A 72,089-nucleotide genomic window follows, 5' to 3' on the forward strand; every position below is an offset into this window, starting at 1 on the left:
GATGGGGGCACTGCATCCAGAGCTCTTCCAGGATTAGAACTTTCGAGGATGAAAGTTTTTTAAAGGGGGGAAGAGTGTAACGCCCCAAAGTTTAAGGAAAAAAAAAAGAGAAAAAAAGGGAAATCGTTGGTTATCTTAGGAAGAAGGAGTTAGGGTTTTAAAGGGTTCCTCGGGATGCGTGCAAAAAGAAAATAAAAAGAAGAAAGAAATTTTTTTTTATTCCTTTTCTTCTTCTTCTTCTTCCTTCCTCCAATCACCCCCCCCTTTTTTATTTTTTTTCTTCAGTCATCGATCTCCTCGCCGTTCTCTGTCGTTGACCGCATCAGTTTCTTCGCCGGTCGTTTCCCTGTTCGTCGACAAGGTGCATAGCCGAAGCCGCCGTCGAGCGCACTAGAAGGCAGATCTGTCCGTCGCTCGCCGTTTGTTTTCGTTCCATCTGCCGATCACTGTTGGTTTTTGTCCCGTCCGCCGCTCGACCTTGATTCCGGTCTGTAGATTCGACCGCCTTCAACCGCGCGACCGCAGTTCTCCAACCTCGCAAGCGTTCCAGTCGCGCAGAGCTTCCTTTCCGCCTTTGTTCGTCCGCCGCACGTTAGTGTTCCGTCTTTAGCCGAAGCCCAACACTCGTTCGACCGCTCACCTCATTCGATTGCACACTAGAACAGTGTCGGTTGTCGCCGATTCGTGGTTGGTTCTGCCTGATTCTTCTATTCGGGGTAAGTGTCGATTCTCTTTTGGTAGCCTACTGTCTTTTGAGATTCTTGGGCCTAATTTGTGTTTGGTTACAGGAACGTGCGGCGGTGAAGGAAGTTCTCGAGCGGAGTAAGGTCTCGTTTTGGGACAGTGCATTATTCTGAGGTAAGTGATTTACTGTTGGTTGCCCTAGGATATTGTTAGGCCTGCTGAGAAATTTTTATGTCATATGTGAAACTATTTATGTCATATGTGAAACTGTGATGAAATCTGCTATGAGTTTTGTGTTGAATTTGATGTGTTGAATTTGAAGTATTATTACTGTGATAAAGTTGGATGTAAGGATTAAGGGGATACTCTGATAAGGTTGAAGCATGAATATAATGTATTAAGGCTTGATGTTTGAGTACCGATGTATGAGTTATGAGTAAACTGTGAAACAGTTGATTGAAGTATGGGTAACGGTATTAAAGTTTGATGCTGAGTCATGACCTTGATTGCATGCTTCATGTTTTAAATTTAATGTACTGAGGATGTTTGTAAGCTTATGTCAATATGAGATTTTAAGTGACTGTTAGTGTACCATTGGGCATGCACATCGCATGTGTTGAGCCTTCGGGCCCACACCCTATGTTTATTTATGATGTCCTTTTTGGGATCACCACTTGTATTTATGTCGTGACCTTTGTGTCACTATTTATGAAAGCGTGCTTTTGGGTTCGCCCCTTATGCCTATGTTTATGATGCCCTTTGTGCGTTTTGGTAACGCTACGGATGCGGCCCGCTTTGTGGAATGGTCATAAGTGTTGTGACTTGTCACAGAATGGTCTGATCCTTATCATTCGTGGTTGGGGACAATGCCGAGCGGGGGCGTCCTATACAAAGAGTTTGTATAAGACCTAACCACGAAGTGTTAAAGTCTTGTTATATAACATCGTTCATGACAGAGACTTCATTTCATTAGGAATCCATAGGTAACATGACCTCAATCCTGAGTGAGTTTGGAACTCCTATCATTGAGGGTGGTCTTTTGATTTGTGTGGGTGGCAATGGCTAGGTCACCGATTCAAACCTACCATTTTGGGGATTCGTCTAATTTGGGAGTTGGGACTCAGCTACAGAAGATGGGAATTCAATCCTTCCCTGAGGTAGGGGTAAGTAGATAGATAGCTCCCTTAAAGGCTAATTCCGGGGCTTGAACGATGTGGCACCACATGTCACACCCCGTCCCAGACTACCCTCTATGCTTGAGACAAGGCGTGACTACAGCAGTTATCAACCCTTTTATTGACACTTACTACCTGATAACTCTTGCGGAAATAACTCTGATGACAATGAACAAATTCAACTACCAACTGAATAAGTAGGCCCATTTTATATTACAACAATGTAATGTTTATACAATTTCAGACTTAACAACAAATTTACAAGAACAACTGTAAACCCCTCCGAAGTGTAACTGTGGCTTGTGGTAGACCTTGACCTTAGCAACACCTTGGAACTCTTCACCTTTCGCTACTTGAGGGGGGGAGGGGGTAAAACATAAAACATGAAAAACATGAGCTATAAAGCCCAATGAGCGGTGCCTTTAGATAAACAAATAACTTTGACTACAAAAATATACTTTTAGAAATCAATGCATAGTCAACAAGAACATTACCACAAGTTTACAATTATTTCTCCAGCCAGACCACTGGATTAACCCCAACTCAACTGCTAGTTAAAAACAATCAACCCCAGCTTGACCGCTGGTTATCACATAATAAAAACATCCCCAGCTTTACCATTTGTTATCCCTAGCATGATCCTACATTTTTCCCAGTATTTTCACATATATACTAAGACAACAACAATTCTTATGGAAACTTTCTCTGTACCTTATTATCCCGCCAATGTGCACATCGTCTATTTTCCCGCTAGCTATGCTTACGTAACTTGACTATATTTCCTAGCGGTCGTCACCGACTATCATTTCCCGCCAACCGAAGCCGATTATATTTTTTCGCCAAGTACCTTTTTCAAGCATGCTAACTATACATCCTGGGTACAATTTCAGTTTCTAAATCAAACATACAAGCAATATCTTAACAAGCATAGTAATCAAGTAAACATATATATCCCTGATCATGCCAATTTAATATTATCCTCGATATATATTTACCTATATATAGAAATTATATCAACAATACAACACATAATAACCACTCACCTTGGTTGGTTAGGAACTTTCCTTTTTGAAGTTCCTTAAGTTTCCTTGGTTTCTCTTTTGAACCCTAAATTCCATATTCAAAAATCAGCTTATATTACTCATAGTTCCAGACCTTATTTTAAGATAATTTCTTCTACAAACATGTTCTAAAATGTCTCAGGAATCTTACCATAAAATCTTAGCTCAGAAATCTCCATGGTTTGGCCGGAATCTCAAAATCTTCAAGACTGGCCCAAGCTTACTCGATAGCCTGACCCTTCTGTATTTTTCTCAATTTCCAGCCATATCCCTTGAAGCTTATTCTCCGGAAGCCATATTCTGAAAACTAGACTCTCCTAGATTTCATATGGATTTAGAATCACTCTAAACGCATGAGTATTCTGGGAGAACTCCTCGTTCCAAATTGATGCTACTTCCTGTCTTTTCTGTCCGACAGCATCTCCCTTCTTGGAACTTCTTGACCAACGAATGGTCTTACTACCAACGCATGGTCTTCTCCCAATACTTCTTTATGTCCTTTAAAGAGAATTTGAGTTCTCATCTAAAGTTCTTGGCCCTATTTATATGCGTCCAAGTTTCATTTCCTCACACCATCAACGTATTCTTACATTAGCGCAAGCCAAAATGTCTTCTTCTCCTTTCACCAACGCATAGCCCTCAAATTTTACATGTCTTCTTATGCATCCACCTAATTTTCTTAAGGTTTAAGATTTCCTCCTAACTAGCCACATGTTCGGATAACGTCCTTCATATGAGCTCATCCTTCATATGCGTCCACAAACCCTTGGATGTTCAACGCATAGTATGCCATCAGCGCATAATTGGCCATCAACACATAGTCTCTAATCAACGCATAGCAACCCTTGGTTCCCCTTGGTTTTAAACACAGCACCATTGCAACCCAACTTACTCAGTCATTAAAAGCCTTAACCATCGCAAGAGCCAACCACCATGCGTTCAACTTAGCCCATCGCATGGCCTATGTCTAACGTATCCATCGTGCATGCCATTGTTAACTTCCATTGCCTAGCAAGGTCCCACGACACCAACGCATGGCCTCGCTCGGTCGCATCGACGCATAAACGCTTGCCACACCCGCTGGCATCGATGCATGGGCGCTTGGCATGGGCGTTTAGCTCCGACACATGGGCACTTGGCATGGCCGCTGGGCATCGACGCATGCCACCTTCCAGCGCCTGCCTTGTCCCGCATCCTAGCTTACCCCGTGCACCCTCACATGCCCGCGTGCCACCCCTATGCATCACCCTCAGCTACCTTCCTTCAACCGCATACCACCCTCCAACACATCCATTGAGCCTAATGCGTTGGTCTAACCTTCAAAGCATGTATCACTCCCACTTCAACTTCTCCCTTGGCCCAAGTAAAATCTCCAAGATCTTATGGCCAACGTATGACAATGCCTAGTCCAACACTTAGTCAATTTTTCATCAATTTAAGCTTAACTCAAAACTACTCAAGGAAAATCTATTCAACACCTAGAAATTTCCTTCACTTTAACATAGGATTTAACTTTTACTTAGTTAATTTCCTTAACCACCTGCTTAAGTAGGAATAATGAAAATCCGGGTTTCACACCACATACCTTCTCTTGGCCTGAGAGGTGTTTACACATAGTTGGACTATGTTGTATTATTCATTAGATGAATCAGTGGTACTTAAGCAGTGAGATGTAACTACAGGGGCAAATGGTAATATGGCCTAGCTGTACTTACGAGCATCTGTGAAGGGTCATCGTACTTATGATTGGTTATATCCGATGGACACAAAAATATATCTGTGGTACGAAGAGTTCAGCTGTTGGTCTTTAGTGGAATGCTTGACAGTTAACGGATGGTGGATCTCATGGCTAAAAAGTTTAGTCAGCTATTCACGGATCATTGGAGCTTCAAGCCACAGGTCCATTAGGTCCCCTGGGTAGCTTGGATAAAGTCGAGATCCAGTATTTGGGTTAATTTGAAATGTTCAAATTGACAAGAGGAAGTTCGATTATATTTGATATAATTGGACTGGATAATTATATATAATATAATTGGCTAAATGTATGAGATACATTATTTTAGAGGAAATTAGATATAAATATGATTTATATCAAGTAGAGGAGAAAATTCTAGAGTATATATGTGATATCAAACTATAGGATAAAAATATAATATGATTGTATTTAATAATTAATTAGTTGGTTAATTATATGATAATTAATCCAAAATTCACGTTCGGGCGTGGATTAGTAGGGCAACGTCGGTTATTGTAACCAATGAGTTAAAATGAAAATAGTTTTCATTTTTGTCAATCACCCAAAAGAAATCAAGCGTGCGTTGGTTAACATCTAATCGATCGCTTACGTAAAACGAGAGCCTATACGATAGTCCTCTCTGCCTAAACGATCGTCTACCTCATGCTTAAACGATCGCATGCTATTTCCTACACGATCGGATAGCTTATCTAAACGATCGTATAGTGTGCCGATTTTGTTAAGCAATCATATACCATTTCCTAAACGATCTTTCAGTAAAACCTATACGATCATTTAGCTTCTCCTAAACGATAAGCAGTCTGCTATGCGATAGCGTCTTTTTCCCTCCCACTTGCTTATTGCCTACATGATTCGTGTTTCCTTCTTCCTCTACCAAATTCACCAAAGACCACGTTTTGGGTTCTCACTCCGAGAATACCCGGGGCTCTATACTGGTGGTGTTGTCCCCACGACTTCGTGTTCATGCGGTTGTTCGTGCTGCTATCATTGATGCTACTGCTGGGCGTTGGTAGATCGCTTGGAGGGTTCCGCTGCGTTGAGTTCCAAAGTTCGAAGACTGTCTTCAACTGGGTTTTGGTCGTTCACCTTTTAAGCTCACGTGGGCCAGGAGCAACGTGTAGTTTATACTCTTATAATGATGAGTTCCTTTTTTTTCTTTTTCTTCTTTTTTTTTCTTTTTTTACACTCATTAAGCATAAAACTTCTTGAGAAACTTGCCATTGATTGGACCAATTCTTAGTCCGTCTTGATAAAAAATCTTGTATGCTCCATTTGTATAGAATTCTTTGACGACGTAGGGCTCATCCAATTTAGGTGTGAACTTATTTCCCATATGTCTCGTCGTGATAATAGATCTTCTTACAGTGAGCACTAGATCACCGACTTGAAAAAATTGAGGCTTTACGTGCTTATCAAAAGCTTTAGACATTCGTGGTTGGTAACACTTTGACGCTTGTTGAGCTTCTAGTCGTTTTTCGTCCAGTGCTTCCAACTCTTGGAGACGTAGCTTGGCATTGTCTTCTCTAGTCAATCATTCTTGTACCGCCATTCTTAGTGAAGGAATTTCTCTTTCCAGAGGAAGGACAACCTCTACCCCATAAACGAGATAGTACAAAGTGGCTCCTATAGGGTACGATGAGTAGTGCGATTAGCCCACAACGCTTCACTAATCTTTTCTTGCCAATCTCTTTTCGACTTAGAGACAATTTTCTTCAACAGGTTGCACAACATCTTGTTCAATGCCTCCGCCAACCCATTTGTGGAAGCGTTATACATGGATGACTTGTACTGCTTGAATTTGAATTTCTTACATAATTTGTCCATCAAGCTATTGGAGAACTGCCTCTCATTATCTGTCACGATTTGATGGGAGATACCGTACTGATAGATGATGTGAGTGTGGATAAAGTCCACGATATTTTCTTTCTTAGCTTCCATTAAAGCAATAGCCTCAGACCATCTTGAAAAGTAATCAATGGTTGCAAAGATATAAGAATGCCTTGCTGATGACTTAGGTGTTATAGGGCCAACAAGATCAAGCCTCCACGCTTCAAAAGGCCACGAAGCTATAGTCGGATGCAGAAGCTCGGGTGGTTGATGAATGAAATTCACATGATATTGACAAGCTTCACACTTCTTTACGTATTCCATCAAATCTTGGATCATCCCCGACCAATAGTAATCGATTCTTTCAGCTACAACTATACCTTTGGTTCAGATTGATGCGTGCCGCATACGCCTGAATGCGCTTCTTCCAAAGCCTTCGTTGACTCCTCTTTTTCGAGGCATTGAAAGAAGAGTCCTTCAAGGGATCGGCAGTATAAGACCTGTTTGTAGTAAATGAAATACGCTGCCCTCCTTCGAATCTCAATTTTATAGCGAGGGTCGTCCGGAAGCCTTTCATACTCAAGGTAATCTACAATAGGCTGCCGCCAGTCTTCCTCGTCGGTTAAGTAAACTGATATCGCATTCATCTCCTCACATGCGACCTCGACCGAAGGTACAACCCACCTTTGGCAAAGCGATATACTAAGAGATACATCGTCCAGAATCGTCAGGGTAGTAGCTAAGTTTGCCAAAGCGTCCGCCTTCTGATTTTCCATCCTCAAGACATGCTCTAATGCCACGCTCTTGAATTTTTCCATCAACTGTCTAATATAGATGAAGTAGGGCTTCAAGTTATCGTGTTTCACATCATACTGGCGTAAAAGCTCATTAATTACCAACTTCGAGTCACCGAAAACCTCTATGTAGGATACCTCAATCTCCAAAGCCATTTGGAGGCTGATTGTCAAGGTTTTGGTATTCAGCGACATTATTCGAGCACAATTCAGCAAGCGAGCAGCTATAAGGCAGCATGTACTTTTCTGAGAAAATGAGAACGATGCCTGCCCCCGTGATTTCTGTGAAGAGAACTTCATCGTCAGGCAAGTCTTCACTTAACTTCCAATCTGATGGAACTGGATGATTTGCCAAGAAGTCAGCCAATGTTTGCCCTTTAATCGGCTTTTGCAGCACATAAATGATGTCATATTGCTGAAGCATGATTGCCCACTTGGCCAAACGCCACGAGATGATTGGTCTAGACAGAACATACTTGATGGGATCAGCTTTCGCAATTAAACAGACTGTGAAGGTCTGCATGTAGTGTCTCAAATTATCTATAACGAAGAAGAGCGCAAGGCACGTTTTCTCAATAGGAGAATAGTTAATCTCAGCTCCGTTTAAGGTCCTGCTTAGGTAGTAGAAAGCACGCTCTTTTCCTTTCTCTCCTTCTTGTGCCAACAATGCCCTCAACGATCTCTCTTGCGGTGCGATGTACAATATTAATGGCTTGCCAGCTACTGAGGCTCTTAAGACAGAAGGACTAAGCAGGTACCTCTTTATGCTATTAAAGACATTTTGATAGGCCTCATCCCATTCGAATTTTTCTCCCTTTCTCATTAGACTCTGAAAGGGTTAACACCGCTCTGCCAAGTTAGAAATAAACCTCCGGATGTAGGCCAGACATCCTTGCAGACTTCTCAACTTATGTAGATTCCTTGGCCTCAACATCTTTTGGATGGCATCGATCTTGGATTGATCTATCTCTATCCCTCGATGTCTCACAACAAAGCCTAGAAACTTCCTTGAGGTTACGCCAAACGCGCATTTAAGAGGGTTCATCCTTAACTGGTACTATCGCAGGCGATCGAACATGGTTCTTAGATCTTTCAAGTGGTCTTGTCGTCGTTTGGTCTTGACCACAAGGTCATCCATATAGCATTCTACGTGTTTTTGCAACATATCATCAAACACCTTCTGCATGGCACGTTGATAAGTGGCGCTAGCGTTCTTCAACCCAAAAGGCATTACCTTGTAGGAATATATCCCTTTTGGGATTCGAAATGTCGTCATTTCCTCATTCGCTAAGGATATTCGTATCTGGTTATACCCAGACGATCCATCCATGAAGGATAAGGCCTCATGTCCCGTTTTCTCATCGACCATGATCTCTGTAATGGGCAATGGAAAATCGTCCTTCAGGCTTGCACTATTTAGGTCACAAAGGTTCATGCAGACACGAAGCTGTTTGTTCTTTTTTCTAGCTGGGATAATGTTTGCTATCCATGTTGGGTATTTGACTTCACAGATGAACCCTACTTCAATCAACTTATTGACTTCAACCTTAATCTAGGGGATAAGTTACAGTCGAAAGCATCGCTGAGCTTGCTTCACGGGTCGACACCCTTGTTTGATTGCGATGTGGTGGACTGCTACCTTCGGATCTAGTCCCGACATCTCTTTGTATGACCAAGCGAAAATATCCCCGTATTCGGTGAGCAAACTCATGTATTTACCCCTTTCCTCTTCCGAGAGGGATACACTAATGAAAGTCGGTCACGACTTCTCTACTGTGCCCAGATTTACCTCTTTGAGCTCATCCACCATGGATTGACCACCGTCCTCCAGACCTTGTGGAGCATCCTCTATTTCCTCCTCGGTCATATCATCTTCAGATTCTTCGGTGATGAAAATGTGGTGGCATAAAGTTTCACCCTTCTCATGCTCTAAATCTCCCTTTTGAGGGTTGGTAAAGACAACATCGCGCCTCTTTACCTTGAGCGAGCCTTCGCTTGTGTTTAGAGTAACGGAGGTCTTTCTCTTCATTCGTGAGGGGACAGTACTAAGAATTTCTTTGTCGCTTTTTGCCTCACCTGATGGTCTCTCGTCCAACGGTCTTTCAGCGTCTTTAAGGTTGAGGCTTCGCCAGATTGACGCCTGGGGTATCGGCCCCCTCTTTCTTATAACCATATTGAGGGTGTCAGCGCACGTCTTTTTCTTCCCCTTTACCTCACTGGGGACATATTCACCGGAGTGATCTTTAACCCTCTCGAGCTTCAGGCGATCAAATATAAGCGTGTGGGGTTTTCCTTCACTTTTCTTCGGAACTGCGCTTAACCTTTCAAAGGTTGAAGGTCGCGCCACTACCAGCGATTGACTGACGATTTCCTCCTCTTTTTTGCTAGGCAGAGTTAACCTTCGGAAGGTTGACCGTCAAGTAGCTCTGAGAATCGTACGTAGACTTCCTCTTTCTACTTCCGTCATTCTCAATCTCTTGAAGACCAAAACGCGTAAGGCAGATGACATAATATGGTCGAAGGATGGGGTTCTTTTACTTTTACCCCCTTTTTCCCCTACATCATTGACCTCTTCTGTTGTGATATGATTGTTGTTGGCCACCTTTTCTTTTGCCTTTCTGATTATGCGAACCAACTTCGACAACTTATACCCGAGTTCTGCCCTCGACGTATGTATAGTGTGTCCCTCTTACAAAAGATTTTTTTGGGTCGACCAGAGTCTGGGTTGCTCATAAATCTTCAAGCTTTTAAACTCAGTATGAGTTGTGAAGTCATAACCCGCCTTTGCTAATAGTTTGTAAGCCTTGGGGTTGAATCTGTCCTTAGTTCACTTCTCGAGCAAATTTAACTATGTCAGGTCTGCATCCGGCTTGTGGACTTCCTGGTTCATTATTGGCATGAGAGGTGTGACGAAACTCTCTTTTAGGATTTCTACATCGTCGACCTACAACCTTTTGAGCATTTTATAAAAGATCACCCACCCTTCTTCCGTCTTGACAAAGGGACGTAATGTAAAATCGGAGGCTTTGAGGCCTTTTAGTCCCTCACCACAGGTTCCTCCCCAACACTAGGGGATGTCTCACTCCCTTTTGGGTTGGAGGCTTGTACCTTGCTACCCGTTTCTTTCTTTGTGTCTACTGGCGACCTTGATCGGGATCCATTTGCTTTATTTGTCAGTGAGGTCTTTGTATGCATTGTTTCACCGGAATTCTCACCCTCCAAGTAAAACTTCGCAACTGCGAAGTGAGATTCAGACTCAAAAAATAGATTAGAGTCTGCTTCAACTTTCTTAATCCCATCCTGGTAGAACTTAAAACATTGATGCAGCATTGACATAATCACACCATTCCCGTGAATCCAAGGGCGTCCCAATAGTAGCCTATAAGTGGTAGTTGAGTCTATAATGTGAAACAATGCATCAGCCTTTAGGTCTTTGATGAGAAGCTCTAAGCGTATCATGCCTATCACCCTTTGGCAGCCTTGATTGAATCCTTGAATTACCAACTTGTTGTTCAACAACTATTCCATGCGATGTCTAACTATTTCATAGTTGCTTAAGGCATTATATTGGTAGTGGATCCATTATCGATGAGAATTTGACCAACTCTTTGTTCTCAAATGTACCTGGAGACATACAAAGGCCTATTGTGCAACTTGGATCCTAGCAACAGATCTTCGTTTGAGAAGTCTATGGATGTACAACACAAGGCATACGCACGTACTGCAAGGTCAGTGCACTGGATGCGTTGGAGTCCAACGACGCCTCAATGAGGGTCGTCTTAGCTTCTTACGGGAGTGAGAGCAGGTCATCTATGCTGAATGACGATAAGCCCTTCGATTCTTCTGTCGATTTCAATGGGCTTAGGTATTTTCTTCTTCTGTGGTTCTGACAGCATGACATGTAGCAGCTTCTGGCATTTCTCCTAACCCCAATCGTAGAAGTTCTTCGGGAGGAAATCCACCAATGTCACCTATCGCCTAGGACGAGGAACATCCTCATCTACCTCGCAACAGCCTTGGGCTTCCGAGCCTTCTTTCTTCCCTTCCTTTTTTGGGTCTTTCTCCCTCTCCTGTAACTTCAATAGGAGCGTGACTCTTTTTGGGTAGAGTTCGACCCTTTCTTCTTATGGCGTGTCACAAGGATCCAGCCTTCGTTATCGTCGTTATCAATGCGTTCTCCTCTATTTTGAGGACCCGTGGCTTGAACCTCCCCCTGAAACCGCACAACCATCAGTTTAAAGGTCTCAAACTGGACCAAACTCTCACTTTCTTCATAACATATGATTGGTGTTAGTGTGTTTGGAGTTACCGTCACTGCAGCATGATTTATTTGGACCACCTCGTCTAGATCCAGCTCTATTTTCCTCTCACGAGTCAACTTGAGGATCAGCTCCTTCAATACAAAACGTTTTTCAACCGTGTGACTAACGACCCTGTGATACTTGCAGTAATTGGGATCGTCCACTTTGCCGGCTTGTTCCGGTTGTTTACATTCCAGTAGCTGGATAAGGTGGTTATCCAACAATTTCTCAAGCATATCCGTAACATTGGAATTGAAAACGGGTACACTTTTTCCTGTCGCTCCTTTAGAGTTAGGCGACGTCTTTCACCTCCCTCATCTTTCTATTTCATCTTTTTCCCTTTCAAGGAAAACTTCAACGGGGTCGTATTAACGACCATTGATTCCTTCGTGGCGCCTTTTACAATCTTCTCATTGCCTTTTACTTCCTTCTTGTCCTTCTTCGGCTCGGGGATCAGGAAATCCTTCATTCCCCTGTTGGCCATGTTTAGCTCCACGTCGTGGGCACGAGTTGCCAATTCTTCAAAGGTACGGGGCTTTATTCCCTACAGGATATAGAGGAGTTCCTAGTGCGTACAATGAGTGCACATTTCCACAGCAGATAGTTCAGTGAGTCGGTATTTGCAATCCAAACTTAGGGCCCTCCAACGGTTGATGTAGTCAATGATCGGCTCCCCTTTCCGCTGCTTGGCATTTGTCAGCTCCATCATGCTGATGGTGCGTCTAGTGCTATAGAAGCGATTTAAGAATTCCCTTTCAAGCTACTCTTAGCTGTCGATAACCTCAGGCTCTAAGTTTGTGTACCAGTCAAAAGCGTTTCCTTTTAAGGTTCTGACGAACTGCTTGACTAGCAGATCTCTCCTTATTCTCACATTCTCGCATGTTTCTACGAATTGGGTGATGTGTTGCTTTGGGTTGCCCTTTCCATCGAACTGCTGGAACTTTGGGGGTTGATACCCCCCAGGCATTCTCAAGTTGTCGATCCTCTGGGTGTATGGCTTGGAATACATGAAGAAAGTCTGAGGCGGGCCTCCATACTGAGCCCTTATGGAGATCATGATCTTTTCTTGCAGCTGTTGGATCGACAGAGAGACCACTGAAGCTAACTGTTACAGCTGCTTTTCTTGCAACACAGTCTTCCCTTTGTCAGTTGCTTTGACCGTAGGTGCTTGGCTTGATTTAGCAGCCTCTCAAGACTGCATCTATTCTCTTAGTGCAGTGATTTCATGGTCTCGTTCCTCCACGACTTTCATCAGAAAGTTGATCTTCCTTTCCATCTCTGCCATGGTCGCTTCAACCGTTACATCTGCCATCATGACAAAAATCACATCTGGCTACGAATTCCTTTTTGGCTTGCTAGAGGCAGAAGTAGAGGTGTCAAACAAGGGGTTCTCCTTGATGACAACCTCACCTTGTGGGGACCCTTTCATTTGCCTCAAGATGTTGTGTGCAATGAGGGAGCTTTGCTTTTGCTTATGCGTAACTTCCCTTGAGCGACTGCAAATGACAGGTCTCGTGTAAGAGTTATTTGTGGAGGAAGCTCTGGATGACATCTTCTTTGGTTCCATTTGTCTTGTTTGGATGCTGAGAGAGGGATGAGAGGTAGAGATGTCCCACTGGGTTGCCAATTCGTTCACACGAGGTTTCCGGAGAAACGTATTTTATGGAGTTGAGCTTGAGTTGGTGTTGATGTCGATGTTGATTTGATGCGATATGGTTCGATCTCTAGTACTTGATCCTCTGATTCTCTCTTGGTTGAGTGGATGTGCTTGACTTGAAGAAGAAAACCATCGAACGTTCTTGAAATAGAAGTCTTGGAAGAGTTTTTGTGTCTTCAATGGTCTTTTGTCTTCTAGGAGTGCAACTTTAGGAGTCTTGGGAGTCTTATGCTTATTGATGAATTCTCTTTGGGCTTTCTGAATGTAGAATTGCTGACCCCCATAAATGAGGAGGGCTCCTCTATTTATAGAGTTCTCTGGTGAGCCTCATAGGCTTGGGCTTGGTTGGTTTATGGGTCTGGCCCTTGGGCTTAGTTGGTCCATAGGTCTGGTCTTTAGACCTGATTAGTTGGACTTGGATTTGGTTGGTCCATGAGCCTGTCCTTTGGGCCCAATTAGACATTTGGGTCAAACTTAACCTATTTTTTGGCTTAGTTGGATTTTAACCCAAATAATAATATCAAATTGAGGGAAATAAATCTATCTAATTCAATGGTCATGATGAAACCACGTGGCATTGTCGGGGTTTGTTTTCAACTTCAATTTGGGACACATGTCAACTTCTAATTGGTCGCAAATTTAATGATTTGGAATATCGTCATGAATGACGTGGCAATTTGTGATTAGTCCAAAATTTCTTCTTCAATAATCATATGATGACTTTGAATAATATTTTAATTAATAAATAAAATGAAAAAGAAAAACCACTTGAACTTTTAAAAAATATAAAAATTATTCTAAAATCATTTCAAAGAAACAAAACACCCACTTTTTTAGCTTTTACAATGAATAACTACTAAAATTAAAGTTCTAAAAGATTGTCAACTAGAGTATATATTCGAATTTTACCCTCCTATTTAAAAATAATATTCGAAAATAATAAATAAATAAATAATAAAAACACAAAGTTCAGTAAAACATGCCATTTTCATTTTTAGCACAAAGGAAATAGAAGAAATAAATACAATTTTTTTAAGATAAGGAAAAAAAAATACAAAACACCAACCATATGGGTGTTCCTCAATTCAAACGTCCATCCCATGTTTGTTAAGTTAGCAATTTATTGTTTAAACAACGAAAAAATTTCTAGTACTACAGTAATATCTACTATTCTCCCATAATTTGAAACGTCATTAAATGATATAGTAATATGTCGTTCATTTATTTCGTAGATCTCGCTTATTTCTTAAATTCTACTCTTTATTACAAACAATTAATAGGGATACTGTTAAAAACAAAAAATCATACGACAATACTCTTTATTGATGAATTGGAACTGGAATGTAGTCGGTATTAGATAAGGCTACACAAAATTGCAATAGAGATGGAAAGCCCAACTACTATAAACTCCATGTAGTTATTATGGCCGTTTCCACCATTGCGGTGGTTTCGATGACGATGCGAAGAAGCTGTTGCATATATTGGAATCACGCCCCTAACTCCTCGTCGATGTTCAACAAATGTTAAACTTATGTTGTTGTATCTTCTACCAATCAATTGGTGTTTAGAATCTGCAAAATATATATATCTGTGTTACGAAATCAATAATTAGAGAACATAAAAAAACGTAGAAAGAATAAAGAATTAATACACACATTCATATGGTTCATTAACAGTGAGTTAACTACATCCACGAAGCAGATCAGTTAAAACAATTTTATAAGAGAGAATTTTACATAATATAGAATGAATAAAGCCTATAGGGTTAGAGAGTTTATATAGTGCATTTCTCTAAACTCTAAGCGAGATCTCGTACTTGATAATTCGAAGCACCATATAATAGATTCAAGGCATTCGAACAATATATATATAATAATGTGAGTATATGAATATAACCCAATGGACATGAACTTATATTTTAAATTTTGTGGTTGGAGATTTATCTCCCAATCTACATACGGTAAAAAAAAACAAAAAACTCACAAGTTAATTGAGGTTTTGGTAATTTTTTTTAATGTTTATAAAGTGTGTGCGCGCGCGTATGCGTGTGCGTGTGTATTTTATTTTAATCATTAACTTTTAAAATATTATATATATATTTTAGAGACTTTTTTAAATTTAAAAATATTTATACTTTATAGCAAAAAGTTCTAAAAACTTTTATAAAGTGTAAATATTTTGTGGGAATTTTCTATTTATAAAAATTTCCCTATTTTTTTTTAGTTTAGTCACTTTTTAAGTTTATCAACCTATTAGACACAAAATTAAATGTAGTACAACGAGTTAATAAACACAAACCTATACATCGCACCTTTTGAAAATCAGTTATTATTTTAAAAATAATAATAAATAAATTTGTTACCACTACACCTATACCATCTACAATTGGTTCTTTGTTTGGTTGTCTACGTTCTAGAACTATTTTCAAAATCGAAACTAAGTTTGTAAACTAAAAGAAAAAATTAATATCTCATTTGGTAATTATTTTGTTTTTGAAAATTAAGCTTATGAATACTACTTTTTTCTCTAAATTTTTTCATTTGTTATCTATCTTTCACTAATGGTTTAAAAAATCAACCCAAATTTTGAGAATTAAAAAAAAGTAGCTTTCAAAAAGTTGTTTTTGAATTTGGCTAAAAATTCAACCATTGTAGTTAAGAATGATGCAAATCATTGTAAAAAATATGGATGAAATAGACTTTATTTTAAAAAATAAAAACAAAAAACCAAATGATTACTAGACGAGGTCTAATGTTTTAAGAAGTTGATATTGTTTTTACAATTTGACAAAAAATCCAAATGTTTATTTAAGAAGGATGAGAATCATGATTAAGAAATGGTGAGAAAACAAACACAAATTTAAAAAAATCAAATGGTTATTCAAATCGTGCATATATATGTATTTGATTTTTAAAAGTAAGCTTGCTTTCTCACTGTTTCTTTTTCATAACATTTGAATTCTAAAGCAAATTCTATCAAATAAATAAAGAAAAAAGTTCCATTTATTTATTATCTATTATTTATTTCCTTTATCATGAATAGATATCGAGTAACAAGAAAAACTCGTAAATATAAGTGGTATATTTGCTAAATTAATTTTAAAAATAAAAAAATTAAGGTCCGTTCGGTAATTATTTTGTTTTTTATTTTATTTTTGAAAATTAAGTCTATTTCATCCACATTTATTACAATGATTTACATATTTCTCAAGTATGATGGTTGAATTCTTAGTCAAATTCCAACAATAAAAACAAATTTTTTAAAGCCGTTTTTTTAAGTTTATCAAAATTTGACTTAGCTTTTTAAACCATTGGTGAAAAGTAGATAATAAATTAAGAAATTTGGAGGTGAAAGTAATGTCTATAGGTTTAATTTTCAAAAATAAAATTGTTACCGAACAGAGTTTATTAAAAACTAATTTTATAATCTAATAAAAGATAAGGAACTAAATCGTAAAACACATAGAAAGGTATACCATCTATATTTAAGAATGAAAAAGGAGAGAGAAGAGTAATTGACCTATTATGAAGAGTTGTTTCAAAGCAAATGAAGCCACCATAGATGAGTAAAGAATAATAAAAATGAATGTCATCTCTTTTCTTCTTCCCATTTTTCCTTCTCTATTATTCACTCTCTGTCAATGAAATGTGAATTTATATGGTTTATATACACTATATATAAAGAAAAATAAAATGGTGGGGAAAATTAAAGTAGGATTTGGCCTTATCTCCTATCTTTTACTTTTCTTACTACTTTGTGTTTGGAATTAAAAGATAATCTTTTTAGAATAAAATAAAGTAAAATTACTATTTTAATCTTTTTATTTTCAAAATTATTCAATTTTAGTCTCTATTTTAAATTAGTTCAGTCGTAATCGGTTCGACTTTTGATCTCATTTCTTAATTGTTGTACTAAAAAAAATCATAAATCATAAATGTCTTATTTGAATCTAGTTTGTCGTTGGTCTTTTTAAAAGTTTTTTTTTTTTACTTTATTTATTAGCTTTTCATGATAAATTTTGAAAAATATTTCACATAATGTAATTTTTATATGAAAATAAGAATTAGATTTAAAATTTATTGAAAATACTGGACTATAATTCAACATTTAAAAGTATAAGTAGTAAAATATAAAGACTAACTTTGAAAAAACTTGTTAATTTTTTTTTTTTTTTTAATCTTGTTTTACAGATGTTATTGCTTCTGACTTGCATTTAACAAATTATCATTATTTGGTTATTGAAAAACTTGTTTTTACAGAGATTCTTCCTTTTGACAAACTTCAGTTAAAGTATTTGCCTTTTGCTTTTATTTTAATAAATATTTTGGCTCAGCATGAAATTCTATAGTTAAATTATATGTTTGAACTAAAACAATGATTAGGTGTAAGTTTGCACTTTTTTTTTATATATATATATATATATATAGAAGAAAAAAAAAACAAAAACAATTTAATTTTTTTGCCACTCAATAGTATTCATCGGGTGTTGTTGAGCTGCACAATCTAGATTCTTTTTCTTGAACTAATTTGGGATGGTTTCAATTTCCTTATTGACTTTTAAAAAATATTTATTTTTTATTTTTTTAAAGTTTTACTTTTACTCTCAAATTTTGAAATTTGTTCCAAAATTATGACGACGAATATATATGCTAAGATAAGATTGAAATAACCACGATGGTTAACATGTAAATATTAAAAGACTTTAGTGTCATTCTTTAGATAAAATAAATGGTAAACATATTTTTAAACTTTTATCATGATAAAGGGATCTTAGAAAGCTTATACATAATTGTCTAAACAAAACCTAAACTTTTAAAAATGAATAAATTTAGACTTATTTAAAATATTATATGAGAATCATCCATGTTTCATCACTAATCATCAACTTCGTAAAACCGACATTTGAAAAAGTCTACACATGTCCGATAATTGATATATGAATGATTTTATGTAATAGTAATGAGTGGTCTAGAATTAGATTTATTTATCAATGAAAACTTAAGAATTTATTTAATATAAATAATAAATTTCATAATATATTTATGTTAAGCAGGTGTAAATTGATATATTGATATAACTCTAAATGGGTCGTTTGGTTGGAGGGAAAAGATGGTGGGGAATGGGAATGGGTTTACAAAGCCCATGTTTGGTTTGTGAGATTTGTTTATTTATCTTGGAAAAGACAATTTCTAGGTATCTTTTACCCATACAAATGAAGGAATTACATACCTATTGAGAAGTGTGGGTTTTCATTTCTTCTACCGTTTCCTACCACGATTTTCCTTCCTTCCAGCCGTGAAATCGTATAGCATTTTGTTACTCAGTGATCGTGTAGCATTTTATAAGTGATCGTATAGCATTTGGTAAGCGATCGTATAACATTTTGTTACTTAGTGATCGTGTAACATTTAGTAAGTGATCGTATAGCATTGGGTAGGCGATCGTATAGCATTTTGTTACTCAGTGATTGTGTAGATAATTTAAGTGATCGTATAGTATTTTGTAAACGATTGTTTGGACTTATTTTCACAATCTCAATTTTTTTTAATTCCCACATACTATTCTCAAACATTGTTTTCCATGTATAACCAAACATAGTCATCCTTGATTCCCAGTAATTTTATTTCCACATCCTTAATTCTTGAGTATTGAGAAAACATCAATCCAAATGGCCCCTAAAAGAAAAGTCAGGACAATTATACCGAAGTTAATCTAAAGTTGCTGATGGTATAAATTTATATTTTAAAATAAAATAATGTGAAATTAAAAATGAAAAGGGTAGGAAAAATAAAATAAAATAAAAGCAGTGGCAGAAATTGTTTGGATTAGTGTGTGGATCACAAAACTCTGTGCGCTTCGTGTCCTTGTAAGTTGTAACGAAAAATGAGAAGCACTCCCTTCGCCATTGTTGTCAGCTTCCTTCCACCAACGATTCATCTCTAATCTTCACTATCAGAACTCTTCCCTAAATTGCTGCACTCTAATCTTCGCTATTCCTCTCCTCGATTCAGTTTCAGATGGCAATGATTCTCAAAGGAGGACGCGGAATTGGAGTTTCAACTGCTACTTACTTTCCTCACAATTCCAAACCTTCCCCAGTTTTCTCCCTTCACACGGTACGTTTCCTCCTTTTGTTATCATTTTCGATTCCGATTCCGATTCCGGTTCCGATTCCATGTTGTTCTTGTCAATTTATTCTTGTTTTGGTTCTCTTGTGAATAGAACAACAATTTTTGTTATACCTTTTTCGAGTTTCGTATTCTCTTTTATAGCACAGTTCTTAAGGAACTCATAGTTGATTTTACTTGCTTTTGTTCTCCCCACTGTTGATTAGCTGTGAGATGATTGAGTGGTTGGAGAAGAAAAGAGGAAAATGAAGTTTAAAAATTCTCCCTAGAATCGTGTCATATTAGGTAGTTTTGGTTTGCAAAATATTACATGATTTGAAATTGTAATGCCAAATTAAAGCAGTTAGCAGAAGAGAAAAATATTATCAGGACTTACTTTGAAATAATCTGTACTTGAACTATTTCAGGGATTGAATTTGTTATATCATTATTGAACACCAAAGCTTGAACTGATTGGGTTATGATAAATTTAATTATTAATTCATATTCTTAATATTTCTTCCCACTTGTGGGATTGGAAATTAGCACATGGTGAAACAAATAGCTTTCAATATTAGATGCAGAGGAAACGACTTCATAAGGGTTTGAACTTAGGATATATTGCTAACCCAAAAGTTAAAGTTGAGGGATTGTGGTAAATAAATTTAATTAACAATTATTTTCAACAGTGTTCAGTTATTTCTTTGTCTTCTCTCCTGTTTCAATTGGGGGCAGAGTCATGAACGTGAGAGAGAGAGAGAGAGAGAGCAGGGGAGGGGAGATTCAGTTGGTAGAGAAAATTGTATGAGAGTTCAAAATGGACGCATAAGATAAAGAAGACGGTAACCATTCCCTCAACTCACCAACTCACTGTACTAGATAGAAACATGAAGGTAATATGATCCTATAGGTATGGTTAATATGTATATAAATTATAAATATTACATAATAAATATAGAAAAGAGGATTCAAACCCAAGATATGAGGCACTTATAAGTTCATAACCACTTTGCTCAAGTCGGTGCTATGAATCTATGATAGGTAGTTGTGGCAAAGGACATCAAAATGGTTGAACCATAATTTCTGCCTTGGCTATCTTTTTCTTTGAGTTGTTTCTAGGAATATAAGTTTTTCTTCCATTCATGATAATTGTATTCCTGTCATACCAGAAAGAACGCATGAGGTCAATCACTTAAACAAAAGGTGTGGACAGTATTTGTTGGTATATACCAAAATCTACTAAAACAGTGGAGTGATTGTGTCACCTAGCTTTTATGATTATAGTTGGAATCTATCATCTCTGTTCATCGCTACAGACAGCATCCTGCTCTTCATTATATATATATATATATATAAAAAAGCTAACTAAAACTAGATATAACTTAAGTTGACTTGTGCAGATGGTACATAAGCTTGCAGCTGAACGCAAAGTCGTATGCTGCTCTACCTTGCAAGAATCATCTACTCCAACAGGTTAGGTGCTCGCAAAATTTTCAAAGTACATCACTGAAAGAATGACAGAGTGACCTGTAAAGAACATGGATAGTGGATACATATAGACACGATGTGGATATGGAGACACATCATTTTTAAGAAGTCTAGAACACGGACACGACAAGAACGTGTGTATTAAAATTTACATTTTTAAAATCATGTCATTATTATATTATAAGGAAATTCAACGGCATTTAATATGTGTTTAACAAATGTTGGACTTATATTTAATTTGTACATTGTGCTAAAAAGTATCCAATACGTGTCTAATAAGTGTTGGAGTGTTCAAGTATCTGACATGTGTTGGACAAGAACTAACCAAACTAAAGTGTCCATGTTTCTTAGGTAACTCTATAATCTTTAGTCTTTTTCTCTTCCAAACGAAAAGAGTCAGGCTCTGGTTCATTTGTTTCTGTCTGCCGTGTATATTAATACTCAATTTATGGCATCTGCTGAAATAGAAGTCTTTTCTATCAGTTGCGGCCGAGCCAAAGGAGATAAAGACAGTCCCGAAGGAAGCTCCAGCAAAGGCCAAACCGCCAGCAAAAGCTCCAGTGAAGCCACTGCCTGAGTTGATGGAGGAAGATGTCATACCTTCGCTGAAAGCGATTCTTGAAGCACAAGCCGATGTCTCCGATATTGGACTATCGTTCCAAGACAACAGAGTTAGTTTCTCTCATCCTCAATTCTCGTTCACTGATAAACTCTTAGCTTGGGCTCATTGAATTTGGATTGACAATGGCAGTTGGATGGTTCATTCTTGAAAAATGGAGTTCCTTACACATTTTGGGCTTTTTTCCCCAATGGCCTCACAGGTACTTAAATTCTTAGATAATGTAAATTACAAAAAGTACCTTAACTTTGTCATTTATTTCAAAAGTTTCAATATTATCCTTAACCTTAGATAAACGTTTCAAAACGACTTGAAACTATGTAGTGGTGACCTTGAATAGAAATTAGGACTCGAACACCACCACGCTCACTCTAGGTTCTGATTTCCAACTAATATTCTAACAGATTTCTACACCAAGTGATAGTTTTACAACATTTATGAAAGTTCAAGGATCATATTGCAACTTTTGAATAACGTTGGGTATTGTTGATAAACGGAAAAACCATCTAAGCTCGATGTTTGAGACCCTTCAATGGTTGAATCACGAACAGGTCCCAAAGGGTTTTCACTATCTTCATATGGCAATGGAGGAAGCTCTGTTGAACCCTTTCTGGTCGATGAGAAGAAAGTTACAGCAAAGCTTATAGTTTTCTGGATTGAGAAGCGTTTGGCTGCACAAGGAATTATTCCAGTCTGGAAAAACTAATCAACAAAAAAAATTATTTTTTTTCTTTTCTTTTTAATTTTTTTGGTTGGGGCTTCTTTGCAAATGATGTATAGCATAATTCTCCATTCTATTGCAATTTGCTCCTTCAACAATGTTAGCTGATCCTATGAAATGTATCAACTTTTTAGTCCCAGAAGATAATTTTCTCCCTTTTATACTATTAGGAGCTTAATATGATCCTTAACTAAAAGAATGTAAATTCCATAAAATTTTCAATTACCATTGCAGCGCTGATTAGTACACATTTGACCCATTGGCCATTGGTTATTTTTGTTATATTAACCTTTTGGTAACCATTTTTTTTAGATTGCGATTTTTTAAATGATTTATAAACCATATCAAGGTACCAAAGTGATAAGATTTTTTTAATTAAAAAAAATTAAGCTAAAATTTCTGAGCATTGGCAAAGATATTCAATGAGTAATCCTCATCAATTTTGTGTATTATCAAACATAAACTTAGTTAAAAAAAAACTTATATTGAAATTAATGATTTAAAATGAGTGTTAATCGAGTTGGTCAATCAAGTTTGAGATTAATGATCCGTTTGGATTGACTTGAGAAGAAAATATTTGTTAGGGTTAGGTCTAAGTGTGATAGGGAGTTGAATTATGTGTAGGGTGAGAAAATCGAACTTCTAACCTCGAGATTTCAGTTGAGTTATGCTCATTTTGGTGTGTTTAAATTAAATAAATCTTGAAATTGAAAAGGAATAAAAATTGATTTCCTACGAACAAGTGCATGTTTGAGAATCATAATAAAATTGTTAAAATCATTTTTGTCATTTTTAAAATCATTCTACAATATATTTTTAATCATTCAAAATCAATTTTGATGATATAAAAATTACATATAAAAGTCTAAAACCAAATATAAAACAAATTTTGAGCGATAAAAAACGTGTAAGTTTTTTTTCTTTTAAAAATTGTTTCTTAAGCGGATAAATAACATTTTTTCATCTTTTCGTTCCCGCCAAAATATATCCTTGGTCAAGAACCGGCCATAAATTCCCGCCTTTTCGTCGTTCGTCGCTTGAAATTCTCAATCTCACTCCGAGCTCTCTCCCTCTCTCTGAATCGTGCGCGGAAGAATCATAGTCTCACAGGTAGCGTTAGAAATCGTTCTGAGCCGGCAGATTTAGGTTTTGAGGCTTTCTGCTACTTAGTTCGTCTCGTTATTAACAACTTGCACTTCTTCCATTGTATGTAAGGTAGTTGTTTTGATGATTTCCTCCATAACCATAGGCTCTGATGATATTTTGTGAAATTTATAGAACTATTCCGTTCAGCAGTTATATGAATCGAAATTTATTTCATTAATTTGATCGATTGTAATCTTCTTCGCAAAGGGCACGGTAAATCTGTAATTGATTTCCGGTCTCGTTGTAGTGGTATGTTCTGGTCGCCATATTAGCCAGGGAAATTAAAATCTGTTTGCCTACAAGCCTTTCCGAGTTCGTTTCTTTTGAAGTTGGATTCAGTTTCTACACTTATGCTGTCGATTACTACTTTTATTCTTCGCTTCTTGTACGATTCTGCTATACTCAACTCCATGAGTTGAACAGAGTTGCTAAGAGGTCACGATCTCAAGTATCTGTTGTGCTAAATGTTATAGTTGCGTTAAGTTGTTTGTTTCTGATGTTTTACCATTGAGACTAGAGGATGAAATTTATTTGGTGAAAGACATTTTTCTCATGCAGCATAGAGTTCATAATTTTCTTTCCAACGTTTTTGTTTCTCCCTTGCATGTAGGAGTGCTATCATGTTAGATTTATGAGGAGAAAATCGATTTATTATAATTTAGACATTGAAGTTGTATCACTTCAAACCCCAAACTAATAATTATATCAATCTAATCAATTTAGACCTATCATAATAGAATTAGTTTTAAAATTGTTAATGCACTATTTTCACACTTGTAGACTTTTCACTAGATTTAAGTGATTTTTCATCTTTTCATCTTCCTTTTTATTTTTTTGATTCTTATTTAGAAAGTATTACTTAATAACTTATCTTGCTATTTGGGTGAGATGTGATAATCGGTTTATCTAATTGATTCTAACGGGTTTTAAATGGAATAAGTGAATATAGTTATAAATTATAATAAATGGTTTGAATGGATTCTAAATTTAAGTTTTAAATTGATAAAATTATTAGTTTGAAGTTTTAACGGTATAATCTCAAAAGTGTAGGAGTTTTCTTCCAAATTTATTCAATTATTAAGTGTAGACACCAACATGATCTTTTTTATCATATTGCTAACCCAGTCAATTTAGATTGCTTTGATCATTCCACTGCCATGATCTTATCACAGTAACTGTTTAATCCTAAACATCATGTCACTCGTCATGGTTGGTTTTTTCAGGATATGGATACGTCAAACCCTGCAGTTTTTGTTAATGGTGAGTTATTGAGCATGCATTGTGGAAGAAAGATTCGAGCAGTGGTTCAAGTTATCCAAAGTGATGGTGGAATCGTTACAGGAAAATCTACGGATGAACAACAATTGACTATTCGTGGCTTGCCCACAGTCCCTCTCATGAACTTTGTAGAGGTGGTTGGTATTGCTGAGGCTAACAAGATCATCAATGTTGAACATTGGACTGACTTTGGAACCACTTTTGGTATGTACTATAACCATTTCTTTCTGTTATCATCATTATGCCATTGATAACATATCTCACTGTTGCCTATGGATTTGAAAGCTCAGCAAATGCCATTTGGTCTCTTTGACATGATCAATCTTTTCTCTTATCCCTCACGAATGTTAGATTAAATGACTTGTTTAGTTATTTGGTTTTAGAATCGAAACTCTCTTTCTTAAAATTTATGTTAGTCCTCCAAAATTATCTCATGATAGTAGTGGCTTAGCCCTCTGCACTTCTTGCAGCTTCTTCTATAGAGAGAATAAGGGGTTGGTATTAGATAAACATGAAGTAACATTTAACTAATTTATTTGAAAGTTAAGAAGCTATTAAGTATAAAATTGAAAGTTTAGTTTATGGTCTAAACTTGTAATATAACTTGAAATTTACCTCTTTTTCAGATACTCAATCTTACAATCAGCTATGCCAACTTGCAAATGGGGAATTCAGAAGTTTATTTATTTAAGGATTAGTAGCTACGCCATGAGAAGAGGCAAGAGGTGTAATTTGTTATGTGATTTTGAGTTTTCTATGTTTTTAACTCTTGTGGCATGTTAACTTGTCTAACTGCCACTAATTTATTTAAAGCAACACGTGGTGTTTGTTTTGGTCTCTGTGTTAACTTATGGATTTCAATTTCTCATCTTCCTAGTAGTCCAGGTACTCGATTTACACTTTTTTTTATTTGTTGTTCAAACCACTGAATCACTAGTTTCTCTTCTAAGGAATGATTTTGTCATTATCCATAATCACTTTCGAATACATCTTTAATCATTCAAAATCAACTTAAAACACAATTACAGATACATTTGAGAGTGATTTTTACAGGACAAAAATTATACTTTATAATATACTCTTAGTTTTTAGTTGAGCACAGTCAACCTATTTTTTCGAATCTCTTTAGCCCTGAATTATGATTCGAGCAGAGACATGCGGGTAAGTTTGAGTCAACAATGGGTTGAGACATGAATTGATTTTTGGTTTAAATATTATTTTGATCTCCGAATTATTTATTTTGGATAAAATTGGTTATTATATTTTTAAAATGTTTAAATTGGTCCTTATATTTTTACCTTTGATTCAATTTAGTTATTGTAATTTCAAATGTGAATATATGGTTATGTTAATTTTTATTTTTAATTATTTTTTTAAATGTGAACTAAAATAGTTACTTTTTAAAACAGGTTGAATAGTCCAAGAATCAACCAAACTAAATTGAATGGCTTTGTAAATACATGATTCAAATTGAAAGAAACAGGAAGCAGAGTAGATAACATATATTACAAAGAAGTCATCTCTGAAATCGGATTGAATCAACGATCGAATCGAATAGACTTACTAAGTTTCAATTTTATAAAGTGACTGATAGTTTGAAAGTTTATTAGATAGAAATTTGTGAAATTTGAATGACGTTAGAATAAGAATATTATTTGAAATAGCTACAGTCAGTCCACTTTGTCAAAAAACAGTCGCTTTGGCCGAGTGGTTAAGGCGTGTGCCTGCTAAGTACATGGGGTTTCCCCGCGAGAGTTCGAATCTCTCAGGCGACGTTTTTTTTCCTTTTAATTAATTTATTTAGTTTTTTTTTAGATTTCATTTCAAAATTGTATTCTAATTCCAACTTTTTTTTTTATCAAGCAAACAATACTTTCTCAATTGAACTGTGTTTGACATACTCTTGAATTATTATTATTATTATTATTATTATTATTATTATTATTATTAGTCCTTAAAATTTGAAGTTATGACTAATTTGAAATAAATTTTTAATTTAAAAAAATTAAAAGTGTAGGTCTCGTTTGATAATCATTTGGTTTTTTGTTTTTTGTTTTTGAAAATTAAGTTTATAGATACTACTTTCATCTCTAAATTTCTTCATTTGTGTTATCTTTTTTTTAAATTACCAATGGTTTAAAAAACCAAGCCAAATTTTGAAAACTAGAAAAAATAGTTTTTAAAAACTTATATTTGTTTTTGGACTTTGGTTAAGAATTCAAACATTGTATTTAAAAGAAATATGTAAATTATCATAAGAAATGAAGAGAAAATAGACTTAATTTTCAAAGATAAAAAATGAAAAATGAAATAGTTATCAAACGGGAATGTAATTTTCTCTACTATTTTGAAAAATGTTTAATATTTTTTAATTGTATTAGGAAATTTTTTTACCATTATTGTTTGATACATTAGTTACCTTTTTTTAGGAAATATTGAGTATGTTAAAAATTTATTATTCACAACATTTAAAATTTATGGATTTATTTGAGCGAGTTTATGCAAATCTAACTTAATCTCACTCGACAACATATCTGACCCTATGACATTTAGTTGTGAAAGATATTCGTAGATGAGGGGCCATAACCATCATGTTTGAATCCATTTTCTCTAAGTTCTCTATTCATAGTCCTTGTTGATTTATTAGATGTCTTTAAAGTTTAAAATGATGTAAAACACGATTAAATCTTTAAAATCTTATTAGATAATTTTTAATTTTAATTTATTAGACAAAAATTAGGTCCGATTGATAACTATTTTGTTTTTTATTTTTGTGTTGAAAATTAAGCTTATGAACACTACTTTCATCTCCAAATTTCTTCTTTTGTAATCTACTTTTTACCAATGATCTAAAAAACCAAGCCAAATTTTGAGAACTAAAAAAGAAGTTTATTTTTTTTTTTAAATTGCGCTAAAAATTCAACTATTGTACTCGAGAAATATGCAAATTATTGTAAGAACTGTTGATGAAATAGACTTAATTTTCAAAAATAAAAATAAAAATTCAACCATTGTACTCGAGAAATATGCAAATTATTGTAAGAACTGTTGATGAAATAGACTTAATTTTCAAAAATAAAAATAAAAATTCAACCATTGTACTCGAGAAATATGCAAATTATGTCTTTTAGTAGATTAACGTACTAAAATTAAAAAGAATTTGTATTGGATTATTGTTATGGCTTTTTAATAATAATTAGGGACAACAACACATAACACATTAATAAAGGTCCTATATTTCAATTATGTCAACATTTTCTATTATTTACATAAATATCTAAGTGGGTAGCTTAATTACACAAAAATCAGGATTCAATTTCTTTTAATCCCCAACCTACAATTATACTTCTTACGGTGGACGGTAGGGTTGGCAACGAGGCCGGAGCAGGGCGGGGGAGGGTCACCCGTCCCCGCCCCGTGGGAAAAATTCCCCATCCCCATCCCCGCCCCCGCCATATGAAGAAGGGGACGGGGGCGAGGATTCCCCGTCAGGGAAACGAGTCCCCGCAGGGCTCCATTCCCCATTTCCCCGCGGGGATTCCCCTACTAATTCCCCGCGGGGAATCCCTATTAGATCCCGCGGGATTCTCCATTTTTTTCTTTTAATTTTTTAAGTTTGGGCTTGACTTTTGGGCTTAAATTTAGAATTTATATATTCAATATTGGGCTCACAATACTTATAAGTATAAAAATAAATTATTTTAATATATTATAAAATATATATTTATAAAATATTAAAAATATAACTATAAAAAATCGGGGTCGGGGTCGGGGCGGGGATACCATCCCCGTCCCCGCCTCGTCCTCGAAAAAATTCCCCAGTTTGACCCCATCCCGGTCAAACCAGGGATTCCCCACCCTGCGAGAATTTTTGCCAACCCTAGTGGGCGGCTGAAGAGAGAAATTGCATTTATGATATATTTTTTCATATTTACGAATCATCTTCAATGTTGGAGAGAAGCTGCATTTATTATATTCTATTAATTATTTGAGATTTATTCTCATTTTCAATTAGAGAGGGAAAATGGATTTAATATGATTTTATTTTTCATTTAACACATTTAGACGTATCAAGCAACTCGCTTTTCTGACAGATTCCTAGTTATTTTAAATATTCCTTAGAACATTGTTTTAGATGTTTGCAAATATTTAACCAATATATGAAATATACTACATATATAAATCAGACATTGACTCAATATTCAACATAAATTTCAGTATATATCATAAATTTCTTTTATACCATAGTATGTATAATTCCAATAAATCAAAATTTAATAAAAACTCCGTAACAAAAGTGTAATTCAAAACTAAATTAATAATTTCAATATATCACAGTATATAAATCACTCAACGTTCAACATAATTCATAGTATATATAAAGAATTTCACATAAATTTCATTTAATTAGTTAGAATTCCCAATGAATTCCATTTAAGCTTTAAATGTATTTATTATATATAATTAATTAGTTGATATTTTTCTCATTTGAAATTAATGTGATTTTTTGTCCCCAAGTTTACATATACACACTGATATATGTATTTGTATATACCTTTGTTTATTTAAAAATATGAAATTATGATACCTATTGTGATATAAATTGAATTTATGATATATTGTGATATATTATGGGTACATTGAAGTTGTTAAATTAATTTCGAATTACACTTCAGTTAGGAAATTGTTGTTGAATTTTGATTTATTGAAATTATATACTGTGATATAAAAGAAACTTACGATATATACTGGGATTTATGTTGTACATTGAGTCCATTTCTGATTTACATATTGCGGTATATTTCCTATATTGGTTAGAACATTTACATCTAAAACAATGTTCTAAGATATATTTAAAATAACCATGAATTCGTCAAAAAAATCATTTGTTTGATACGTCAAATGTGTTAAATGAAAATAGAATAATATTAAATACATTTTCTCTCTCCAATTGAAAATTGGGAGACATTAAAAATGCTTCGTAAATATGGAAAAAATAGAATAAATACACTTTTTCTCTCCGGCCATCCACCACAAGGGGTATTTTTGTCCAAAAATAGCATTAAAACTCTAAAATGAAGATATCCAAATATTCAGACATTTTAAAAAATAAGTTTTCAAAAGGATTAAATCTATAATCATCCCTAATAATTATTATTGAAATGGTTTGATTCAAAAGTTTTGGAATAGAGTAGGTTTGATATGCGATCTAGATTCCTTAAAATTGTTTTTGAATTCTGTAACTTAAATAGTAAAATTATGAAAATAACATTTTGTATGTTTTTATTTAGATATTGTATTTAAGACTAAAATGTGTAGTTGTATTAAAAATATATCATCAACCTATGATAATACTCAAATTGAACATAATTGAGCATATGATAATACTTAAATTAAGCATAGTTCAACTATATATACTAAGTGAGAGGTTCAATTTCTCACTTCATATATGTTATAAAAAAATTGATAATAATTGAGATTTAATCTAATTTACAACTATATATATGGTTTACAAATATATTATCAAACACGACCAAGAAATCAAGTTTTTGCATAGAAAGGTAGGGAGAAAGTATTTCCTCTGTTTTTTATTCAATTAATGAACAATATCGTATCATATATATACAATTGAGAATCCTTAAAATTAGGGCAAAAGAGTATCTGAAATTCTAAGATAAAAAAGGAAATAAAGAAATAAATAAAAACACGTATTTGCTGCTAACTGGTGCCACCACAGTGTTGTACAAAACCGAATTTGTTGATGGAAGATTCTGGAGAGAGGATGGCATGGCCCTTTTCCAAATTTCTTACTTTGGCGGTCAGATAAATACGGCGTGTTTATTCTTCTCCCTAACATCCCCCTCAAATGAGGGGTAGTTCAACTATCCGAGTTTGGACCTTAAAGTCTGAAAAGAATGACCGAGAGATTTTGTGAGACAATCAGCCAACTGTTTGGATGAGGGAACAAAGTGAACTTCAAGATTCCCACTGAGCACTTGATCACGAACAAAACGCACATCTATTTCGATATGCTTGGTGCAAGCAAGAAAAATGGGGTCATTTGCTAAAGATCGAGCATTGATGTTGTCACACTAAAGGACATGACGATCAATAATCGAAAAACCAATCTCCCTTATCAGTTGTTTTAGCCAAATAATTTCAGCACTAGCATGGGCAAGAGCCTGGTATTCAGACTTCGTACTGGAACAAGACACAACTTATTGCTTTTTGGAGGACCACGACACAAGTGTATTGCCTATAAATACACAATAGGCAGCCGATTTTCGATCATTGATATTGATGGCCCAGTCAGCATCAGAGAAGGTTGTGATGTTGAATCTATCACTGGGCTGAATGAGGATGCCCATATGCTTTGTGCCAACTAAGTATCGAAGGACTCTCTTGACCACTTGCCAGTGAACATCAGTGGGTTACTTCAGAAATTGACTAAGGTTGTTGGCCACATAGGCAGTATCAAGCCGAGCTTGGGTTAAGTATTGAAGGGCACCCATTGTACTCCTACATAAAAATGAATAAGATAATGGAGTGCCATCAGAGATGGATATAGTGTAACAACCCGACTTCCCAGGGCTCAAGCTAGGCCGTTACTACACATGTGAATGCATAGAATTTAAAATGACACATTTTCATAACGAAATAAATGCTAGATAAATAAAGTCAAATAAAAGATTTCTTTTAAAACCAAATGATAAAAGTAAAATAACAGGGTACCCATAAATTATAATTAGAAATAAATAAGTCTAAAAAACTTTAAAAGACTGAAAATGAGTACCAAACGGTAGGTTTCAAACATCATGATTGAAAGTTTAAAGACATGAAAATAAATTTTGAAACATGAACAAAAGCATAAAACTGGTCCCAGTGACTCGATCACAGATTCCGCTTGTCATTCATCAGCATGCTCTTACCCTTACCTGAAAAAGGACATGAGAAAGGATGAGTATAAAATACTCAGTAAGTAACCCTACTACTGAGGTCAGACTCGACATTTATGTCTAATAAATACAACATGAACTGAAACTCTATACTAGTGGGACCTGAAAATTTAATTAAAGAGTTTAATTAATTAATCTCGTACCATTGGAGCTTCTAAACTATAGGTCCATAAAGCCATCTTGATAACTCAATAAGGATTAATGAGAATCAATTAATTTGAATCGTTCAAATTAATTAAAGAGATTTAATTGTATAAGATATATGTGATACATTATATTATAAAGTTTAAATGAGAGAAATAAATATTTGAATATGATTCAAATATTAATTATATGAATATAATTCATATAAAAACTGTAGGTTAAAATTAATGTGAATATGATTCATATTAACTATAGGTTATATGAGAGAATATAAACTATAAGTTATATTATATGTGATATAATATAAACTATAGGTTATATATTATATGAGATATAAGATACAATTTAGATTTAATTATATTAAATTAGTTTAATATAATTATAATTTGAATTTGAAATTCAAATAAATAACTCCCAGTGAGATATTTTTCATGATGTGGGAAGTTACCTCTCATATGGAGTGCAAAGGAGTTGTGAGATTTATTCATTGATTATGTGATTTTCATTTCACATAATACTTTCTCTAACTTCATCTCCTTCAAGTGCCAAATTCTCTCTATAAATCAGTCTTTCTCCCTTCCACCAAAATTAATCAAGGAAGCTCACAACTCTTCTTGATTCTCATCTTAAAAATAACAAGGTAATCATTGTGGCGGTATCCTCGTTGCTGTGTTCGAGGTCTTGTTGTGAAGCAGTGTTTGTAAAAAAGAGATTTTGTTCATGATCTTGTTGCTGGAGAGGAATTCGAGAATAAACGGTTCTTCAAGGGTAAGTCTATCTCCATCCCTTTCCTCTTTGTAATTTATAGTAGAATTTCATGCTTTAGGCTTAAGATTGAATGTTTATCCATATTTCCATCCTCTCTGTTTAAGTTCAAGTTACAAAATAAAATTCTAAGACATGAATGTGATCACTCGCTTCCGCTGCGGGAATTTCATTCCCTTCATTAACATGATTTTACAAAATAATGAAAAAATTGATGAAATTTAAATACTTAATGACATAAAGTTTGTATTATCGGAAGGAAATCACAACAGATATCTCCATGAGCAGCAAAAGTAGATCGTTCCAAATTCCATTTAGAATGAACACAAGCAATACAGTCTTAAACTAAAACTAACAGATTATGCATAAATAAAAATTACAGCATGTTATAAGAGAATACAAGGGATAGAGTATGTGTACCTTTGAAGAACCATTCTTCAAGTATCCCTCGACCGATTTCCAATATGTCCAAAGCAACACTCGAATGCAAGAAACGGACTAGCCAAAAACACGAACAACTTGAAGCTCCTTGAACCCAATCGAATCCAACTCGATCCATGAACGGAGATAGAACACCACCACAAGTGTTACCTTGGTATTCTCGATGTGAGAATCCAGGAGTTGTGAGCTCTGTATGATCTTGGATTGAGGAGCGAAGGAGATATACGATCGAGTAAGTGGGAGATATGAACACTGTCTATCGCATAGACGATGTACTCGATCATTTAGATAATGGAAGCCTATCGCATAGACTTTGCTACTCGATCGTGTAGCAACGATCAATGAGTAACTATCGTATAGTCAACTCTTAAATGATCGTGTATGCTCTCAACGACTATCGCTTAGTAAAAACTATTTTTACTTGATAGCCTTTTCGTGAGAATTTTCCTAAAGAATCAACCATTAAATTTGGAAAACAATTTTCCTTCTATCTCACGGTTACCATAAAACTTCCAATAACCTCCCACTTAAAACGGTTATTAGAGAAAAAGAATTAATTATCATATAATTAATATATTATAAATAAATATGATAACCAACTTATCATATTATATTTGTAACCTATAGTTTTAATATTTCATCATATGAAACATATAAACCATAGTTTTTTTTTTTTTTTTTTTCTATTTTATGGTACTTTAAATCATATTTATATTAATTACTCAAAATAATGTATCTAATACATCATATCAATTATATCACATATAACTGAATTTCCTCTTGTTAATTTGAACACTTCAAACCAACCCAAATTCTGATTCTCAACTTGAACCCATTGAGCTACCAAGGAGACCTCATGGACCTATAGTTTGAAGCTCAATAGTACATGAATAACTGACTAAACTCTTTAGTCATGAGATCCACCATCCGTTAACTATTGGGCACTCCACTAAAGTCCGACTGTTGCACTCTTTTTCTATGTCCATATAACCAATCAACAGTGCAATAACCCTTCACATATCGCTCGTAAGTACAGCTGGATCAATTTACCATTTTGCCCCTATAGTTAATCTAACTCTTTAAGTACCACTGATTCCTCTAATGAATAATAAGTCATAATCCTACTATGACTGAGTTCTCTCTTCCAAAGAGAGGGTGTGTGGCCACTATGTTCAAGACCCAGAATCAGCCCTTAAGGGAGCAATTTATCTACTTACCCTTGCTTCGGGGAAGAAGTGAATTCCATCTTGTGTAGCTGAGTTTCCAACTGCTCAATTAGACGAATCCCCAAAAAGGTAGGCTTGTTGAGTTGACAATTTGGCCACTCTCACCCATACTAATCAAATGACTGCCCTCATAGGCAAGAGTTCCCAACTCACTCAGGATTAAGGTCATGTCACCTATGATCATTTTAGTGAAATGTAAGTCTCAATTATCAACGACGTTATATAAAGAGACTAATCATCTCGTGGTCCGGTCTAATACAAACTCTTTGTATAGGACAGCCCCGCTCGCATGTATCCACATGAATGGTCATGATCAAACCATTTGTAGCACTTTACAACACTTGTAAAAATCTACAAAGCGGGTCGTATCCGTAGTATCACCAGGATAAAGTATCCCTTCTTTATCCTTATACTACAGACTATTTAGGCGATTACTTAAGGCATGATCTACTTGTATGTCTCACATACATGCTTAAGTTACATGAAATAACCACAGATCTTACTTTATTGGATATGAGTAAATGTAAATAAAATAACATTTATTGTATTAATAACGATGTGTGTACAAGATGTTTACAAACTACGAGAGAGAATTAGGACACCAATCCCAACATTATCTGTCTCGAGGTTAGAGGATCAATTCCCCTACTGCACAAATTGCAAAAGAAAAAAGAAAAAAAATCATAAATGGTTAAAAAATGAATATAAAATGTGTCGGATGTAGTAGAAAGCCTCTATAACATAAATTGTATAGTGAAAATTAAATTGTGATTGAACATACATTTCATTAAGTATAACTTGTAAATATTTGACACTAAATTTGAAAGGGAAAAAAGATCGAAATGGAAAAAAAAATGAAAAGATAGATGAGTTTAGTAAAAATATATAAAGATGATATGATTAAACTAAACTAAAAGTTATATATTAACCCATATAAATAAATGTGACATAATAGGATATGTTACTTCACGAATAATTGTTGTGTGATTTCTTCTAATGAATTGACTTATGGAGGAAAAAAAAAAAGAAAAATATTAAGTACCTTATATAAGAATTACAAACATTGACATTTCTTTAAAAATAATTCAATAAGTATTTAATAAAAAAAAAAGTATTAAACAAATTAAGCATTAGAATAAATATAATGAAATTAGATTATGAAAAGAGAGAAAAAAAATAGTTGGTTGAGATTTTTAAATTAAAAAGTAAACTATTTTTATAGAAGATTTCACTAAAATTTTCAACTCCTCTCTCCATATCTCCCTAACTTCTTAAAAAATCTGTTATATGAACATCTTCCAATAAAACAAAACAAACATAAAAACACACTTTGAAGTCATCTGCAATTGGCCAAAATCGCACCATTAAAAATCGTTTCAATACTGTTTTTCTCTAAGTATTTACAAATATGTTACTCTTCCCTTTGTCATTCTAGTAGTGATAGAAGAAATAGTAACATGTGACTTCAAACTTAAATCCCATTTTAATTATTTTATTTCTTTTTCCTTTTCTAACGAAAGAATATCTTCAAGGTAAACCTTTCACTTCAAAAGACTTCTCAAAGACACTATGAATTTAGTCTACTGTGCACTCAAACTTAAATCTCTTCTTAATTCTTCTATTTCTTTTTCCTTTTCTAACAAATAACATTTTGAAGGCAAACTTTTCACTTCAAAAGACTTCTCAAAGCACACTACGAATTTTGTCATAAGATAAATAACAATACCTCCAAAATGAGTTTATGAATTTGCAGGCCTCAATTTAGTCTCCATAATTTCTTGAAAGATTTCAATGGAAGAGTTGTGTCTCATCATCATCAAATTTAAACAATCGTGACTTTTCCACATTAACTAATATATCAAATACATTCGAAACCTAAGGTCCCATTTGGTTTGGATCTGAAAATTAGTTTTCGAAAACAAAGAATTAGTAGAAAACAAAATCAAATCCTTATTTTTTACAATATCCGAAAAACACATTTGGTTCCAAATTAAAATTTTGAAATTTGAATTCAAAATTCAAAATTTGTGTTTGGTTGTGAATTCGAAAATGCAAGATTAATTTATGGTTGGTAAATTTCATTATTCTAGATAATTAAATATAATAATTTAATATAGTGTTTGGTTATTATAATGAATTTTTATCCCTAATAAGAGAAAGAAAAATAGTGGAAAGAGATTACACGATGAAAAAAAGTTTTTTGATTTATCGACATACAAGTGATAAAATGTGTAAAAGGATAAAAAATTATCTATGAAAAAATAATATAAATAATTTTCGAAGATCCTATAAATTTGGGGATTAATGTTGATAAAATATTGCACCATTTAAATTAGTGGTATATTCATATTCCTTCATATGTTTAACAATAAAAATCTCTTCACTAAAAATTTATTAGAGAAACAATTTGTAGATAGAAGCAAACTTTTCGACTCTAAAGAAAAAACTTATAATATTCAATTTGTAATTTGTATAGTTTGATATAAATGTATTAAGTGTATTTTGTGTTCATAATTTTTTTAAATAAATTTTGAAAACAAAGAAAACGACAATTTATTGTTTTTGAAAATGAAGTATTTTAAAGGTTGTTTTTGAAAATCGTTTTTGAGAATAAGTATATCAAACACGTTTTAATTATTTTCTTTGTATTTTTAATTTTTGAAAATATAGAAACAAAAAATGAATCACAAACCAGATGCGATCTAAGAGATACAAGATTAGTTGAAGGGCCACCTAATTAGGACAAGAAATGAGGGTAAGAAGGAAAATTTTAAAATACATGAGAGCATAAAGGGAAGGAGAAAATTCTCTAATATAACCCTTTTTTAATATAGCGAGTTGGGTTTGATTGGGTTGAAAAACTTTCTAGACCCAACCTAATTGTTCTTGTAAATTTCTTCAACCAAAATAATTCTTATTAAAAAATGAACTTAATCCAACCCAACCATGAAATATTTGAGTTGGGTTGGTTCGGATTAATCGGGTCATTTATTTAAAATTTTGTTCTAAAAAGAAGCAAAACAAAAATCTAATTTAATTATTTTCATATATTGAATTAAGATTAATAACTCAATTTCAATTTATATATTAAAATTTTTCTTTCTAAAATGTAAAGAAACTATTTTAAAGAATTGTTGAATAATAAATTATTTAAAAAATATTTGAATTAAATAAAATTAAAATCAATATATGTATAAATAATTATAATCGTAAATATATATATATTAAAGTTAATAATAAATTCGAGTTGATTTGAATTATATTAGATGAATCATGAACTAATTCAATCATAAAATTTTCATTTATTTAAATTAAACCTAACCCAAATCACAAGGATAGATTTTTGCATATCATTGAGTTTTTTATCCCTCGAAGCGACAATTGAAAAATGCTATATAACAGAAATCACACGAAAAAAAAAAAGTTGAAAATTGTAATTGAAGAGTAAATGAACCTTCGCGAGTGTATTTGCAGAGGAGAAAATTGATTGGTACGCAGCAAGAGGAGAGGATCGTGAAGGAGAGAAAATGGCAGCTTCTTCGTCTTCCTTCTTCGCCGCAGCTTCTCAGAAGGTCGGACCAGCCGCTCGCCGTCAAATTCTTACTCTGACAGAGGCCGCCGCCGCTAGAATTCGACAACTTCTTCAACAGCGCCAACGTCCATTCCTCCGCCTTGGCGTCAAGGCGCGCGGTTGTAACGGCTTATCCTATACTCTCAACTACGCAGGTTCGTAATAACCTAATGAATTTTCCAACTTTTTATTGATTCTTCGCGATTCCTTTTTTACTCATTCTATCTCTGAATTTATGAATGTGATTAAATTTGTCTATTATCTATCCTCTTTTCTTTGAATCAGATGTTGATGTTTGGATTTGGTCCGAGATAAAATAGGTATTGGGTGTATTTGAGCGATATAACCTAATAATTAAGACGAGATGTTTCGGAGCTGGAGTCTTTTAGAAGATGAATTCTTTATCTTTGATCTGTTTCCAGATCCAATTACCAAGAATTAGGATTTTAGGACCGCGGATCTATTGTGATGATTAGACGTGGAAAATTAGACGGTTAAATGATTCTGTAACTGTTTATATCGGAACTCGCCCTCGGTATGGTATGTAAGTTGTTCGAAGATAAGCTGTTCAGTTCTTGCCAACGTTAACAATGGAAAATCTGAAAGATAAAACTGACATGCCTTGAATGCTAATTCGATAGACGCAGAGGGACCTATGTATGAGAGGAGAATTGACTTAACAAATAGAATCAGTTATGAATTAATGGTGTTACGGGACAGGAAGTTTGGATTTGTTGATTTACTTCACAAACTAATGGCATAGGGATTAGTGTGTTATTGATATATCACAAATCCCAGTCTAAATGCATGTTCCACCCAAATTTATGGTGAACATTTGCATCCATTAAGTACCATTTACTTTGTGGTGTATGTTGACTATTGTGAGAACATAGCAGGAATGGACATTGATCACTTGAGAACCTTTGTCTCTCTCTCTCTCTCTCTCTCTCCTGCTATGGTTAATTAGAATGTTATTGAACCAAAGTGCTGTTTCTATTCAATTAAAAGATAAATGGGTTAGCAAGCCTTCATGGGTCAACTTGTAGAGAATAATTTGATGGTTAGAAATTTGAGACTTTATAAATCTTTGTGGCTTGGAACTTTTTATTGCTTGTGTTTATTTAATATGGCTATCTTCTCAGTTAAACAGTATTTACAATTCAGTTTTTTATGGAGTTGCTCATGATCGGAGAATTTTCTAACTCGTCGTTACCCAGTTTTACAATCACATTATCATTAACATTTCCTTTGTGCAAGAAATAGGATTCGACCTTGATCTCTCTTTTGACATAAATTGACTATGGTTATGTTATGTACCTTTTGAAATGAAATACTTTGAGATTGCAGTATTTTATATAACGTTTTCTTTTTTCAAATATTTCAGATGAGAAAGGGAAGTTTGATGAGCTGGTTGAGGATCAAAATGTGAAAATACTGATTGATCCGAAGGCTCTGATGCACGTAATAGGAACAAAGATGGACTTTGTCGATGACAAATTAAGGTATTTGAGAAATCTCTTTCCTACAATTTTCCATCCTTATGTTGATGAAATATCCTGCTTGTTAGTTACAACATCAGGCTGAAATGTAAAAGCGTAGACCTATGGTTTCACATTTATCATGACTCCTCAGAAATGCTACTTAGTTATTCCAGAGTCCAAACATATTTTTAGAGGTTTTAATCAGCTCTAAGCTAACACCGTTTTGAATTTGCTCGTCAATCAATTTTCTATGGTGCTGGAGGTATTTGCAACATGCAAGGACCACATTATTCATTTGCATGTATATGATAGGGAGTATCTGGGTTCAGATCATCTTTACTCTTTAGCATCCATAAGCTGGTGAAGAATATAATTAATACAACTTTAGGAGAGAACTGTGAAGTATATTAGTTTAAGTCAAATTAAAGCATAGCTCAGAAAATAGGATACTAATTATTATTTCAAAGGTTGATGGTTCGATCCTCTATCCTGCAATTGTTGAACTAAGTTTATTAGATTCAAGTTATCTCGAGTCTCGATACGTGCCACTATATTAAGTGTGGCCAATGAAACTTATTGTTTTCTCCCTCTTTTTGGTAGATCTGAGTTTATCTTTATCAATCCAAATTCCAAAGGTCAATGTGGCTGTGGGGAGTCCTTTATGACAACAGGCAGTGCAGAAGCCAACAAAAAATGAGGCAGTTCGAGCAATGAGCACTTTTTAAAAAACTCAAAACCCACCGTTGCTGATTTGTTGCGTGTTTTGGTGGAATTACAAGGACAATAATCAAGAGAGTTCTCTGGCTAGAACATAAAACAGTTGTAAGAATATTTCTATATTGGCTAATTTGTACTCTGCTAATTATTTTTTTACTTTTGTATGTATAATCTACTGTAGATTAAACTGGCTAATGAGTTATTGGGTAATAAAATTCTCCCACAGACTTCCTTTTGTAATGAGAACTATCTTACTTGCCTCATACAAGTCAAAATGAGCATAGCTTAATGTGAACCAATGCATATATGTTTCTTGAGGACGAGGTTCAAATATTTGTTCCCTACATGTCTTGTAGAAATTTGTAGAAAGAAGAATGATGAATGTCAATTATAAGAATACTCAACGTTTAATATGGTAAAATGTCTTCCTATTTAATATTACCTTAAGGGTTAATTCTTCTAGCCAAAAGTTCGTGGAAAATTTAACCTTTTTTTAAAAAAAAAAAAAAAATCAACCACGTTTAAGAATTAAGATGGAAGGGATTCAAACCTTCTAATCTCTTAGGTCTATGGTATATATTTAATCAATTAAATTAAGTTCAGGTTAGCCAAAAAAAAAAAAATTGAACTCTTAGAATATCTAACGGTCTGGAGAATGTGATAGTTCAAGCTATTTGAGTTAAAAAAAAATCTAATCTTTTCTTGCAAACAAAGTGAAAACATTACTGGTTAAGAATTTAATGTTTATAATGATGGAAATCATTTCAAAAATAAGTTTCAAACTAACTTCCATTTGAAGGAAGAATAAGAAAAAAATAGAATTTATTAAAAAATTTAAAATAAAAAGAATTTCTACAATTACATTATTATAATAATGGTAAGGTTTAACCATCATGGGTTACCACTTCCCTTGATAAAGACTTAGGATGTGTTTCTACCAACGACACTATTTCAAAACTCCCAATTGTTACTATATTTATTATTTGTTACAGCTTTTACTATTTTACATTCATCATTTTTTATTCTTTATTACAGTGTTTTCTATTTTATCTTCTTCTCAACTAAAATAGTTTATACCTCAAACACATACTATTACAACCCAAACTAAAATAGTTTACACCTCCAACACATACTATTATAATCCAAACTAAAATAATCTATATCCCAAACACAAATTATTAGAAGAGAAATTTGGGTCGATGACCCAATATTTGGGCCCAAAATGTCAAATGACCTTTTTTAAAAAAACAATGTCAAATATGTAGGAACGTGCACATGTACAATGGAAGTAAAATGGGTTTTTAGTACTCTAATTATGCTAACTTATAAGGAATAAGCATGCAAATAAATGTAAAAGAAAAGTTAGAGAATACAACCTTTGGAGCTCCAAATTGACCACCAATTTCACTCCAATCTCCTCATGAATCTGTTATGAACCACCACGAGAGTCCTTCCGACTATTCTCTAGCCTTAGAATGGGATGGTGAGATCCGGTGGGTGACTAAAATAGAGATGAATTTAGTATAGAAATTGAGAGAGAATCGAGGATTAATTTCTAAATCTCTTTTAGAATCTCTAAGTTGCCAAGAAGAATTTGTCTTTCAACTAACTTGAAATTCACCAAATGGCCAAGAAAGTTTAATCTTTATCAAAACAACCAATTTACGGAGCAATTACATGCAATTCATGCAAAACTGAGTTAACCAAATTTTGACACTTCAAAATGCACTCAATTTAGTGGGATAAGTGGTATTTTGTGAAATCAACACTCTGCCAAATGAATTACTCACTAATTCACTAAAAGTTGGATTTTTTCACTAAAAACCATTCTTGGATCTTTCCACTAAGTGAAGTCAACATTTCGACTTTTGACTATTTTGAAGTCAACATTTAACTTTAGTCATATTTTAATTAAATACAATTTTAATTCAAAACTAATTTTGGAATTTCCCACTTAGTAAAGTCAACTTTTTTACCTTTGACCTTCAAAGCTTGGTGAAGTCAACATTTGACTTTGACCAACTTTGATTAATTCCATTTAATTCAAAATTAATTCAAAAAATTAATTTTAAATTAATATTAATATTAAATAATTTAATTAATTTAATTTAATATTCAATTATTAAATCCAACACTATTCCCGATGAATCCTTATTAATAGTTTTTATATTTAAATCTTATTTAAATATCTCAAACTCTCTCTTTATCATTCAATTCCCAATTGTTATACATCGTTAAATATATAGCATACATTTAACACTTATTCCCTAATTATTCGAATATAAACCCTTCAAACTCACTCATCACACTGAGTTTAGTCCAATATGAGCTAGTAGAGGGACCTAATGGACCTATAAATCATGAGCTCCAATGATTTGAGATTAACTGGCTAAACTATTTAATCTAATTATCTAACATTCGTTAACTACCGGAACACTCCACTAAAGCCCAGTAGTGCACTCTCTTCACTGTAGATATATTTCAATCCACATGATTTAACCATAATTAGTAAGTCGATCTTTCACAGGTTGTTCGTAATTACAGTTGGGTCAAAATTACCGTTGTACTCTTGTAATACATCTTACTCCTTAAATCTCCACTGATCCACTAATAAACAATTGGTTTGTGGTCCTAACACTAAACCAAGTCCCTTTCAGTCATAGAGAGGGTGAAGCCCCTTGTTTAAGACTAGAAATCAGTACTTAAGGGAACAACCTATCTACTAACCCTAAAATCGGGTAGGAGAGAGTTCCATCTTGTAAGACTATGTCCCCAACTATCTACCCAATCTTACCTTTAAAATGGGAGGCTTATTGAGTCGGCATTGTTGAGCCACTCTCACTTATGCTGATTAAAGTATAATCCTGAATAAACAAGAGTTCATAGTTAGCTCAGGATTAAGATTGAGTTACCTTAGGTCATCGAATTGAAATAGTCAATTTTAGCAGTAAAAGGTATTATAAAGAAAAGTGATTATTTTTTGGTTCGGTCTTATGCGAACTCTTTTGCATAGAACGCTTCCACTCGCATGTCCCTACATGAACGATTCAAGATCACATCATTTGTATTATATACAAAGTGGGCCGCATCTATAGTATTTCCAAGATAAGGTACCCAACCCTATCCCTATACTTATCGATCATTTTGGCTATATACTCAAACTTGATCCACTTTTATGTCTCTACATAAAGTTCAAGTATTTATGCTATAGTCAGGGATTCATTAGTTTATTGGATTTAGGCTTTTACAAGTGCAATTTACATATTCAATAACAACTTTACTTATTATACCTCAATAACTTCTTCATTTAAAAATAGAATATGTTTAATATTTACAAACTATGAGTTTTAAGATATACAATCCAACAAACTCCCATTTGGACTAAAACTCCAGTGGGATACAAAGTTGAGTATGGGAGAATAAAATATAAATATAATAAACTAGAGCATCAAATACCCATGAACTCTCCCACTTGCCCTAGATTTATAAGTCTCATAGTCCTAGTCCGGCTAGGTGACCATCGAACACTTTAGTCGTGAGGGCCTTTGTAAATGGATAAGCTAAATTGTCTTCTGAGATGATTTGCATGACGTGAACGGAAACCATCGAAGGTCTTGTGTAGAAGCGGTGATCATTCCCAATTTTATTTTTTTTTACAGAATTCATAAATTACAGAACAAAATAGAGATTATGCATTATCAAACCAAAAAAATACAACATGCTTTTACATAGGAATTAAGGAAGAAATTGACACTGGCCCTTGAAGCCAATTTTCTTCACATAATCTCTCTAGATCCGGAACACGAACGATCTCCAAAATGAAATTCCAATTGGGTACCACCATTTGAGAACCCTCTGTATTCTCTTGGGAATTAAGAATTCAAGTAAGAGTTGTGGGCTTTGCTTGAATTCTTGGAAGAGAGAAAAGAGAGGATGTAAGGGAGGAGAATATTTTTTTCCACATAGAACTCTTCTCTGTGAAACTTGTAGGGTGAAGGAGAAATCCACAAAAAATGGAAGAAGACGACGACTTTTCCAACTCCTCACATTGCACGTATTTTGCTAAGAGAATTAGGGGGAGGGAGTTGTAACTCCCTCCCTTTAATTAAATAAAAATTAAATCAAATAATAATAATAATAATAACACATAACCTATAGTTTTATATTGTATCAGATACAATATAACCTATAATTTTATTTTCTCTCAACAATGCATGACATTTAATATAAATAATATTTATACTAAATTCAATTACATGAATCTCATCCATATAACTAATATTTAAATCATATTTAAATATTTATTTCTTCTCAACTATTTATAGTATTTAACATAAATCATATTTATATTAAATTTAATTATATGAATCTCATTCATATAATTAGTATTTGAATCATATTCAAAATCTTCTTAAAATACTTTAGATTATAATGTATCTAATACATTATATTAATTATATCATATATAATTAATTTAAATAATTATATCATATATAATTAATTTCCCTAAATTAATTTGAACAATTCAAATTAACCCAAAATTAATTCTCAATTAAATCCCTGTTGAGCTACCGATGGGATCTTATGGACCTGTAGATTGAAGCTCCAATGGTACTTAGATAATTAGTTAAACTTTTTAATTAAATTACCCAACATCCATTAACTATCAGTCACTCCAATAAAGATCGACAACTGCACTCTTCTCACTACAGATATATTATGTTCATTGGATATAACCAATCAATAGTGCGATGACTCTTCGCAAATTGCTCATAAGTATAGTTGGACCAAATTATCGTTTTGTCCCTATAGTTACACCTAACTTTTTAAGTACCACTAATTTCTCTAATGAATAATAAGTCATAGTCCAACTATGATCAAGTCCCTCTCGGGCCAAGAGAGGGTGTGACCATATTGTTCAAGCCTCGGAATCAGCCCTTAAGGGAGAAATTTATCTACTTACTCAACATCAGGGAATGAGTGAATTTCATCTTGTGTAGTTGTGTTCCCAACTCCCTAATCAGACGAATCCCTAAAATAGTAGGCTTATTAAGTTGGTAATCTGGCCACTCTCACCCATACAATTCAAAGGACCGCCTTCATGAGCAGGAGTTCACAACTCACTCAAGATTCAGGTCATGTCATCTATAGTCATCCTGGTGAAATGTAAGTCTTGATTATTAACGGTGTTATATAATGAGACTTACCATTTCGTGGTTCGATCTTATACAAACCCTTTATAGGATATCCTGTTGGGTTGTATGTCCTAAAACTCGTAATTTGTAGAGTTAAACATTTTCCATTATCAATAAAGATGTTATTCAACATTTCTTCAATAAGGTTGTTATTGAATTTGTAAATTGCACTTGTAAAGACCAAATCAAATAAACTAAGATCCATGGCTATTATATAAATACTTGAACTTTATGTGGAGACATAAAGATTGATCATGTTCGAGTAAATAACCAAAACAGTCTATAGTATATGGATAAGGTTGGGTGCATTATTCTGGTAATACTATCGGATGCGGCCCACTCTGTAGTTGTTACTTTTTGTTGTAAGGTGCTACATACGAAGTGATCATGATCCGTTCATATATTGAAATAAGGAGTGGGGGTGTCCTATGCAATGAGTTTGCATAAGATTGGACCAAGAAATAAGTCACTCTTACTTTATAACGTTGTTTACTATTTAAGACTGACTATTTCGCTTAGATGACCTAGGTAACTCGATCTTAATTTTGAGTTAACTATGAACTCCTGTTTATTCGGGATTATCCTTAGATTTGCATAGGTGAGGGTTGGCTCAACAGTGTCAGCTCAATAAGCCTCCCATTTCAGGGGTAAGACCGGGTAGATAGTTGGAGATATAGGGTGCAAGATGAAATTTACGCCTACCCGATTTAGGGATAGGAGGAAAGTTATTCTCTTAAGTGCTGAATCCAAGTCTTGAACAAGGGCACCCACCCTCTCATTGGCCCGAGAGGGATTCGATTTGGTGATTAGTTCACAAACCAATTGTTCATTAGAGGATCACTGGAATTTAAGGAGCAAGACATAATTTCGGGGTAAAATAGCATTTGACCCAGCCGTTATTACGAACAACTTGTGAAGGGTCGACTTACTGATTATGGTTAAATCACATGGACACAAATATATCTACAGTGGGGAGAGTGCAACTTTCGAGCTATAGTGGTGTGACTCGATAGTTAATAAATATTGATTAATTCGATCTAAAGAGTTTTAGCCACTTAATCTCAAATCATTGGAACTCATGATCTGTAGGTCCATAAGGTCCTGCTACTAGCTTGTAAAACATGAACACTTTAAATTAATAAATTGAGTGAATGTGGAATGATATCAATTTGAATTTCAATATGAAATGTTCAAATTGAATTTAGGGTTTGAATTTGAATAGTTCAAATTTAAATTAGGGTTTGTAGAATTATATTCGATATAATTAATTAACTTTTAATTTATCAAAATTAAACGAAATTGGAGAGCTTATAATATTTAAATGTTGATTTAAATATTAATTACATGAGTAGGATTCATGTTTAGAATTAGGTGTGTGATTAATTTAATATTTGATATTAAATTATTATTTAATTAATTAAAATCAAATTTATTTTCAATTTGAAAAATTGGATTTTGAAATTTTGAATTTAATTAATTTAGATTAATTAAATTAGATTTTAGTTAATTTTGGAATTAATTAAAATTAGAAATTAAAATTGGAAATTAAGTTATTAGTAGAAACATCCAAACTTCTTTTAATAGCAGTTGGATTCTTCTAATTCACACACATTGCCCATTAATTCCATGCATTTGAAGTGGCAACAGTTGGTCTCTTGAGTGCCTGCATGAAAAGGAATGATAAAACTCTTCAATTTTGAGATTTAGAGGAGAAGAAGTTGGTGAAAACTAGTTTTTGCAGAAACTGATTTTCCCTCTCTTCAAACCCACATCAAAACCTTCACAAATTTAGCCCAATTGTGAGTTTCACCACTCAAATTCAAGGTTGAGAATGGTAGAGAAGATCTCTTGGTGGTTCATGACTTCAATTGGAGAAGATTGTAGCTCAAATTCGTGTTTGAAGAGGATATTCAAAGGTATGTGTTGAAACCCTCTTAATACCATATGAACATGCTTATTTTGATATCAAAATTAAGGAATTAGAATGCTTAATGATCCTATTTTCTTCCGCTGCATGTTTCTGTAAACCAAAAATTGGTATCAGAGCCATCATTTAAGCATTCAATTCGAGTTAATTTTGGCTTGGTGGGTGTTTTTTATAAGTTGTATGAAAATGGTGAACTGATATGGTTTTTCTGAGTTTTGGCATTGAATTCTCTTCAATTATGTTGTAATTCTTGTAATTGGCTCTTGATTAATGGGTCTTAATGTGTGATTAAGTATCTTTAATTCGATTTGAGTCATTAGAATTGAAATTAGGTTGTAATTGAAGAAAGAAGTGAAGAAGGTCGAGCAACAGAAACTGGTTTTTCAGCCACTACCCTATACTCGATGATCAATGTCATACTCAATACTCGATGGCATACTTGATGCTCATGCTCAATGGAATATTCGATACTCGATGGCATTTTCTCGATGGCATACTTAATGCTCGATAGCATTTGCTCGATGGCATACTCGATGCTCCATGACATTTGCTCAATGGTATACTCGATGCTCAATGGAATTTGCTCGATGGTACTCGATTACTCGATGCTTGATGGTACTCAATAGTTTTTTGCCTGGTTCAACCCAATTTTGAGCATTAAGGGTCTGGTTCGAAAGGCTTGGGTCCGGTTCAAGGAGGTTCGAGTGGTCTAGAAGTGTTTTGGAGCTAGTTTTGATTATTATTGTAATAATTAAACCTTTGTTTGTTTGAGAATGCTAAAACTAAAACCGTATCAGTTTGTGTTTAATTTTTTATGCATGTGATGTATTTTATAATTAAATAAATCTTGTATGTGCATATAGTATGCCATGTAGATTTAAAATCCCACCATATGAAGCATGTTACATGCATTGAAAGTATGTTATAAGATGTTATAATATATAATATGCATGTTTAGGGTTTCAGATGTTTTAATATAAGTGTTATATTAAATCATGAGATATCTGGTGTATGTTATGGATGCAAAATCATGTCTAAAGTTTTATAAGTTCTTATAAAATTGGGTTAGACATTAAAATCCATAACAAAGATAAGTTGCATGCTCACGTAGGTTAACTACTTGTTTTAATAGTTAAAATAGGTCGTTTTCTTATAAAACTTAGGTAACAAACTTGGTATATAATCTTATCTAAGGCTGGAGGTATTTAAGTTGATGGTCTATGGAACACCTCCTACCTGGGGATTATGACCGAATAATTGAGCATTGATAACTAGTTTTATGAGCAAGATGTGAGCGATGTGAGGTTTTAAAACTGGTTTATCACCTAAACATCGTAGGTTAAATCCAAATATAAACGTTATACTTGGATAAACACCTAGACTTAGGTTGTTTAATTAGTCGGAACAAACTTGAGTAAAAGTATACCCAAACAAATGTTAGAACACTTCAGTGGGAGTTTAATAGCATATATGACATGTTATTAGAATACTTCAGTGGGAATTTAATAACGTATATGATATGTTATTAGAATGCTTCAGTGAGAGGTTAATAACATATACGATATGTTATTTTCAGCTCTCGCGTCCCTGAGAGTTCACAATCGAGATTCATGTTTCACTTCGTGGCATCGTGGGAATGACCTCCATTCGAAAAGTGTTTACATAAATCGAGATTATGGTGAATATGGGGAAGTTGTTCACAGTAAAATCAAAAGTGATGTTTTGATTTTGATTCTCTTTTCCTAAGAGGTTCACAACGTGAGATTCACGTGACACTTTGTGTCACCCTGAAGAAAATCGGAAGTGATGATTTCCAGAGCAACGGAATAAGACTATTCCAAATTACAATCATGAATCAACAAATCATTTACAGTCGATTTCAAGCAAACGGTTATACAATTACACAGAGAAATTACAGCATGAACAAACTCGTATGCATAGAAAGACAAACTCTACGCACGTAGGCAGCAACATCTCCACGCTCCGTTGCACGACCACTTGAACAACAGAGACCACAAGCGATCAACGATCTACACGACCGCAACACCGCACGAACATAGCACGAACACTTCGTACTCATCCTCAATGAAATCCTCGGTCACGAACTCCTCTTGTAACACGAAACGACCTCGAACAGTACAACGAACGGCTCCGAAAAACCTTGACGGTGTCGAGTTGAGTCTGACACCACCAACAAGGCAACCTTGGTATTCTTGGTGTGAGAATCCAAAGGGTGGGCTCTATTCGGACTTGGTATGAGGTAGACGAACGAAGGAAACAACGATTGCGTACACGATTGGGCAAGTGGGAGAAGTTGGAGACCTATCGCATAGGCGATGCCCAATCTTTAGATAAAACTATGCGATCGTTTAGCTCGGTCTATCACCTACAGACTCTACACGATCGTTTACCTTTGCGCAGTGATCGTAGAGCAAAGCTATGCGATCGTTTAGTAAACACTGCATAATTGTTTAGCTCGCACCTGCACGATCGTTTAGCTCGCCCAGCCGTCGTTTAGTAAATATGTATTTACTTGATGGACTTCCGTGAGTTTCTTTTCACCAGAGAGAAAACTCAAATTCCTTTTCAAAATTTTGTAAAACTTCTTTTTCAAATAGGAAACCAATTTCCTTTTAAACTTACGGTTACCATGATCCAATAACCACCCACTAGTTTGATTATTTAAAAGAAAAAGTATTAATTATCTAATAATTAATATTATTATAAACAGAAATGATAACAACTTATCATACTATATTTAATAACCTATAGTTTTAATTTCATCTCATAAAACATATATATCATAGTTCTTTTTCTATTCCTTGGTACTTATGTAAATCTCATTTACATCAATCCTCCACTAGATGTATTCTTATACATCATACCAATTTATATCATATATAATCAAAAATACCTTTTCTCAATTTGACATTTCAAATCAACACCAAGAACTGATCCTCAACAGAATCCAAGCTTCCAAGGGGACCTCATGGACCTGTAGATCCAAAGCTCCAACGGTAACGTGAATAACTGACTAAACTCTTTAGTCACGGGATCCACCATCCGTAACTGTCAGGCACTCCACTAAAGATCGACAGTTGAACTCTCTTCACTACAGATATATTATTTGTCCATCTTAACCTCAATTTAGCAGTGTGACAACCCTTCACAGATCACTCAAAGTAGTAGCTGGGCCAATAGTCGTTATTGCCCCTGTAGTTACATCTGTTCCTTAAGTACATTGATTCCCTCTAATGAACATACGTCATAGTCTTACTATGACTGAGTCTTCTCTTTCCAAGAGAAGTTGTGGCCACTATGTTCAAGCCTTGGAATCAGCCCTTTAAGGAGCAATCTCTCTATTTATCCTTGCTTCGGGGAAAGGAGTGAATTTCATCTTGTGGATTGAGTTCTCAGCTCCCAAATCAGACAAGTCCTCAAAAAGCTAGGCATGTTGAGTTAGCAATCTGGCCACTCTCACCCATACTAATCAAAGGACCGCCCTCAAAGAGCAAAAGTTCACAAAACACTCAGGATTAAGGTCGTGTCACCTATGGTCGTTTTTAGTGAGATGCAAGTTTCTAGTATCAAACGGCGTTATATACAGAGTCTAGTCATCTCGTGGTCCAGGTCTTATACAAAACTCTTTGTATAGGACACCCCCGCTCCACGTCTCCACATGAATGGTCAGGATCTACCATTTGTAGTAGTTTACAACACTTACCAAATCTCTATAAAGCAGATCGTATCTGTAGCGTCACAGGATCATGTATCCCACCTTAATCCTTATACTACAGACCGATTTAGGTTATCACTTAAGGCATGATCCACTTGTATATCACATATAACATGCTTAAGTTCACATAAGATAAACCAAGGAGGCTTTGTTTTATTGGATATGAGTAAATGCCAGAATTAAATAACACTTATTTTATTAATTGAACAATGTGTATCTTTACAAAACAACGAGACTCCGAAAGAATTAGGACACAAATCCCAACACACTCTGGGAGTGACCTTCATTCGGAAAGTGTTTTCATGAGTCAATATCAAAGTGGATGAGGGGAAGTTGTTTAATGTAAAATCAAATATATAATATATTAATTTCAACTCTCACGTCCCTAGAAAGTTCACATCGTGAGATTCATATGATGCTTCGAAATAGGGTCTTATTTGGAATAATCCAACCTTTAGAAATGAATAGGATCTTATAGTTTTGTCTAAATATTGTCTTCCAATTCGGGGGTATGTTCATACCGTTCTATAAGATCTGAAAATGGTGGGTCACACTTACAAGAGTTACTAATAGTTAGTAAGTTCTTGACCGAAAATGGAAGCTAAATGACTATCGGAATATGAGTTATTCTGGAGATAGCATTTAGTCAAGAATGTCTTGCTTTAGTGAAGGAGTATTTGACTACCTCTCGGTAGCATTTATTCTGACTCACTATAGCATCGTTGCAAATAAATAAAGATTATGGATACATTATTACTTTTTGCTAAATTTTGATTTGGATTTAGTTGCAATTTACTAATAAGAATATGTTTAAAATTTCAGCACGTCGAATTTTTCTAAAATACTCGCTTCCGCTTTAATTAATAGTAATAACAACTGAACATGCAAATTACTAGCAAATGATGATTCAAAAAAAGTTTTAACAGAGGTTTGTCCTCTATCTCCCAACTCATCTAAAGTTTTAAACAATATAGATGGAAATGCAAAATTTGAACGACAAAGTGAATGTGATTTACTAGTCATCGAAACATGCTTAGTGGAAAACGATAAAAAGACCTGGATAATAGATTTAGGTGTCGCTAATCATATCTGTATTTTCTCTTAAGAAACAAGTTCCTAGAGACAACTTACAGAAGGCGAAACGACCTTTAAGGTACGGACCAGGGAGGTTGTTTCAGCTAAAGCAGTGGGAGATATGAAGTTATTTATAGGAGATAGATACATTTTACTTGAAAATGTTTATTACATTCCTTCTATGAAAAGAAATTTAATACCCATCTCGTGTTTACTGGAACGTAATTACAAAGTTTATTTTGAAAATAATGAAGTGTTCATTACTTCGAAAGATATTAACATTTGTTCTGCAAAATTAGAACATAACTTGTACATGTTAAAATCGACTGAGGTAAAAGCCGTTTTGAACATAGAGATGTTTAAAACAGCTGAAACTCAAAATAAGAAATGAAAAGTTTCTCTAAATGCCTATCTTTGGCACTTGAGACTTGGTCACATAAATCTCAACAGGATTAAGAGATTGGCGAAGAACAGTCATCTAAATCAGTTAGAAAACAATTCATTACCGTCGTGTGAATCTTGTATTGAGGGTAAAATGACTAAAAGATCTTTTTTCCGGAAAAGGTCTTAGAGTCAAAGAACCCTCAGAGTTGATACATTTAGACCTTTGTGGTCTGATGAATGTTAAAGCTAGAGAAGGGTATGAATATTTTATTAGCTTCGTTGATGATTATTCAAGGTATGGCTACATTTACCTAATACATCATAATTTCGATACACTTGAAAAGTTTAAGGAATATAAGGCAGAGGTCGAGAACCAATTAAGTAAAAAGCTTAAAACACTTCGATCAGATCAAGGTGGTGGTGAGTATATGGACTTGAAATTCCAGGACTATTTAATAGAACACGGAATCCAGTCACAACTCACAACCCCTGGCACGCCTCAACAAAATGGTGTGGCAGAAAGGAGAAATAGAACCTTGTTAGACATGGTTCGTTCTATGATGAGTTATGCCCAGTTGCTAAATTCTTTTTAGGGACACGCAATTGCGACTGCAGTGTATATTAAACATGGTTCCCTCGAAAAGTGTTTATGAAACACCTTACAAGCTATAGAGAGGCGTAAAGGTAGTTTATGACACTTCAAAATCTGGGGATGCCCAACACATGTGTTGGTGCAAAATCCTAAGAAATTGGAACGTCGTTCAAAGGTATGCCTATTTATAGGTTACCCTAAAGAGACAAAATGTGGTTTCTTTTATGATCCTCAAGAAGATAAGATATTTGTATCGACAAATGTAACTTTCCTAGAGGAAGACCACATTCAAAATCATCCCTCGCAGTAGGCTGGTAATAGATGAAAATGACTAGAAAAACGACAATTGCATCAACAAGAGTTGTAGATCACGCAGGTCCATCAACAAGAGTTGTTGATGAAACTGGTACTTCACATCCTTTTCAAGAGTGAAAGTGCCTCGACGTAGTGGGAGGGTTGTGCAACAGCCTGAGTGATACATGGATTTAACTGAAACTTAAGACATCATACTAGATGATAGCTTAGAGGATCTATTAACTTTAAAACAAGCAATGGAAGATGTGGATAAAGAATAGTGGGTTTATGTCACACCCCCTCCCAGATTACCCTTTTATTCTGAAAGAGGATATGACCGTGATAGTTATTAGCCCTACTGCCAGCACTCACCACCCAAGCCTTCTAATCTAAATACCAACCTGTTTGAAACATTAGTAATATACGCAAACAGCAAACCTCCCTTAAGGCTCTACAAAGATTTCATAAATACATGTATACAGCCAAGACATTACATTTATAGAAACATATTCACAGGTGGCCCAAACATTCCTACATAAGCCCTAGTCCCTCTCAAAACATGTGTACATAAATAGATCATCAACCTAAGTCTTTTAATAAACCGAGTCTTTCGGTGGCAAGCAGTAGTAGGATCAATCTTGAGGAAACTAACCGCTACCTGAAAAGGGAAAACACAGAAATTCTATGAGCTAAAAGCCCAGTGAGTGTCTATAGAATCGTAAAGCAACAAGCATAGCGTCACTATAAACATGTAAATATACCAATGAGTAAACTCAAGCAATTGTCTCTAGATGTAGCTTTAAACCATTCTCAGACATCATTAAACATTATTATTCCCTGGTTGAGAACGAGCCTAAACGCTCTAGCTCCCAAATGTTTATTATCGGCCAAGAGACCCATACTTCGGTCTCTCATTCATAACTGCCTACGTGCACGTGGCCATACTAAGTACCATCATATTTTAGGTACTTCTGCTCAGATACCTTCTCAAATTTGTCCTTCAGTATCGAGCTACTATGATACCTTCTCATATGTCCTTCGGTATCAAATTGGCCAGATACCTTCTCAAATGTCCTTCGGTATCAAATTGGCCAGGTACCTTCTCAAATGTCCTTCGGTACCAAATTTGTTAGATACCTTCTCAAACATCCTTCGGTATCAAATGTGTATTTTATAACATCAAATTAAGTTCCATTGCCTAGTATTTACACACGAACTCATTCTCTCATAGCCTTCCCCCTAGGAAGCATATATCAAAATCAGAAACATAGCTTTTGTAATGGTTACACAACATACCTTGGCCTGTGTTACACACATACAAGCCGGGAAACATGCGTTAAGTTATTCTCCAACTATTTGTTGCTTGAGGAAGTATAAATTCATCATTAATGTCACTGTGCTTTACTTGATCATATATGCATAAGTATTGGAAACCTTAAGTTTACTTAGTCACTCACCGTTCGTCAGACTCTTAATGGTTTATACGCTTCCCCTAGCTCTTCTTGGCCTAAAAAGATATAATTCCCGATTAAACTACTTAGAATTTCTAATAAAATACCTCAAATAATTCATTTATTAAAGGAACTTCCATTAATACAGACAACCTTACTAGCGAGATCCCCATCATGAGCGAGATCAGCGAGATCCTCTAGAGCGAGGTCAGCGAGATCCCTTAGAGCGAGATCAAGCTTTTCCTGTCAAATTTTCATCTTAGCGATACTCACCTTACTAGCGATACTCAGCCCCATTCCTAGCGAGATTTCTCCCTAGAGTGAGATCCTCCTTACAAAATCAGCGAGATTTCCTTTATAAGCGAGATCCTCATGCCCACATCTCACTATAATTCTCCACAATGAACTGCTTGCTTTTTCTTCACAAGCAACTGTTTGCTTATGCACCAATTCTCTATTATAATTTAAAAAATTCATAACTCAAAATCCAGAGCTCTTTTCAAGAAGCTTTCTTCTACAAACTTGTTTAGAATTGAGTTAGCTTCCTTACCTTAAAATTTCAGCTCAGAATTTCTTATAGTTTGGCTTGAAACTTCTAATATTCACCTCGGCCCTGCTTAAATCCGAGATTCTGCCTTCTCTTTATTTTCTTAACTTCTTGTTCTTCTCCTCATGAAATCTTCCTCCGGCAAGACAATCTCGCAACTTAGATTCTCTCATTTTTTGAATGGCACCAAATTCACTAAAATTTTTCATGTCAACTGCCGAAACCAAGCTTTTGAAGTTCTTCTTCCAAAAACACTTCCCACTGCCTCCCAAGTTTAAGGATTAACCGCCACGTTACCCCCACCTAATATGTTTTTCCTTCCCTTTCATCATATTTGCTATAAATAACTATGAATTACTACTTTAATAAAAATAAGAAAGAAAATATATAATATAACATTCCTTTAGCTAAACATGCTTATCTAGGAACCTAGAGTTCGGGGTTTATAGTTAAAGCCATGGATCTTGAAATGGAGTCAATGTACTTCAATTCAGTCTGGAATCTTATAAATCAATCAGAAGGGGTAAAACCCATCAGTTGTAAGTGGATCTATAAGAGAAAATGAGACCAAGTTGGAAAGGTACAGACCTACAAAACTAGGCTTGTGGCAAAAGAGTTTACCCAAAGAGAGGGGGGTGGACTATGAAGAAACCTTCTCTCCGGTTGCCATGATAAAGTCTATTAGAATATTCTTATTCATACCTACATTTTATGATTATGAAATCTAGTAAATGGATGTCAAGACAACCTTCCTAAATGACTATCTTGAGGAAAGTATCTATATGTCTCAACCAGAAGGGTTTATAAAACGGGTTCAAGAGAAAAAGGTTTGCAAGCTTAATCGATCCATTTATGGATTGAACACAAGCGTCTCGATCTTGGAATATAAGATTTTGACTCTGCGATCAAATCTTATGGCTTTGAACAAAATGTTGACGAACCTTGTGTTTATAAGAAAACCGTTAACAAAACTGTTGCTTTTCTGGTTCTGTATGTTGATAATATTCTACTTATAGGAAATGAAGTAGAACTTCTAGCTAATGTCAAGAGATGGCTTGCTACGCAATTTCAAATGAAAGATTTAGGTGAAGCGCAGTATGTTCTTGGGATCCAAATAATTCAAAACCGAAAAAACAGAACTTTAGCATTATCTCAGGAATTCTATATAGACAAGATGTTGTCTAGATATAAAATTCAAAATTCCAAGAAAGGAATGTTGCTTTTCAGACATGGAATTCATCTGTCTAAGGAACAAAGTCCTAAGACACCTTAAGAAGTTGAGGTTATGAAACGAATTCCATATGCATTAGCAGTAGGGAGCTTAATGTGTACTCGTCCCGATATATGCTATGTAGTTGAAATAGTCAGTAGATTTCAGTCCAATCCTGAATATGATCATTGGACTGCCGTTAAAAAATATCCTCAAGTATCTTTAAAGAACGAGAGATTATATGCTCATGTATGGTGCTAAGGGTCTGATTCTTGCTAGATACACTGGTTCTGACTTCCAAACCGATATTGATTTAAAGAAATCAACTTTGAGGTCAGTATTCACTCTGAATAGAAGAGCAATAGTGTGGAGAAGTATAAAGCAAATTTGTATTGCTGACTCCACAATGGAAGCTGAGTATGTAGTTGCAAGTGAAGCAGCAAAAGAAGCATTATGGCTTAGAAAGTTCCTAAATGATTTGGAAGTAGTTCCAAATATGCTCCTATCAATAACTCTATATTGTGATAATAGTGGAGCAATTGCAAACTCAAAGGAACCTAGAAGTCATAAACGTGGAAAGCACATCGAGCGAAAGTAACATCTCATCAGGAAGATTGTACACAAAGGAGACGTGATCATCATGTAGATAGACTCACAAGGCAACTTGGCCGATCCTTTTACAAAAGCCCTCTCGGCTAAAGTATTTGAGGGTCATCTAGTGGGACTAGGACTATGAGATACTTAGTACTAGGGCAAATGGTATATGATGCGCTAGTTTATTGTATTTATTCTTTTTGTTTTCTCTCATTGAACTCAACATTGTACATATTTATCCACTGGAGTTTTAGTCCAAGTGGGAGCTTGTTGGGTTGTATGTCTTAAAACTCGCAGTATGTGGAATTAAACATTTTCTATTATCAATAAATATGTTATTCAACATTTTTCAATAAAGTTGTTATTGAATTTGTAAATTGCACTTGTAAAGACTAAATTCAATAAACTAAGATCCATGGCTATTATATGAATACTTGAACTTTATGTGGAGACATAAAGATGGATCAAGTTCGAGTAAATCGGTCTATAGTATACGAATAAGGTTGGGTGCCTTATTCTGGTAACACTATCGGATGAGGCCCACTCTGTAGTTATTACAATTTGTTGTAAGGTGCTACAGACGAAGTGATCCTGATTCGTTCATGTATTGACATGAGGAGTGGAGGCATCCTACGCAATGAGTTTGCATAAGATCAGACCAAGAAATAAGTCACTCTTATTTTATAACGTTGTTTACTGTTTAAGACTGGTTATTTCGCTTAAATGACCTAGGTAACTCAATCTTAATCCTAAGCTAACTATGAACTTCTATTTATTCGGACTTATCCTTAGATTTTCATAAGTGAGGGTTGGCTCAACAGCGTCGACACAATAAGCCTCCCATTTCAGGGGTAAGACTGGATAGATAGCTAGGGACATAGAGTGTAAGATGGAATTCATGCCTACCCGATTTAGGGATAGGAGGAAGGTTGTTCTCTTAAGTGTTGATTCCAGGTCTTGACAAGGGGCCCCACCCTCTCATTAGCTTGAGTGGGATCCGGTTTAGTGATTGGATCACAAACCAATTGTTCATTAGAAGATCAGTGAAACTTAAGAAGCAAGACGTAATTTTGAGAGTAAAATAACATTTGACCCAACTGTTATTACGAACAACCTGTGAAAGGTTAACTTACTGATTATGGTTAAACCAAGTGGACACAAATATATATACAGTGAGGAGAGTGCAACTATCGAGCTATAGTGGTGTGACTTGATAGTTAACGAATATTGATTAATTCGGTCTAAAGAGTTTTAGCCAATTAATCTCAAATCATTGGATCTCATAATCTGTAGGTCTATAAGGTCTCTCTACTAGATCATAAAACGTGAACATCTTGAATTAGTAAATTGAGTGAAGGAATGATATCAATTTGAAGTGTTCAATTTGAAATGTTCAAATTGAATTTAGGGTTTGAATTTGATTAGTTCAAATTCAAATTAGGATTTGTATAATTATACTTGATATAATTAATTAACGTTTAATTTATAGAATATAATTATACAAACCCTAATTTGAATTTGAACTATTTGATATCGTCCAATAATTCTTCGATATCGTCTGCCCTTATCACACTCACTTGCTAATCGATTTTTGTAATAGTCCAAGTGTAATGTCATTAGAGATGTCCAATAATTCCTCCGTTCATAAAACCAAGACTGGATGAAGCCTCTAACATGTTCCAACAAGCACATTATGGGAAGTAATCGATGTTCATTAGTTAAGAAATTGAAACACTCTGCACTATTGAACGTCATGTTGTTGCTGAAGGAACTTTTATCAAAGAGAACCAGTGAGCGGAAGCAAGATTGTTCCAAACCCCATTGTGATAGAACATACACATTTACAATCAAACAACACCAGTTATGCATAAACTCTAAATTACAACATGCTTCATAAAAACACTAAGGATCAAGTGAACTTACCCTTGAAGAACTTTTCTTCTCGTTCCCTTCGATCTAACAACACGAACATTACATCTCAGCAATCTTCTCAAACAGCAACGAGCAACACTCAACCCTTGAATAGTAAGCAGACACCACCACGAGGTTACCTTGGTATTCTCGGTGTGAGAATCCAGGAGTTGTGGGCTCTGTATGGATTTTGTAGAGGGAATGAGGAATTAACAGATCGTATAGACGATCGAGTAAGTGAGAGATATCTAGAGTCTATTGTATAGACTGAGTACTCGATCGTTTAGGAAACGAGTGTCTATCATAAAGAAAACTCGATGCACGATTGTTTATGCTCTCACCATTTCCTTTTGTGCATCCGATTATCATCACATATCAATTTCCTTTTGAAAAAATGAAAACAATTTTCATTTTATCCACTAGTTTCCATAACTGATCACAACTTCCCACTAAGTTGGTTATTAGAAGAAAAAACTAAACCAATTATCCCATAATTGATTTAATTACAAATAAATAATATATTCATAACCTATAGTTTTAATATCGCATCTCATGCAATATTTAAACCATAGTTCTTTTTCTCCTTTATGGCATTTAATAATAATTCCTCCATTTAATGTATCTAATACATCAAATCAATTACATCACATATAATTGAAGCAATTTAATTATATCATATATAATCAAATTTTCTCTTGTTAATTTGAACACTTCATACTAACCCAAAAACTAATTCTCAACATGAATCCATTGAGCTACCAAGGGGACCTTATGGACCTATAGCTTGAAGCTTCAACGGTATGTGAATAACTAACTAACTCTTTAATCACGAAATCCACCATTCGTTAATTGTCGGACACTCCACTAAATATCGACAGTTACACTCTTCGCGCTACAGATATATTTTCGTGTCCATTGGATATAACTAATCAACAATACGACGACTTTTCAAAAATTGCTCGTAAGTACAGTCGAGCCAATCTACCGTTTTGCCCATGTAATTACATCTAACTCTTTAAGTACCACTGATTCCTCTAATGAACAATACTTCATAGTCCTACTATGAGAAGAGAAGGTGTGGCGCCACATTGTTCAAGCCTTGGAATAAGCCCTTAAGGGAGCAATTTATCTACTTACCCCTGAATCGTGGAAAGAGTGAATTTTTTCTTGTGTAGCTGAGTTCCCAGCTCCTCAATCAGACGAATCCCCAAAGTAGTAGGTTTGAGTCGGTGATCTGGCCACTCACACCTATGCAAATCAAAGGACCGCCCTCATAGGCAGGAGTTCTTAACTCACTCAGGATTAAGTTCATGTTACCTATGGTCATCCTAATGAAATGAAAGTCTCTGTCATGAACGACGTTATATAACGAGACTAAACATTTTGTGGTCCGGTCTTATACAAACTCTTTTATATAGAGCATCCCTACTCGCATGTCTAATACATGAATGGTCAGGATCAAACCATTTGTAGCACTTTATAACACTTGTAACATCTATAAAGCGAGCCATACTCGTAGCATCATCAGGATAAGGTTTCCCTCCTTTATCCATATACTACAAACTATTTAGGTTATCACTTAAAGCACGATCCACTTGTATGTCTCCACATACATGCTTAAGTTACAACGATAACCAAGGATCTTAGTTTATTTGTTTGTGGTTAATGCAACTAAAATACCTCATATTTCATAGACAGTAGTGAATAAAATATCTCATATTATTACATCACAAAATATTTGTTCATACACGTGTTTACAAACTATAGGACCCTACGAGATTTAGGGCATCAACCTCAACAGTTGTATCTTCGTTCTGTTTGGTAAACACGTGCCTACCTTTCAAAATTGATATCCTCTAAATATTTCATTACAACACCATCTCGAAAACTATAAAGGGTCTTAGTATGCTTGGAACTTTGCCATGTAGAATGCCCTGGTTGCATCCTTGAACCTAACAATTGTACCGTCTTTAACGTTTAAAATAATATAATTTTCTATGTGGTATGTGCACAATCCATGAAATATTGTGGGGAAAACTGCACAAATGGCATTGTCGATAGATACTGCCCGATCGGACACGAACACCAAATTGGCGAGTTCTCCAATTGCATAAATCAAATTCGACATAATCCATTTCCATGTTCGATCAGTTTCATTGTCCACTATGGCATATGATAGTGGGTGTTCTTGGTTATTACCATCCATAGAAACGCCAACCATCATGGCCCCTTTGTATTTTTCTTTCAAATGCAATCCATAAACAATTATCACAGGCCGACAACTTGCAAAATCTTTAATACAAGGCCCTAATGCCATAAATATATACTTGAAATGCACATCATCTTCAAGTTCGATTTCAATCATTGTACCTGGATTCTCCATTTTTAACGCTTCCCCATAAGCATGTAAAATGGTGTATGACTCTTCTAGAGTGCCTCTAGTGAAAGCATAGGCGGTTTCTTTTGCTGCCACACTTTGTCGTAACTTGTGTTTACATCGTACTATTTCTTCATATCCTTAATGATGTGACAAGATTTATAAACACGTCTTATGCTTATAAACTTGTCTTTGCTTAGCTGGCTAACTACCACAACGTTGTTTGTCTTTGGTCATGATTCATAATTTCAATAGAACATGACACATATACTTTGTGATCTTGAATATATTACACCCTGAGATTTTCACTGCACGAAAGCTCCACTTACAACTCTCCCCAATACATTTGACAGTGAACAAAGACTTACTTGACTTCCTTACCTTATATTCAAAACTATTGTTTATAGACAGAGTAGATAATCTCATTTTTAAGTCACTTTTACTAAAAAAAAAAAAGTTGACCAACTTCAACATCTGTCCTAGATGAAGAGGTACTAAACATAATCAATTCTCCTCTACGACATGGATTGTGGAACCACTGAAGCCACTACAGGTCCATGTACCTCGTAGGACTACAATCCATAGATTCAATCCTGTTGATCTCTCGTTACCAACTACAAAAGGATCACACTCTTCTAAAGGACCACAATTCATAGAATTCAATCCTATTGGTCTCTCATGAAAGGATCACACTCTTCTGAAGGACCACAATCCGTTAAATTTAATCCTGCTAATCTCTCATTACCAAGCACTAGTCGGTTACTCTGAGTTTCTCTTTCCAAGTACCATGGATTAGTGTGGTTATTGTCTATTGATAATGTTGATGGTTGAGTTTTCTTAGACAATGAAATATCATCACCTTCTCGATTAAATTCATATAATTCTTCATGTTGTCTGTCTACACCCGTATCATCATGTTGGGATTGGTGTCCTAATTCTCTCGGAGTCTCGTAGTTTGTAAACTGTACAAATTGTTATGAATAAAATAAGAGTTATTTTATTTGGCATTTACTCATATCCAATAAACAAAGATTCATGGTTATTGTATGTAAACTTAAGCATGTATATGAGATATACAAGTGGATCATGCCTTAAGTGATAACCTAAAAAGGTTTGTAGTATAAGAACTAAGGAGGGATACCTGATCCTGGTGACACTACGGATATAGCCCGCTTTGTAGGGGTTTACAAGTGTTGTAAACTACTACAGATGGTAGATCCTAACCATTCATGTGGAGACATGCGAGCGGGAGTGTTCTATACAAAGAGTTTGTATAAGACCGGACCACGAGATGACTAGTCTCTTTATATAACGCCGTTGATACTTAAGACTTACATCTCACCTAAATGACCATAGGTGACATGACCTCAATCCTGAGTGTTTTGGGAACTCCTGCCTTTGAGGGCGGTCCTTTGATTAGTATAGGTGAGAGTGGCCAAATTGCCAACTCAGTATGCCTATCTTTTTGGGGAGTTGTCTGATTTGGGAGCTAGGAACTTAGTTACACAAGATGAAATTCACTCATTCCCCAAAGCAGGGGTAAGTAAATAGATTGCTCTCTTAAGGGCTGATTCTGAGTCTTGAACATAGTGGCCACAACTTATCTTTGGAAGAGAAGACTCAGTCATAGTAGGACTATGACTTATGTTCATTAGAGGATCAATGGTACTTAAGGAGTTAGATGTAACTATAAGGGCATAACGATCATTGGCCTAGCTGTACTTATGAGCGATCTATGAAAGGTTATCACACTGTTGATTGGTTGATATGAACACAAAATATATCTATAGTAAGAAAAGTACAGTTGTCGATCTTTAGTGGAGTGCTTGACAGTTAATGGATAGTGGATCCCATGGCTAAAGAGTTTAGTCAACTATTCACGTACCGTTGGAGCTTCAAGCTACAGGTCCATAAGGTCCCATTGGTAGCTCAATGGATTCAAGTTGAGAATAAGTTCTTGGTGTTGATTTGAAATGTTCAAATTGACAAGAGGAAATTCGATTATATACGATATGATTGGTCATCAAGTGGAGGATTAATGTAAATGTGATTTTTATTAAGTACCATAAAATAGAAAAAGAGTTATGGTTTATATGTTTCAAGAGATGAAATATTAAAACTATAGGTTATAAATATAATATGGTAAGTTGGTTATCATATATATTTATAATAATATTAATTATTGGATAATTATCTCTTTTTCTCTAATAACCAATTAAGTGGGAGGTTATTGGTGGTTTTATGGTAACCGGAGATAAAAGGAAAAAGGTTTTCCTAAAATTAGAAGAATTTCCATTCTCGGAAAAAAAAAAAAACTCACGGTTTGCTGTCAAGTGAATTGTTTTCACTAAATGATTGCTGAAATAGAGATTAAACGATCATGGAGTGACACTATACGATAGTTCACTCAGTTGGTCATAGCAAACGACAACATGGCATTTTCTATACGATAGTTTGCATTCTTCTACACGATTGAGTATTCGTTTATACGATAGACTCTTGTCATCTCCCACTTGCTCAATCGTCTACACGATTGTTATTCCTCCGGTCTCTTCCTCTAACCAAGTCCACACAGAGCCCACACTTCTGGATTCTCACACTAAGAATACTAAGGTAGCCATTGTGGTGGTGTCCTCACTCAACTCGACTGAATTCGAGGTTTTGGAGCTGTTGATCGTGTTGTGTTGCGATCGAGACCATATCGTGAGGGGACAATTCTCGTAATCTAGTTTGATGATGATGTCAACAGATGGCCATTTGACTTTTTTTTTTAAAAAAAAAAAAGGTTATTTGGCATTTTAGAACCATATTGGGTCATCTATATAAATTTCTCCTATTATAATCCAACTATAGTAAATTACCATAATAACCAACTCAAGTGCTCCTTAATATTTAGTTGTAATTTTTAAAATTTTAAATTTCATATGGACCCATTATATTGAACAGCTGCATACCGTTCGTTGCCGAAACGGTTCAGCTTTGTCGGGTGTCTCTGCGGATGCCCCCAGGAGAGAGAGGAAAAGAGATAGAGACAGAGAGAGAACGGCCGCCATGGCTAACCGTAAGAACCTTGAAGCTTATGTAAGTTGGTAGCCATGGAGAGGGGCGTCCAGAGATGGGCTGTCGACATTTCTGAGTGGAACCCTTCTCCCCATAACTTCTCCTTTGCCCTAACTCTACTCCCTCGCCATGAACATTCCTCCATCCTTAGGTTATCTTCTGCAACTCAATTTCTCCTTTTTTTTTCCTCCTTTTCTTTTATATCTGTGTTTTCTTCTTTAGAAAGTTCATAGAAATTTTATTTCTGGTAACGCGAATTTTGAATGAGGCGTTTTCGATATGATCACTTGGTTATTTCATTTCTGTCCGTTTCTCTAGAATCTCGATATAGAAATTGATATTGATTGTAAGTTTGTTGCTCTTTCTGCGGTCAGCTGTAGAATTCTGCGTGGTTTGTTGCATAAGAGTTGGCATAATTCGTGGTGAATTTAAATATTTCGTAGTATTTATGTAGTTACTAAGCTTTCATAATGTTATTTTAGTCTGAAGTTTTGAGAAACAATTATATTGGCAATTCTTATACTATGTTGTCAACTAATATTCGCTTGTGGGTTCCCGGAGCAGCTTGCACACAACACACCTTGACTATTTTCAAGCCTTGCCCTACTATGTTAGATTGCTAAGGAAGATTAGATTGCTAAGGAAGATTGTAGGATATTAAATTTAGGTAGGTGGTCACTAGCCACCCTGGCTTGAATACATTTCTTTTAAGTTCTTTACTATTTTCATTGGCTTTTACTGACCATTGACCACTACACCATCTATGTTTTTTAATGGGATTTAGACCTATTTAAATTTTTGTAGCATTTGAATTAGACCTTCAAATTAACAATGATCTTATGCATACTTTGCGATAAACAATCAAAGCTTAGTTTGTGAGTGGTATAATTTTTAAATAATAGTGGTGGATGACCTCAATGATTCCTTGTTCGTAGATTTTTCAAGATGGAAGACAGAAAACGTGCACTTGTGAGTCGTTTGCTTCAGTATGCTCTTGTGCATAACATATTGAAAATCCCATTTGACGAAATAACTATAAAGCGCACATTGGAAGGCAAGCCATATCTGGTATGGTTGTAATATAAAAATAACAAGTTACACTTATTTCTTCATCCTGATGAGTATGGTCCAGTGTTCCAAAACTAAAATACTTTAGAATTTTGCTGTCTATTGTTATGTATTCTCAAGTGTAAGGAGAAAAAAGGAAAAAGGGTGGGAAAGAAACCCTTCTGAAGAACAATGACCCTTCTAATTACTTTCTGTATTTGAACTTTAAGATCCATTTGATAATTATTTGTATTTTGGTTTTTGAAAATTAAGCTTGTTCTCAAAAAGCTAAACTAAAAGTCAAATGGTTATCAAACGGAACTTAAATAATTAGTTGGTTACTTGCTAGTCATGTATACCCATTTGGATACTTATCAAGTTTTGGTATTGATAGCTCCATGAGTGATGGTCTCCACTGTTTGTTAGTGTATGTGGTTATTGAAATGTTTAATTATATTCTGATGGTCTGCAATGACTTTTTCTTTCCATGTTTAATTTATTCCTCTCACTTACCCAACAATGATAAACATCATCATGTATCTTTCTCAAGTCATTTTTCATGGATGTTTGCTTGTTTTACAACATTAAAGTCATGTTAACTAATATTGCCCAAATTTTATACTTATATTTTTTCAGGACTGTGATAAACTTGCCTCAGAATTCCCCAATTTTAATTTCAATGTATCACATCATGGTGATTATGTGGTTATAGCATCAGAACCTCTGTGTCTTGTGGGGTTGGACGTTGTCTCTTACACCACTCCCCAAAATGGGGATACCATTGAATTTGTTAAAAGCTTCTCTTCTTACTTTTCAAGTTTAGAATGGAAGAATATCATGATTGCTAGCTCTAGCTCCAGTGTTTTGGTTGAGTTCTACAGGTTTGATTGAACTCCCCACTTTGTTGTTTAGCTCTCAGATAAATGCATTTCGATTTAGTTTTCTTCGTTATAGGCCCTAGTCTTTCCTTGAATTGCATTATGGATTCAATAATCAATCCCCCTCCTCCCTAAAAAAGAAGAGGATAAATCGAGTCCGGGTTGTTAACCATTTCTGTTGTGAAACAGATACTGGTGTCTCAAAGAAGCATATGTGAAAGCTATTGGAAGTGGAATAGCATCTGGGCTGGAGCAGGTCGAGTTTCGTCATGTTGGGTGGAATGACATACTGGTTAAAGTTGGAGGGGAAATTCTGAAAGAATGGAGATTTTGGATCTCAGAGTTGGGAAATGGACATTGTGTAAGTTACATTACAGTCTTTCTGGCCAATCTTTTGAATGTTCAGTTTAAATTTTTATTATTTGTTTATTTGTTTTATTATTTTAAAGGAGTTTAGTTTAGATTTTCTTTCAACAAGAAGTACTCTTCAAATTTCATCGCTGTGACTGGAAAAATAAATAAACAAACAAGTGAGAATCAAACTCTATAACTGAGAAATAGTTATTTGAAGGTTTCATCTTACAAAACTAGATCTTTTCTTAAAACTCGTACATCTCGGATGAGATCGACCACCAAGATTTATTTTAAAAAATTGATTTTTTTTTTCTTATAGATTGTTTTGGGTCTTCTTGTACATCTTCAGATTCTACTAATTTTTCCAAATATTATGTATATACCCAAATCTTATAGAATTTCAAATTTTCTCTAAATTCTCATCTTTACCAAATATTATATCAAATTCTTATGTAATTTTTCAAAACTTTAGGCTAATTTCTATTTCCACGATTATATGAATTTCTAAATTTTCAAAATTCAAAATAAATTTACTAATTAGATTTTTTTCCATATGGATGATTGCATTTTGATTTTTAAATTTTGGAAAATATTTTTTTCCCAAAAAAGATTAGGTTTTGTATAGAACTCTTGGTATTAATCTGCCTGAGAATGTACTATTCTTGATGTTAATCTATTTGAAATTAATAATTTTATATATTTTCCATATCTTACCTAATTTTTTTGAAAAATTTTAATCTTTCTCAAAATCAAAATGCAATCCTTGAGATCCATCTAATAAGTTCACTTGGAAAGGGGCAATTGCACTATTATAAAAAAATAATACAAAAATCAGTCCATATCTCTATTTTCAAATTTCCATAAAATAACAAAAATAGTCCAATCCACTAATTACTGAATACGAAAGTTAAAAAATAATATTAATTTCTATCTGATTATTGTCTGATTGTTATTTGATTGTTAACGATATTGATTTACTATATGATTTTTGTTAAATTGGTACTAATATTGGTTGTTATTTAATTGTTAATGATAGTAATTGCTATTTGATTGTTTTCTGATTACAATCTGATACTAATTGCTAATGGTATTGATTGTTTTTTTCACTAATTACTACCTGATGTTGATTTCTATCTGATTACTATTTGATGATGATTATTAATGGTACCGATTGCTATGTGATTGTTGTCTGATTACCATATGATTTTGATTCTTAATGATACTTATTGTTATTTTATACTTAATGGGAGTATTATTAGCAATCCCTTATACATATAATTGTTGAATGATTACCAAATAATATTGATGGTTAATGATATCGATTATTGTTTGATTGTTGACAGATTACTATTTGATAATGATTATTATTGATAAAATAAAAATTAGACCCTATTAATGAATGTACACCTCCAATCTCTTCAAAATCACATTAATAATCAGTCAAAGTTGGAACCCACCTCACATCGCCAACTAGTTTTATAAGTTCATTCAAAATCTTAATAAATTAATTATATTTTATGTTATTTCATTTCATGAAATAAAATAAAATTATATAGTGTTCATTCTTGGCATGGACAACAAGAAAGAGGAATTGGAAACAACAAAGAGATCAAAGGTAGATGCATACATCCAACATGTCAATTTCTTTTACGACATCTTTGCCTTCCAACATCTTTATATGCACTTCTTTCTTCCTCTTCTTTCTTTCTTGTTTGTGTAATTTATGAATAAAAGAAATTAAAAAAGAATGTAAATCTGTGTCCATCAAATCGAAATGAGAATGAAATTACGTAGGGAAATTAAAGAGGGAATGTAAATCTAGATGCATTGACAATGAAGGCGATGAGGAAATTGGAGCAAAAATACATGAGAGAAACTTTTTGAATGCAATTGGAGGACTTTACGAGAAGATGAAGGAATTAAAGAAATCGAAGGAAAAATGAAAGAATCCACCGTTGGAGAATTTTATAAGGGGGTGAAGAAGTAAAAATTAGAATTCTCATAAATCGATTAAAAAATTGAAAGGTGAGAAACATACGTCAAAAAGGAGAAAGAAAAGAAAAAGAGAAGAACGTGAAATTTGGACAATTTTGGAATAAATAATAAACAAAATGTATTTACAAAGTTACAAATATGAATGACATACTTGCTAAATTGTATATTAAATATGTTACCCAGTTCAAATTCTCTTTTGATCTTGAACATCTAGTGTATTATGTGTTGAAGTTAGCTAAAAGCTATAAACTTGACGACTGATCTCAGGTGGCAGTTGCTAAGGGGCACCCGAGATTCGCTACCAAGAGCTACCGGAGGACTCTAAGGAGGTCGGAGTTTGACCCTAACGAGTATCGCTCCGGTCTTCTTCTTCCCAATGTCAGCTTTGTGTCAAAGACGGTAGAACAACTCATTTCCATTTCCATGGAGTGAGGCTTTGATCCCTGAACACACATTGCAAATTATAATTCACAGCATTTACTGTTCTTCTTCGGGTTGGGATGTGGACGAGGAATAAATAGTTATAATGCAATTTCCCAAAATATTTCACCTACTACAAATTCTAGGGTTTGGAGATTGAAAATAGTTGGAAATTTTTCTTTGAGTGAGAGAGGGGTAAAGATTGAAATTATTGAAATTCATATTCTAGCATATTTATGTAAATGTTATAGATACTAATCAGTAGAGGTGATAGTTGGTTCGGTTTTGTCGGTTTTAGGATCAACCAAGAACCGAATCAAACTAATTGGTTTTACAAAAAAAGGATCAAAATCAATATTCAATAAAAAGCCAAAACCAATGGACTGGTTTCATTTGGATTGGTTTATTATTGGTTTTTTTTTTTGTTTTTAATTATAATTTTCACTTTGTTTTGAATGGATCTTTTTGTTAATTTTAAATTAAACTTGGGTTTATTTTTTTATTCTATAAATTGAAATTTTACATTTTTATTTTTTGTTTGTACTTTTCTAAATATTAAAAAAAAACGCTCCATATAATTGGTATTTTTTCTCAACAATAAATATACATAGACCATAATAATTAAATACTAAAAAACTACCTAATGAAGAGTTTATTTTTAAGTATGTATATACACCATTAGTTCCATTCGGTTCTTATTGGTTTTTTTAATAAAAAAAAAAATCAATCCAAACCAAACCATTAGATTGGTTTGGATGGATTCGGTTTTTCGATTTTTGCACTCTACCAATTGGAGTGATTACCATGAAACAAAATGAAAATACACATCATTAGCTAATAAGTTAATTAATGATTTACAAATATTGTAGTTAATTACCTACATTTATTGTACTAAACAATTTATTTACACTTATTTTTAAAAAGACATACTTACGAATATTTTTTTAGAAAAAAGATGTCACCCATGAAAATTTTCTCAAGGATGGTAGAAAAGAATTTGAATGTGGGATCATGTCAATAATGTGGAATATAGAATAAAAGTAGACAATAATAATTTTTTTTGGTTAGATTATGGTACTTTGGATTTCTTTTTTAGTTCCTCTAAATTTAGTTTTTCTTCTTTCAATAAATTTTGAAAATAATCCATGCTTTAGTATTGTTGATCTTTTTCAATAAAAAAAATTGTATTTATTAGTACTTTGTAAATTGTAAATATAAACAAAGTGTCTTCTTACATTCAAATAATAATAATACTTAATATTATTTTTTAACCACAATAAAAATTTAAGGGCAAATTGCAAAAACCACCCCTCAAATATTATGGTAGTTGCAATTGAACTCTTAAACTTTCGATTGTAAAAATTAGGTCCCTAAACTTCTAAAAGTATTAAAATTGGACTCTCAAGCTTATAGTAATTATAGACATTAGACCCATAATTGATAAAAATTGAACTCATAAATTTATACAATTATTATAATTTATACTATTAAATAAGTTCTAGATTCTATTTTTAATACATGTATAAGTTTGAGGGCTCAATTTTTAAAATTGAAAGTGAGTATAATTACAACTACCATCATACTTTAAGTGTGGTTTTTGTAATTTATCCAAAATTTAATTTTGGAGGACTAAATTTAAGATTTTTAAATTTACTAAAAAGTATAGTAAAGTGTAGTTGAAAAAAATATATTTTAACCTAACTTTTTACAAAGAAATCGAAAATGGAGTTGGAATTGAGGTGGGGGAGAATCTAGGATGAGATGAGTTCAAACAGTCCAAAACAAAAGTTGAATTAAAAAAAAAATTATTACACTTATAAACCATTTGTGCAATTTCATAAAAAAAAAAAAAAAAACGAAAAAGAGACATTATTTCAAATAGTAAAACGGTTGAAAATATTTACAAGATATAATAAAATTTTAGAACTATCAATGATAGACATCATTTAGAACTATGTCTATCAGTATCTATCATTGATAGTTCTAAAATTTTACTATATTTTGTAAATATTTTGATTAATTTTTTTATATTTAAAAACAACCCAAATGGAAATTTGTAACTTTTTTTTGTTGTAGGTTTGTAAGAGTAAATTTTGCTATTTATAATCTTGGTTGCTTTCCTAACTTTCAAACCATAATGAAAGTCATGAACAAAAGTTAGACTTTTAAGTTCAACCAAAAATTCCACCAGAAAGCGTTAAAAAAGGGAAGCAAAAGCCAACAAACCAAACCATCAATCATTTTGGCTTAGCTAATTCACTCTCTTCTTTCCCAAGCAAAGTCTTCTGAAAGAAGAAAGAATTAGCAATTAAAGTTTACCAAAACCCTCTACTTTTCAGCCAATTTGTTTGCATTTTTCATTTTATATCTCACTTCCTTTAGCAAAATCATCTCAAATATCCTAAGGTAAACTCATATAGCTCTCTGCAAAACCATGCTTCCAAAAATATTGGTTTCGTTTTTCATCGTCATCTTCCATGGATCTCTCACCTTGGCATCAGATCCCGATCCTGTATTCGACTTCTGCTTGCCGAGTGGAACGTCTGCAGGTAGTTCTCATTCGTCGTGCAAGAACTCTTCCCTAGCTAAAGTAGAAGACTTCATTTTTTCTGGCATAAAGTTTCCTGGAAAGTTCAATGGATCTGGCTTTTCATCCATAGCTGTTAATTCAAACGTATTTCCGGGTCTAAACACGCTCGGAATGTCTCTTGTTCGGGCGGATTTCGACGTTGGAGGTGTGAACGTTCCACATTTCCATCCTAGAGCAACTGAAGTTGCTGTTGTTCTTGAAGGTAAGATATATTCTGGATTTGTTGATACTAATAACCAGATTTTTGCTAAGGTGATTGAGAAAGGTGAGGTCATGGTGTTCCCAAGAGGCTTAGTTCACTTCCAAATGAATGTTGGAGAAACTCCAGCAACAATTATTGGGAGTTTTGACAGCCAAAATCCTGGACTGATGAAAATTCCAGCTGTTGTTTTCGGATCCGGGATCAAAGACGAGCTCTTGGAGAAGGCTTTCGGGTTGAGTCCTGAAGAGCTTGCGAAGCTGAAAAAGAGGCATGCTCCCCATTGACAAAGCTACAGCTTTAAGGCTGTTGTTTTAGTTACATCTTAAAAGTAAATTA

At 34.3% G+C, this 72,089-nt stretch overlaps 5 protein-coding genes and 1 non-coding gene across 9 annotated transcripts in view; all 6 read left to right on the top strand.

The window, feature by feature from the left end:
- The first annotated feature begins 19,079 nt into the window (after positions 1-19,079).
- Positions 19,080-22,415, top strand: LOC120080914. Of its 2 annotated transcripts, none has more exons than XM_039035591.1 (5): positions 19,080-19,371; positions 20,763-20,835; positions 21,334-21,521; positions 21,602-21,671; positions 22,021-22,415. In XM_039035591.1, the coding sequence occupies exons 1-5, from the start codon at positions 19,273-19,275 to the stop codon at positions 22,173-22,175; spliced, it is 585 nt and encodes a 194-aa protein (XP_038891519.1). In that variant the 5' UTR covers positions 19,080-19,272; the 3' UTR covers positions 22,176-22,415. The 2 variants fall into 2 exon arrangements, with proteins under 2 accessions (XP_038891519.1, XP_038891520.1); XM_039035592.1 differs by lacking the exon at positions 22,021-22,415 and adding an exon at positions 21,874-22,011.
- A 732-nt stretch (positions 22,416-23,147) lies between these two features.
- LOC120081912 (replication protein A 14 kDa subunit B-like) lies at positions 23,148-25,530 on the top strand. Of its 2 annotated transcripts, none has more exons than XM_039037091.1 (3): positions 23,148-23,300; positions 24,560-24,818; positions 25,241-25,528. In XM_039037091.1, exons 2-3 carry the CDS (start codon positions 24,563-24,565, stop codon positions 25,303-25,305), a joined length of 321 nt encoding a protein of 106 aa, XP_038893019.1. In that variant the 5' UTR covers positions 23,148-23,300; positions 24,560-24,562; the 3' UTR covers positions 25,306-25,528. The 2 variants fall into 2 exon arrangements, with proteins under 2 accessions (XP_038893019.1, XP_038893020.1); XM_039037092.1 differs by having other exon boundaries at positions 23,252-23,405; positions 25,241-25,530.
- Positions 25,531-26,307: 777 nt separating this feature from the next.
- Positions 26,308-26,389, top strand: TRNAS-GCU. Its single transcript has one exon. It is a non-coding gene; the product is annotated as a tRNA-Ser (tRNA).
- An 11,173-nt stretch (positions 26,390-37,562) lies between these two features.
- On the top strand, positions 37,563-40,155 carry LOC120081173 (iron-sulfur assembly protein IscA-like 1, mitochondrial). Of its 2 annotated transcripts, none has more exons than XM_039035860.1 (3): positions 37,563-37,872; positions 39,102-39,219; positions 39,834-40,155. In XM_039035860.1, the coding sequence occupies exons 1-3, from the start codon at positions 37,674-37,676 to the stop codon at positions 39,910-39,912; spliced, it is 396 nt and encodes a 131-aa protein (XP_038891788.1). In that variant the 5' UTR covers positions 37,563-37,673; the 3' UTR covers positions 39,913-40,155. The 2 variants fall into 2 exon arrangements, with proteins under 2 accessions (XP_038891788.1, XP_038891787.1); XM_039035859.1 differs by having other exon boundaries at positions 37,567-37,872; positions 39,799-40,155.
- A 23,995-nt stretch (positions 40,156-64,150) lies between these two features.
- LOC120080815 (L-aminoadipate-semialdehyde dehydrogenase-phosphopantetheinyl transferase-like) lies at positions 64,151-69,219 on the top strand. Its single transcript, XM_039035464.1, has 5 exons — positions 64,151-64,418; positions 65,203-65,335; positions 65,951-66,195; positions 66,382-66,553; positions 68,809-69,219. Exons 1-5 carry the CDS (start codon positions 64,303-64,305, stop codon positions 68,971-68,973), a joined length of 831 nt encoding a protein of 276 aa, XP_038891392.1. The 5' UTR covers positions 64,151-64,302; the 3' UTR covers positions 68,974-69,219.
- Positions 69,220-71,169: 1,950 nt separating this feature from the next.
- LOC120080877 (germin-like protein subfamily 3 member 2) overlaps positions 71,170-72,089 on the top strand; it is a 1,173-nt gene continuing 253 nt past the window's right edge. The window contains exon 1 of the mRNA XM_039035539.1: positions 71,170-72,089. This exon is cut by the window's right edge and continues 253 nt beyond it. Within this exon, the coding sequence (XP_038891467.1) occupies positions 71,396-72,037 (642 nt within the window). The 5' untranslated portion in view covers positions 71,170-71,395 and the 3' untranslated portion in view covers positions 72,038-72,089.

This window comes from Benincasa hispida, chromosome 7 (genome assembly GCF_009727055.1).
Source record: "Benincasa hispida cultivar B227 chromosome 7, ASM972705v1, whole genome shotgun sequence".
In the NCBI taxonomy this organism is placed as follows: domain Eukaryota; kingdom Viridiplantae; phylum Streptophyta; class Magnoliopsida; order Cucurbitales; family Cucurbitaceae; genus Benincasa; species Benincasa hispida.

Coding starts and splice junctions, on each gene's coding strand:
- LOC120080914 (XM_039035591.1), top strand. CDS start 19,273: ATGGCAATGATTCTCAAAGGAGGACGCGGAATTGGAGTTTCAACTGCT. Junction 19,372..20,762: donor CAGTTTTCTCCCTTCACACG/GTACGTTTCCTC, acceptor TGACTTGTGCAG/ATGGTACATAAGCTTGCAGC. Junction 20,836..21,333: donor AGAATCATCTACTCCAACAG/GTTAGGTGCTCG, acceptor CTTTTCTATCAG/TTGCGGCCGAGCCAAAGGAG.
- LOC120081912 (XM_039037091.1), top strand. CDS start 24,563: ATGGATACGTCAAACCCTGCAGTTTTTGTTAATGGTGAGTTATTGAGC. Junction 24,819..25,240: donor TGACTTTGGAACCACTTTTG/GTATGTACTATA, acceptor CCTCTTTTTCAG/ATACTCAATCTTACAATCAG.
- LOC120081173 (XM_039035859.1), top strand. CDS start 37,674: ATGGCAGCTTCTTCGTCTTCCTTCTTCGCCGCAGCTTCTCAGAAGGTC. Junction 37,873..39,101: donor CTATACTCTCAACTACGCAG/GTTCGTAATAAC, acceptor CAAATATTTCAG/ATGAGAAAGGGAAGTTTGAT. Junction 39,220..39,798: donor TTTGTCGATGACAAATTAAG/GTATTTGAGAAA, acceptor TCTTTTTGGTAG/ATCTGAGTTTATCTTTATCA.
- LOC120080815 (XM_039035464.1), top strand. CDS start 64,303: ATGGAGAGGGGCGTCCAGAGATGGGCTGTCGACATTTCTGAGTGGAAC. Junction 65,336..65,950: donor TGGAAGGCAAGCCATATCTG/GTATGGTTGTAA, acceptor ATATTTTTTCAG/GACTGTGATAAACTTGCCTC. Junction 66,554..68,808: donor AGTTGGGAAATGGACATTGT/GTAAGTTACATT, acceptor GACTGATCTCAG/GTGGCAGTTGCTAAGGGGCA.